Below are 70,896 nucleotides of genomic sequence, written 5' to 3' on the forward strand. Positions count from 1 at the left end.
TTTTAACTTTTAGAAGAAAGTCTGGGCCACCAAACTGGGCTCTCTCTTGCCATGTAGTAAAGTGACAAGATTTACTCTCTTAGCGTGCAGTCTTGGTGGCATCTCTAGTATTTTAATATCTTGCATCTTTATTTTCTTTTCAGTTTCTTTTTGAAATGCAGCGGTCCATTTTTAATCTCTAAGGAACCGGACACTTCCTGCTCACTCCGCCCTTTTCCTGGACTGCTGGACGGCACTTTGCACAAATGTCGTCAGTCCGATCAAAAGCTCGGCAGCAATGCTCAAGCTTTCCGTGCCCCGATTTCTCGTTCATTCTGTCAGGACTGAGGGACATGCTGATGGGCCCTGGGCCACACCACTGCCAACTCCTCTGCATGTTTAATGTCCTCACTTGTATCCCACGTATGTAGAGGCACTGCTAACGGCTACCTGCACACCTATGATTTATGTGGACTTTTGAAATGCCTCTCTTTATCCCTGGTAATTTTCATGTTCTGTCCATTTCTTATACTTCCTGCCTGGCTATTGGTGAATTGGCATTTTAGTAAACCAATATAACCAAAATAAATGGCAAATCTTTACAGTGTGCAAGAGCATTATCCCACAGCACCTCTATCGCTCACCCATTTGATTTTGATGATGTCTTTGTTAGTATTCTGGCATCTCTACTGGCCTGACCATGGGATTCTGCTGTGAGAAGTCCTTGCAGCCAAGAGGCCCACACAGGCTTTTCGTCTGCATTTATAGTACATGAGACCATGCCCAGAGAGAGAGAGAAAAAAGTATAGACAGTTATAAAAAGATAGACAGTCATAGATTAAAGAAGTAAAGATAAGATAAATATTAAAAATAGGGTAAAAAAATGAGCCACATAAAGATGGAAAATACACAGAGAGTCTGGATTATGAATATTATTGTGCTTTCTTAGAATTTTTTGACTACAGAGAGACATTTGATTCTGAGGGCTGCTAAGCTAAACCAACATATATTTATTTTAAAGGTCTATTGGCTTTAAAATTTGAGTCTAAGGATATGTTACTTTGGAAAAGAAGCTATGCTTTTGTTTCCACGGAAGATGAGAACCTGTGGATTCCTTCTAGGCTAATGTGGTTTGATGGAACAAAATCCCCCAAAAGTCTCCATGAACCCTAAAAATACTTCATCCAACAAACAGCAAGAAGCAGTTTGAAGAAAGCTATACCCAAATTCCCAAAATGATTGTTTATAAATGCTTGTTTTCATTTAGAGGGACTTGATTAATGGTCACAGTCAATTTCTAAAATAAATAAATAAATATGGGAGATATGATATAGAGATGAATACATTGGTATGGATTTTGGTCTATTGATACAAATTTAAGGTAGATTTGGTACACTGTGTATATGTATTTCTGCTTTTGTTTAAGGTATTGTGTTTGTGAGGCTCATTTAAAAATGTAATGTATAGCCGGGCGGCGGTGGCGCACGCCTTTAATCCCAGCACTCGGGAGGCAGAGGCAGGCGGATCTCTGTGAGTTCGAGGCCAGCCTGGTCTACAAGAGCTAGTTCCAGGACAGGCTCCAAAACTACAGAGAAACCCTGTCTCGAAAAACCAAAAAAAAAAAAAATGTAATGTATAATTAAGAAATACAGATTGATAGTCATATGTAATAAGCATTGTAGTCGTGTAGTTAAGTTTTCTAGATGTACAGAGATAGATTTCAGATGGATAGGTCTTCTTCAAACCCTTCAAAGACTTACAGAATATGACATTTAAAATGTTTTAAGAACTTAGACTTTTCTTAATAGTCTGCTTCTGGCAGCACCAATTACTTCAGAGAGGTTGATAGGCATTGAAGAAACTTGCTATGGAATTTGCCTTCAATGAGACAAGGCTAGCCATTTGGGTAAGAACTGAACTGTCTGATGGTATGCTGTACAAACTGAACATACAGAACCCACAGAGAAATGACTGCTGAACTTACCTAAAGAAGGTGAGACAGTCCTTCAGGGTTCCTACTTCATGAAAGAATCTGCAAGACATTCTGCAGAAATCAGAAGAAAGTGACTGACAAACTGCCAATATAGGTGAAAAACCTTTCAAATTTCCTACTTCATGGAAAGGTCTGCCAGATCCTATGGTCCTGTAGGCTGAAGATGGATGCCCCAACATTACAGAAGAACTTTGGGAGACTGTCCTAGCAGCAAGATGTTTCTGTCAATTCTAGAGTTTTGGAAATTGCTTACAATGCACTTCCTGTTTACTTAGGTAACATTATATCCCTCTGGAGTCTTTGATGGAGTTGAAGACAGTTTCCCTTAGTTATGGTAAAAGATAAATTAGATATGAAACTTTCCAGATACAAATAGACTAAATATTGTGGGTTTTTTTCTTTCTTTTTTTTTTTTGTTTCTCAAGACAAAGTTTCTCTGTAGCTTTGGAGCCTATCCTGGAACTAGATCTGCCTGCCTCTGCCTCCCAAGTGCTGGGATTAAAGACATGTGCCACCACCGCCTGGCTTTAGACTAAATATTACAAGTGTATTCTTGCTTGATAACTATTTTAATATGTAATTTTACTATGTTTAAGTTAAAACTTTCCTTTTTAATTAGACAGAAAGGGGGAGATGATATGGGATGCCCTTCTGTATATATGTTGTTTTTATTGGTTGATGAATAAAACTGTTTGGGACAATGGCACAGAGTAAAGCCAAGCGAGAAATACAAACAGATATATATATATATATATATATGTATGTATGTATGTGTGTATATATATATATATATATATATATATACACATAGAGAGAGAGAGAGAGTAGGCAGAGTGAAGGAGACGTCACATAACTGCCTAAGGAGGTAGATGCCATGTAGCTGCCCAAGAAGCAAGAGGTAACAAACCACATGTCTCGTGGTAAAATATAAATAACAGAAATGGGTTAATTTAAGATTTAAGAGTTAGTTAATAAGAAATATAAGCTATTGGCCAAACAGTGTTGTAATTAATATAGTTTCTGTGTGATTAATTGGGTCTGGGTGGCCAGAAACAAAGGAGCAATCCCCCTTTATAGGGTTCTGTCAGGATTCATCCTCAGCTGCAGCCACTAAGAGCACCTGCTGTGCACATCCACTGTGTTCCTTTTAAAAGGGCTCTGACCACCTCCCACCTCTCTCTTCTGTCTGTTCCCCCCTCTCTGTCTGTCTGTCTCTCTCTCTCTCCTCTCTCTCCTTCTCTGCCTGTCTGTCTCCCAAACACACACCGCCTCTCTCCTCTTCTGCTGATCCATCCCCAGAGGCCAGTCTCCCCCTTTTCCTCCCCCCTTTTATGTTCCCTTTCCCCTAATAAAAAACCTTCACATGAGCTCTGTCGCATGGCATCTTCCTCTCTCATGTTGCTTTTTAAATTACAACAGCCTTGACATGATTTTCTTCAGGGTTTTTAATGTTTGGGATTCGCTTCATTTCCCGAATCAGCAGGTTTATAGTTTCCAACAGATTCTAAAAACACTTTGCATTCCTTCTTCAAATAGTTCCTTCTGCTCTCTCCTTTCCAAGGTGACAGTTATATGTGCGTTAAACCACTTGGTGTTTCCCTATGGTGGTTGAGAGTGTGTTTGTCTTTGAAGTTCAGCCTTGTTTAATCTCTGTACTCTGTTCAGACAACCTGAATTGTTCTGCCTTCAGACTCTCTGATCTAGTCTTATCTGTGACTCTCACCAACTGTTTTCATTCTAATTGTATTTTTTTTTCCATTTCTAGACACTACCTTACAGCCTGTGTGTGCTCATGTGTAGGCAGGAATGAATGTGAAGATCCACATCGAACGTCTTCCTCAGTTGCTCACTTTATCTTCTGAGACAAAGTCTCATGCTGAATCTGGAGCTGACTGATTTGCCTTGTTGGCTTGGGAGCCTCAAGGATCTTTGTGTTCTCACTTCCCCAGAGCAGGGATTCACAGTTTGTGGACAACCTGTGGGAGCTGTATAGGAGGAATCTACCTCCTGGTGGACACAGGTCTCCTCCCTTGAGCGTTAGTCAATTGGGACAGGTCTGGGAACACCCATGGGAAGGGGGGTTTACCTTAAGGTAGTGTACTTTTCCCCCATAGTGCAGTCCTTACCAGCTGCCATGGTGTTCTGCTGGCTCTGTCCACCCAGGTATAACGATTTCTTCTGTTCCTTTCAGATGCTGGCCAGAGCTCAAGTATGCTTTTAAACTCCCTAATGCTTTGAGTGTCCTTAATCATTTTCTAAAGATCCTGTCCCTGCCATGTCATTGAACTCCATTCCAGCTTCTCTTCTTCATCCTGCTCCTCCCTTCCAGGCAACTGTAAGGCTTAGCTCACCCGCCCTGGGCTTCTCCTTTCAACCTCTAATACACTGTTCTGAGTTCAGTTTGAGTCAGTTCTTTGTCCTCGCGCTTCTGTTTGTGTTCATTCTTAAATTCTTTTATTAATGAAACCGAGACCCCGAAGAAAGGATGCCGACTTCTCCAGTGCCATATGAGGCTCCCCAAGATTCTGGGTAACATTTCTCTACTGCCGTTTAATTCTTAATCGGTGGAGAAAACTAACCTGCTCCTGTCCCCCTAGGCAGCATCTTTTTCTTTCTTTCTGCTTTTAGAAAGACCTCCCTGTTCAGCCTCCTTCAGCTCCTGCAGGATTCTGCCAGTTTGTGACGGCTGCCCTGAGGACCTTTTCTGCTGGTTCTGTCATGTTTGTCATCGCTGGCACTGGGGTCACATTTTCCTTGATCTTTGTACTGGGTTCAGATAGTATGAAAGTTCCATTCTTGCACATTTACATATTTTCCTGGCTCATTTTTAAAATTTTATTTATATTTTATGTATGAGTGGTCTGTATGTACACCTGCATACCAGAAGAGGGCATCAGATCCTATTATAGATGGTGGTGAGCCACCCAAGTGATTTCCGGGAATTGAATTCAGGGCCTCTGGAAGAGCAGCCAGTGCTCTTAACTGCTGAGCCATCTCTCCAGCCCCCTGACTCATTTTCAGTAATTTTCAGATTCATTGGACCTTTCAAATTTTGAAAGGTTCAGAACAGCTTTCTTTCTGGAAGAAGTTTATCTTCACTAGTAAGACATGATACTTTTTTTTTCTTTTAACAGGATCTCTTGTAGCTCGGGCTGGTAACCTCACTCTGCAGCTAAGGTTGACCCTGAACTTCTGATTCTCCTGCCACTCCCTCCTGACTGATGGGCTGCAGGCAGGCACCACCATCCATGCCCCCTGTATGTGGTGCTGGGACTCAACTTCAGGGCTTCATGCCTGCTAGGCAAGTACTCTACCAACTGAGCCACACCCCAGTCACTAGGCATGGCACTTCCGTAGAGTCTACCCATTCCGTATCTAGCAATGTCCCGCCATTCTGGCTTATGGAACACGAAATATAGCCAGTTATGTGACCCCGGGAGATGTCCTGCCTCCTGCTTCCTTGGTGGAGTCTTCTCAAGCTTGGGCAGGTCATTCTTCAGCCAATACTCAAAGACATCTCTTCAGGTTACCAACATTTATCTATACAACTCTCTCCTCTGGTATTTTTGATCATGTTCTGGGTTCTTTGGCTGTCCTAAATTCTGACCTCCATGTCCTTATGTTTGGTGGCCTTCGATCACTGGAACGAAATACCAAAGACTTGTGTTGGCTCACAGTTTCAAGGGTTTCAGTCTCTAGTCACTGATCCTGCTGCTCAGGGCCTATGGCAGCTCTGTACATGACATCAGGAGCACAGCATAGTAGAAGGGGTCTCTTCCCTGCACAGCATCCAGGAAGCAAAGAGAAACAGGAAAGGGCCTGATCCCAGCATCTTCAAGATCACACACCCAGTGACACAACTTCCACCCCCCAGGCACAACCTTCTAAAGGTTCGGCAAGCCCCCAATGCCACCAAATAAAGGTTCATACCCTCGGCCCCCATACCAGCAAAGACCAGGGACCAAGCTCTCAACACATTGGCTTTGGGGGCCATCCCAAAAACTATCATGAATGTGCTTCAACTCGGAAAGCCACAGTCTGTTTCCACTCCCCTCCTGCCCGTGGTGCAGTCTGGAAAGGACTCCCTCACTGAGCGAAGGGAACATCCCTCAGGGACTGCATTATTGTGCCACCTGCTGCCTGAGAGCCAAAGAGTTTTCCAGTCTACGCAGCTGGGGCTGTTTGTTCTTTTTGTTTTCAGTTGTCAATAGCTCGGACACAGTTTCATCGCCAAAGCCGTTAATTTTTCATGAGCAGACTCGGGATTTATTTCCCTTTCCTCCTAAGGAGCTCACACCATCTCTAAACACTAACGAAGGGAGCATTGAGCAAGCAAAGGTCTGTCTAGGCCTTTCTTCCTCCGTGGGCTCCTTGCTGAATGCATCTTCACAGCTGCAGTTTGTAGCCTTTTTGAATAACCTAGGATTTTAACGTTTAATAAGAGCACAAGAAACTACAGCTTTAAAACATTAAGGTATTTCAAAACAATAATCAATACTGACCACAGACCAATGCCTTTGAGAGTCTCTGAAAGCCATCGGTATTCGCTTGCCACCCCGCAGTGTGACCTTGCTGTTTTAGGAAGAACTGGTTGCGGCCCTACCTTTAATGAAGTCGCAGTTTGAGAAAGCTGGGAATGTGGCTCCTTTGGTAGAGCATTGCCTAAGAAGCATAAAGCCCCGGGTTAATCAGCAGTAGTACGTATTGTAATCCAAGCACTCAAGAAGTAGAGACAAGAGGATCAGAAGTTCAAGGCTAGCCTAGTCTACCTTAAGTTCTAGGCCAACTTGGGCTGTCAAGACCCTATCTCAAAAACCAAATGGCAATGCTGGAGATTTGGCCCAGGGGTTAAAGGGCACTGCCGGTTTTGTTGTTGTTGTTTTTCCCCAGAGGACCTGGGCTCGGTTCTAAGCATTTATATGGAGAGCTCACAACCATATATACCTCCAGTCCTAGGAGATCAGATGCCCCTTCTGGCACCAGGCACGTCCATTGTGCACAGACGTATACGCAGACAAAAGATCCATAGACATAAGATAAATAAAAATAAGTTTAAAAGCTGACAACAAAAAGAATTGTGGAAGCCTAGTTTTGTGGTTTAGAAACTTAATGCCAGCACTCAGGAGGCAGAGGTGGCTGGAACTCTCTGAGTCTGAGGCCAGCCCTCCAGAGTGCATTCCAGGCTAATCAGTGCTACATAGTTGGACCTGTTATAAAAAAGAAAAATTTGCAAGATTTTTTAAAATTATGTTTCTCGTGCAAGTTATCAAATTTTGTAAATTTTAAGAAATTATATAAATGTCAAACAAATACATTATCCTGTCACCAAAAGGTAACATTTTCAATCTTGTTTTCTAGTTTTCCATGGAATGCCGGGGCAGTTGGTAGAGAACAGGTAGAGCCTAACCAGGAACAGGATGCTGCCCAGGTGAGCATCCAGCTCTTCATGGGTGGTCCTGGCCGAGAATCTACACTGATCTCCAATTAAGACATTCTTCCCGTAGGAAAGGGGAGGCACAAGAGACCCAAGAGACTTTCTAAAGCCTGGGGAAAATGACCCATTAGGTATTTTACTTGGTGAGTGTGTGTGTGGGAAGCCTAGATGAAACTGTAGCAGCTGGTAGTAGCCCCAAGATTCCAGTCTCACCCTGGATAAAATGAGGCCCAGAATAAGGGAGACTTGCTGAGGAAGACCCAATGTACTGCAGGGGCTCTGTTAGAGCTGGGCTCTTGGTGGTTTGCCGGTGCGCCTCAAAGACGGAAGTAGGGAGAGTCAGATGTCCACACCACTCACAGGGTGCGAGGGGAAGGCAAAACATAGTTAACCGCACTTTCCAGATGGGTACACTGGGGCATACACTGACCCCACCCCCACCCCAAGTGGCACCTTCTGGCCCTGGAGGCACCACCCAATTTGGGTACAGTGATTCGGCACACACCCGGAGTCCGGAGGTCTCAGTGGGTGTCCCATGGAGTGCGCAGAGTCCTCCTCACGACCTCCAGGACCGGTCCCTCAACAAGAGCTGGCTCTCACCTAGTCAGGAGGTTGCCGCCTAGTCGCTATGGCAACCACTGGCCTAACATTCCAGAGGCCGGTGGCAGGCGGCCGGCTAACTCTAACCAATGGTGTCCTCTGTTTCTCTAACGTGAAAAGCTGTTGGCCAATCGTGAGAGCCGTTTCAAAATCAGCAGAGAAGCTACCAGAATTTTAGGGTTTTGGTTGATAATGCCAGGATCCTTGGCAGGGAACTATTAGGGAGTTCGTTTCTGAGGCTGGGGTTTTTGTTGCTGTTTTGGCGACTTCTTGAAATTCTTAGAACCAAAGGCCTAGGAATTTTGCACACTCAGAAAATCCTACCCAAGGCATAAACCTGAATGTTTGTATTCATCCACGCCCTGAGCGCGCGAGAAAAGGTTGATCACAAAACTCCGCAAGGGCAAGCGTGCAGTTTTCCAAGAGCCCCGTACACAGTTTCACCGCAGTCACAGTGCCCCTTCGCGGCCCGCCTTGAACCCACCAGTGGCTCCTTTAAATTTGTGGGATACGCCTTTTATTATAAACTGTCTCCGGCGTTCTCTGCTCACAGCTCCTGCCACCCACGCCTCAAGAAAAAACCTCGCACCAGCCCAGCTGGTCTTTAAGCCTCTCCCATAATACAATATGGTAGCTTCATCCTCTCTTAAGTGCTCCCTCCCTGCTCTACTGGCCCCTCACCTGAGCCCCCTGCCGTCGCCGAGGTAGCCCCAATGTAATTTCCTCGTAAAACCTGCGTGATCGCAACATCTCCCCCAGAGGTTGCTGTTAGGCTCTGAACCGAATGGCGTGTGCAGGAAAACGTGCGCGCTAGAAGCTCCACGCGTAGCTTCATGGTCACAGCTGAACCCCCGGGAAACAGCAGCGGGGGACTAGGATGATTGACAGCCCTCCCGAACAGCTGAGCTGCAGGCGTGCTGGGAGATAGAGGATGCCGCAGCCAACAGGTGGGACGCAGGCGCAGGGAAGAAGGGGTACGCATGGTCCCCGAGACACGTCACGGCTCTGCTGGGTGCCGCTGCTGAGGGCCTCACTACCTGGTAGGAGCAGCACGGGCACCTCCCAGGATTGTGGTTGTTAGCGCAGGTTGCGAGAACGCCAGGCGAGCTGCACAAGCCCAGCCCACCTGTCGGGCAGGTGGAGGTGAGCTGCCATACCCTGGGAACCAAAGCAGCCCCAACTTCTTCCTTTGGCCGCTAGAGGGGACTCCTCCAGGTGAGTGTCAGGTCTGGCCCCTACGCTTCAAGCGAGCTTGGCAGCGCAGCCAATTATCTCAGGATATCCCGCCCATCGCCTCCTGACAGCCACTTGCCTGCGCAGAAGCTCCGCCAGCCTGGGACTGGCAGACAGGGTGACAAATCAAGTCTCGACCTTTGAAAGCAAAACACTGACTGCAGCCCCCTGGCAACTCGGAGCTGGGAAGGGATCCAGGAGGCTGTACCTCGGGGTGGCACGGAGTGTCCCGGTTGCTTCTCCGGAACCTGGGATAGGTGGATCAAGAAGCAACGCCGCGGGTGAGTCCTGTCAAGACTGAGAGAAGGGGGACTTGAATTCAGGCTTGCTGTTTTAGGAAAAGCAACGCATTTTTTTTTTTTTTTTTTTTTTGCTATCTAACCTCTCCCTAGTATAAATACCGTCTCCCCTGCTGTGGCCAGCCTTGTCAGTTTGGGTCCTGTTGCCTCCGATTTTTTTTCTTCCATATTTGCAAGGAGGGTGGTCACGGGTTTGCCTTAATGAAGGTGATTCTGGGCGTTACCAGATGAGGAAGTGGAAGGTATTGCCAGCTCCAGCGTCCTGGAAATAGCCGGCGGAGCCTGCAGATGGCTAGACGGAGCCCGGTGCTTGGTACTGGAACAGAGGTGTGTCTCCGGTGCGCTGGAATGTCCAGTTCAATGGGAAAGGACCCGAGAATGCCACCCTTCGGAGCTCACAAGCCCCGGGAAGGGAAAGCTTGACATGAAACCGATAGTCTCTAGTCAAACTAAATCGTCAGGTGGTGGCAAGACCTACACAACACACACACACACACCCTTGTTTTCGGTTACAGCTGATTTCTAAATCATCTATTTTTCATGGCCGTGAGGCTGGTTTTCTCTCTGGAAAACTTGCTCGGTGGGATTAATGGAGTACTTCGTTTAGATGAGGCCGGGGGACTGGAGTGGAAGCAGGCACTTGGTGAATTCTCTTTCCCTTCTTGGGTCAGTGACCATGCGCTGTGACTGTCAACACCTAGTTGGCTGTGTGCCTCTTGGACATATGTCGGTCCTGGAAAAGTGCGTTGAAACCAACACTAAACTGTCACCAGACCAAAGTGTGAGCCTTAGAAGGGAGTGCAACCTGCAGAGTCCACGGAGGCTTCTGAGTGACTGTGTGCTAGCCCAGGGAGGGCCTCCCTCTGCTCTGTCTTCCTGCTTTTAGAGCCCTGCGGGTTCCCCAGGTAGAGAGGGAAGCTGGAGCTGCTGTTTAAAAGCCAATGAACGAGAGAGAGAGAGAGAGAGAGAGAGAGAGAGAGAGAGAGAGAGAGAGAGAGAGAGAGAGAGAGAGAGAGCGCTGCACTGGACTGGAGAAGGTTAGAAGGCCTGAATTCCTGCTGTCCTTTCTAGCTGTGTGCTTTCTCTGACATCCTGTGGGTGGGGCTGGGTATATCTGTTTGTGGTTACACATTCTGAATAAGGCTTTTTTCTTTCTTTCTTTTTTTGCCACAGTATACCAGGGGCTCTGCATTTAGTCAGGAGTGGGTGTATATGCCAGTCACCTTGCCAGGCTCTGAACTAAGGTCTCCAGAGGAAGCAGGGGGCCCCTTCAGCCCCAGACTGGATGCAGCTCTAGGTCTCTCCCAGGTAGAAGGAACCCTAGCCTACCCTCATTAACGATGCCAAGACAGAGATGCAGACATTTAACACGGCATTGCTTTCGCACACATGCAGTCTAATGGAGAGTAATTATTCCCTCCCAGCCATTGGGCAATCCTATATTCATTGGGTCTCACAGGTAAGAAACGTGGGTCAGCAAGTTACCTGATGAGGGTGTCTTAGGCAGGAACTCTGTCTCAGCGGGAAAACAGCAGCCGTGAGGTAACTTTAGTCCCTTTGACGAGGTGCAGGTCTTCGTGGCTGCCCTGTCCTAAGCCTGCACTTGGCATCTCCTTGGTGCTGGGCATGAGGTTCATCCTGTGACATCAGTGCATGTCATTGACAGTCCTAGGCGTGGAACATGGGACAGAAGGAAGCCGAAACTGGGGGATACACAGTGTTTTGAGGCCTGGACCTTGGCAGAGACTGTTTAGCACATGCTGAGCCCTTAACTCTTTCTTGGGTGCATGCTTGGGTGATGGAGCATGCGTATATATGAATAAGCTACAGGATTAAATTGGAGAATGGGCCTAACATGGCTTAGTGGCGCAAGGCACTTGCTCCTAACCTTGATGAGCTGAGTTCAGTCCCCACGACTAATGTGTAGGATGGAAGAACTGACTCTGCAAAGTTGTCTTGTGACTTCCAGATGTGTGCTATGTCACACATGCGTGTGTGCATGCACATACACACAATAATGTTAGAAAAATCAGAACTAAATAAAGTAATACTAGTGGCGTTTGGCACGTGGCAGCCATCTTCCGTGTTCACCTTCACATGCCGTGTTCCGTCGAGTTCTTACCGCAGCCGGTGGGATGGAAACATGATCCGTGTTTAATGGCTATGGAAACTGACTCAAAAGCTGAGTGACAGGGTAGAGGTACACAAGGGAGCACATGGCAGATCAAGAGCAATTCAGAATGTCTGAAGGGGCCAGAGAGATGGCTCAGCAGCTGAAGGCGCTTGTCCAGCAAGCCTGACAGCCTGAGTTTGATCCTTGGAACCCATTGTGGGAGGACAGCACCAACTCCCACAACCTCCATCGGCACATGATAGCGCTCGTACTAACACATCACGACGATAATAAATTAAATGGTTATAGCATAAAATATGATAAACGGATTATACAATGGAATCATATGGTTTTTGTTGGTACTTCGAGTGGGGTTATTTCGCTTTGTATGTTCGATTTTTTTTCTAAGCATAAGAAGATCTTACAGAACCTTTTGCTGTGGTGGTTGGGTTTTTGACCATGAGCTGCTGGCACGAGTTTTCTCTTCGGTAGGAGAACTTTGAGAAACACTGAAAATACCAGTTCAATTAACAGGGTGATTGTCATCCCTGCTCCTACTTGAAGCCACATGACAATCCACACTTCACAGATAAGACGCTGAGCCACCCAGAGACAAACTGACATGGGCATCTGGTCCCACATCCCAGAAGAGTGCCCTCCTATGCCAGGATTTTCTTCACATTCTTTCCTTCCTAAATTGAAAACCCCATGATTTGGTGGTTGGGTTGGGTTGGGTTGGGTTTTTAGTGTTGTTACTGCTGGATTGGTTTACTCTAAGACAAGATCTCATTATATTGCCCAGGCTATCCTGTGGTCCTGCCTAGCCTCGGCCTACCCTGAGTGCTGGGATTGCTAGCATGTGCCTCCACACCTGATGATGGTTCCTATTGGATGCTCACGGGATCTATCTGTTGATTTTGGAGACCTGGAGAAGTGGATGTGGTCAGTCTTTTGTCTCGTCCTCAAGCTTATAAAGGAAAGGAAGGTATAAATTAGGATTGATAGGAAGAAGGAAGGCAAGGAGGAAAGGAAATGGGATGTCTGGGGGCCAGGAATGAAGCTTTTAAAGGACAGTCTCTTTTTTCGGGGGTCAGAAGCCCGACAATCAGGCCTTCGTGGCCCCCTTTTGCTTGGCCAGACATGCTTTGCATGAAGCGCTTTCTCAAACAATGAGGCTGGGTGCCATGTCTCCTGTACATGAGTTTTTCATGTCCTTCTCCACCGTACAGAGCTTGGCCAGAGTCAGAAGACACCTTCGCCCTTCTGCTTGGGGGAGACCATGAGCTGCCTCAGGAGAGCCTGAAGGGAAGGCTGTAAGTCAACCCAGAGCGCTCAGAGAAGAACGCATTTTGCTGAGGAAGAGACCTAGGAGGCTGCCGGAAGGAGGGGAACACCAGGAGAGATGGTTCCCAGTTTGCACCCTGCCTAGCGGAAGCCCCAGCTCCCAGCCGGGCCAGGTGGGATGTGCCACTAGACAGCCATGGATGGGGCCCACAGCGCAGGCCTGCAGCTGCAGCCATTCCCGACCACCAGCAGTTCCGTGAGCCTGAGCAGCAGCGAGGGCTCCTTCTCCTACAAGGCAAGCACTGTCCTTTGGGAATGTTGTGGGTTTCTAAATGGCCTCACAGGTGTCCCCTGTGTCTGTATGCTGATGACTAGCTGAGACAGGCAGGTGCGCCACAGTAGAGCGCAGCATGGAATCCAAATGTAAGAAATGCTCACTCAAACACATAAAAATAGGGCTAGGGAGATGGCTTAGGCAGGAGGGTGCTCTACCAGACGAGGGTGGGGGCTGGAGTTTGGATCCTCAGCACCCATGTAAATGCCAGGCAATTTTGGCATGCTGTCTATAATCCCAGCCCACAGGAGGCAGAGACAGGGGAGGCCCTGGAGCAAGCTGTCTAGCTAGACTGGCCAGGTCAGCCAGCTCTGAGTTCAAGCCAAAAAACCTGGCTTCAATAAATAAGGTGGAGAACAAATCATGAGAACTCTGGAGGTTGACCTCTGACCTCCACATAGCCCTGCACCTGCACACACATGCAAATATACCACACACACTGAAATCGCATTGATAAATACAAATGTTGAGAAAAATACATTAAATGAGGAGTTAAAACTGGATACACTTCCAGTTAGGAGATTTGAGGTTTGTTTATTAATATCTACTTTATTTTATATGTATGTGTGTGTGTCTGTGCACCTTGCCCAAGGGGGTCAGAAACGGTGTTTCCTCTGGATCTGGGGTTACAGATGGGTGTGAGTCAGCATGTGGGAGCTGGGAACCAAACCCAGGTCCTCTCTGAGAGTAGTGCATACTCTTAACTGCTGAGCCATCTCTCCAGTTCAGAAGATTTGGGTTCTAGTTGAGAGTCTCTGTGTTCACATCTCAGTCTGCTTTGTCTTTTTCTAGTGTTTTTTAAGATCTGGAGCCACACTGTTCAGAAGGTTTAGGATCCCGTTTCAGTTCCCCCTCCTGGTGGAATACTTCCCCACAGCACTGACGGTGGGATACTTCCCACAGCACTGACAGTGGAATATGTCCCCCACCACAGGCTTCCAGGATGACTGCCCAGTCGCCTGTTGAGCTGCTCTGTGGGAATCCGCATGAGAGCTTCCCTGTGGCGGGCACTCAGGTTGTTTAGACTATGGGATGATGTGACTCATCATCATGACTGAGGGCCATCCCCGGTGCTCATCTCGGATGATTTCCTTGGGTGTGTTTTAGACTGTTTCCTATGAATAGGTAAAGGTTTTCATGTCAAACTTTGGTGCCCCTAACGAAGCATATAGAGACTGGAATCGGTTTTTGTTTGTTTGTTTTTTGTTTTCCTCTGAATCAGTTGGTTTCTTAGTTTTATTTCCTTTCACTGGGATAGAAGCAACTTCAGGGAGAAGCTCATAATTCTGGGTCATAGCCTGTCATAGCAGTGAAGTCACAGTGGCTGGAGCTTGAGGGAGTTGGTCACATAACATCCATAATCTGGCTCAGAAAGCAAAGAATGCACACATGCATGCTAGTGCTCAGATCCCTTTCTCCCTTTCCTCCAGGGAATGGTGCCGCCCACAGTGGGCAGTTCTTCCCACATCAGTTAACCTGAGACAGCCCGCACAGACATACCCACAGGCCAACCAGATCCAGGCAATCCTTCATTGAGACTTCCTGCCCAGGTGACTCTCAGTTGTGTTGAGTTGACAATTAAAAGACCCAGGGGCTGGAGAGATGGCTCAGTGGTTAAGAGCACTGGCTGCTCTTGCAGAGGACTCAGGTTTAGTCCCTTGTACCCACATGGCAGATCCAGGGGATCCCACTCCTCTTCTGACCTTCCTCGGGCCCTGCATACGTGTGATACATATACATACACTCAGGTGCACACACGTGTGCTTAAAATTAAATAAGTTGTCTCACAGTCGAGACTGATAACACCCTGGGCTGAAGGAGACTTCGAGATCACCATCGTTCTGATTTTATGGATTGGGGAACTGGAGGCAAATGGTGGGAAGGGACATACTTGAGATCATGTAGCACATTCATAGGGAAAGCTCCGGCTTATTTTTAGCTCTGAGTGATGATAGGAATCTCGACAAGTCACGAGCCTTGAGCTTTCGTTCTGCCCCAGTGCTGTGCTGCGTTCTTCAAATGTATTTTCCCCTTACAGTCTTCTCATCGACACTGAAAGTACATACACTCTTCCTCACCTTAAAGTGACAGTAACATCTGCCTCCTGGCTGTTAGGAGGAGCAAATGAATCCGGCCACATGAAGCTTGGAACAGTGACCCACATACTATGGGCAGCTTTCAGCGGGTGGCTGCTAGCAGCATTTTCATCTTCACTTTGGGGACAAGGAAACTGAAGCGTGAGGTTTTATGGTAGCATGCTCTTAACCACCTTACTGGCATCATGGCTCCTCCGCCAGGGCCCTCTCTGCTTCAGCAGACTCCTGAGTGTCCCTGTCACCCTGTAGGCCAGGGCAGGTGCTGGGGAGAGAGACACAAGAGGAGAATGAAAGGGCTGTTTTCATCTTAATTCCATCCGATCAGGGAGGCTGGATACATGCATATGGAGTTCTGAGAGTCTGCCTGAAATTAGGCTCGCTGTAGAGAGAGCAAGAGCCCGGCCCTGACGTTCCTCGCCGGTTCCATCCCACCTAGGTAGCTCCCATGCAGAGTTGGGTCTATTTCAAAGTCAAGGTGGCATGATTTTCCTGCCCTCTGATCTTTCCATGAAAGCCTGCCGTTTCTGCCTGTCTCGTGGCCGCCGCCGTGTTCTTGGAGGAGGGGTGAGTGACAGGCAGAACAGCAGCGGTGAGGATGGGGGATCCAGCTCAGCTTCATCCTCACGTGGAGGGGTGGAGTCCGTGATGGTTCCCCAGCCCTGGCTGACTACCAGCCATACTTGGTGAGCTCGGGCTCAGCCTTGAGCACATCTCTTTGTCTGCACCCTCTCCCCCTTGTTCTCCCTTTGCAAATCCCGGTCCAGCAAACCTGGGGCAGGATAGGTCTCCACAACGACCTGCCATTAGGGAAAAAAAATGTGGTGGTGTGCATAGTGGCGCACACCTTTAATCCCAGGACTTGGGAGGCAGAGGCAGGTGGATTTCTGTGAGTTCCAGACCAGCCTGGGCTACATAGTGAGACTCTGTCCCTGCCCCCCCCCCAAGAAGGAAAGAGGGAGGGGGAAGGAAGAACTAGAGCAGAGAGGTGGCAGTATAGAGTGCTGAGACCTTGGACTTTGTACTCAGACAGGCTGACGTCAAGTCCTGGCTTTGATATGTCTTGAGTTAAAGCCTAGGGAAGTCATAGACCTGCAGGTGAGGCTAGAATTTTGCCCTATAGGGTAATTAGGAGGATGGCTGGAATGCCCAGAATGAGGAACCCCAAGTCACATGAGTCATCCATTTCTGCTTGGGAAACTCTACCAATCCACCCAATTCCTTTATCACGTGTTCCGACACTTCCCAGTGGGAAATATGGGTCCTTTGTCCATAGTTAATTAACAGATATTGCCGTAAGCATCCGTATGTGTTGAGCATTAACTGTAGCAGGAACTGTACTGATCCTCCCAAGTTGGTTATAACTTCATCTTACATGTAGGGAAACTGGAACAGAGAAGCTCATTAACTTGCCCGAGACCACACAGTCTATGTAAAAGCTGGAATTTGAATCATCTACTCATGGCCAAGGTCCATGGTCCTGGCCACCATTTTATGCTGTTTATAGAGTGCCAGGCAGTCAGCTAGACTCCCTCTGTTCCTACCACTGGTGACAAGTGTCGGGATGGCTAGCGCAAGGCAGGTAATGCCTCACCTGCTAACGACAGCGTCAGGGAGGTGGCCTGAAGCCAAGCTGCAGGTGTGGCAGACCTGGTTCGCTGGAGTGCATTCTTTGGAAGGCCAGCCACCCAAAGCCAGTCAAGAGGCAACTTACCTGTTTACAGCCCCAAGCCCAAAGCATTGTGGGAGATCAGCTTACGCTCCAAGAGATGGCTGTGATGCTGGCAGTGTTTAAATGGAGGCTGATGGTAGCAGACCTGAAAAGGACCTAGACACTGGCGTGTGAGCTGACTCACATGGATACTGAGATCCACATAGAGGGATTGCTTCTTGCCTGCAGCGGCCTTCCTGGAAGCATTTTATTTCCTTTCAGAGTCATAGGGGATTTAAAAAAAATCAATTTTGGATTAGAAAACATCAGCTTTGGGATCCTGCATCTGTGGGAGAGCCGGTCCTGCCCCTCAACAACCCACAGCCCTGTGGTGCAGGGGGAGGTGTGAAGTGGGCACAGGAGATCCCAGCACTCGGGAGGCAGAGGCAGGCGGATCTCTGTGAGTTTGAGTCCAGCCTGGTCTACAGAGCAAGTTCCACGACAGTGAAGGATACACAGAGAAACTCTGTCTCAAGAAAACAAAACAATAACAATAACAACAACAAAAACAACAACCAAGCAAACAAACTAAAAAAAATGATAGTAAAAGTGAGCCATGGGAGCCAGGCTCGTTGGCACACTTAGGAGTGCAGGCCGTGCAGTAGGACCAGAAAGTCAAGGGCATCCTTAGGTATATAATGAGTCAAGGCCAGCCTAGGCTACAGGAAATGTTGTCTTTAACAAAACTATAGCAGTCGCTAGAATCATTTCAGCATTTACTGCACCGTGTGCTGCTTCAGCTCTATATTATGGCCCAGAGACTTGAGGTCATTCCCCACAGAGGCAGGACCCCACTCAGGTCTGCTGTCCTGAATCCCTAGAGGAGCAGAGAGAGGCGCCTCTGGCCTCTCCCCTGTCTCCTTGATGCTGAGGTTACAGGGAGCTTGCAGCCATGGCAGGAAGTAGTCTGAAGTGTCACTGCCTCTGTCCAATGGTCCCTTTCCAAGGTTCACTGTGAATAGATGACTGGGACCCCTAGCTTTTGCCTCATGAACGGGCGCCCTTTCATTCAACAGGTGTCTCCATTTAGGTAATGTATGATTATCCTAAACATAAGGATTGCTACTTCTCATCCCAAAATTATAGGGGGGTGGCAAAGAGTCCTGGCTTGAGCTGGGCCCTGCTGGCCATGCATGGGCATGATCTGCTCCGCTGGCCTGGTCTCGTGCCTCCTCCGGTGATGTCTGTGAGAAGCAGTGCCTGACAGCATTTGTCCTGCCACCTGCTCATCCTGCCACCTCCACTTTCTGCAGGAAAGCTGGAGCCGGGTGAGGACTGGGGGAGGCGGGGCCTCCAACTACTCACCCCTCCCCTCCGAGGTGATAGGTTCTCAGAACACACAGATAGCCTTAGCCTGCACCAGGCAGTGTGGACCACACGCCCCTCAGCTGGGACCTGCTTGTTCCCGTTTGTACCTTAAGGGCCATGTCTGTGTTCCTAGTCCCTAAGAGTCGGTGTTGGTCATATACTTGTGCCTCTCACTGTGAATAATCCCCCCAGGGACCAAGGATAACTCTTCAGCAACTGAGGGAGCTGCTGGGGGTCCAGTGAGGAAGCCATTGGCCAAGCCTCCAGAGCTAGAGTCCCATCTTCAAGCTCTGAGGTTAGAGGAGGAAATTCAGGCAGGATCCTTCTTGACTATGAATGCCTCGTGCCAAACCCTGAGGGCAGCTGGTGAATGTGTGTTCAAACTGTGTAACCCCTGGGCGGTGGCAGCTGTCCATGACTTTAAATGTTCATAAAACTCAACTACGCACCACTTCACAAGGGTTCGGGGGCATAATTAGCTCTGATGAGGCCCTTGGAGACACTCAGATGGGAGGGCATGAGCGATGTCTGTTTGTTACTCACTGTGACGGTCTGTAACCGGCTATTAAGCGTTAAGATTAATGTGCCGCACAAATGGCTTTGCTGAGCAAACTCAGCTGCCTGCGTCAGCACCAAGTGGAGTACTTAGTGCCCCACCCCCACCCCCAGTTCCTTCTCACCTCTGAATAAACTCAGAGAACACCCTGGAGACCGTGTGGGGCCAGCATTCTTATCAGGAGTCCAGAAGTCACACTTCTGATCCTAGGCCTTCCTGTCTGTGCCCTGGTCGGGTTGTGGTACCTACCTCTCCAAGGTTTACTTTATGCGTCCGTGAGCTTCCAGCTCTGCTTGCTGAGAAGAGATTAAAGTGGAACATTACCTCTTAGGGCTCTTTGGGGCACTTGCTGTTTGGTTTGTTTTAGTTTGGGATTTTGTTTTTGATTTTATTTATTTTGGGGTATATGTGCATGTGTGTGTGTATCTGTCTGTCTGTCTGTCGGTCTGAGTGTATATATGTGCTCCACATGTCTTCAGGAGTCCTCAGAGATCAGAAGAGATGTCGGGAATCCCTGGAAATAGCTACAAGTTTGTGAGCTACTATGTGAGTGCTGGGAATTAAACCCAGGTCCCCTGCAAGAGCACTAAGAGCTCGGAACCACTGAGCTCTCTCTCTCCAGCCCCGTGGGGTTTTGGTGTTTTTTTTTTTTTTTTTTTTTTTTTTTTTTGGTATTTTTCGAGACAGGGTTTCTCTGTGGCTTTGGAGCCTGTCCTGGAACTAGCTCTGTAAACCAGGCTGGTCTCGAACTCACACTGATCCACCTGCCTCTGCCTCCCGAGTGCTGGGATTAAAAGCGTGCGCGCCACCACCGCCCGGCTCCGTGGGTTTTGATTTTTACTTATTTGTTTATTTTTGGGGCAACGTCTTGCTATGTAGCCCAGTCTGATCTTGTACTCACTATGTAACCAAGGATGGCCCACTTCCCCAGTGCCGAGATCATAGGTGTGTCCACCACCATGGGCTGTTTTCACTTTAATTCCATCTGATCAGGGAGCCTGGATACACATGTATGGGAGTCTTGAAAGTCTACCTGGAATTGGGCTCGCTGTAGAGAGAGCAAGGGTCCTGATGTTCCTCGATGATTCCACCCCATCTCAGTAGCTCCCAGGTAGAGTTGGGTCTATTTCAAAGCCAGTTCTCTTAGGCTTGTATGTATCCCAAAGGGAAAATATAGAGATGGCCTCCCCCGTCACGTGTGAGCCTTGTGTGAATGCCAGCCTTGACGGGGCCTCCCTGTCACGTGTGAGCCTTGTGTGAATGCCAGCCTTGACGGGGCCTCCCCATCACGTGTGAGCCTTGTGTGAATGCCAGCCTTGACGGGGCCTCCCCGTCACGTGTGAGCCTTGTGTGAATGCCAGCCTTGACCATGAAACCCTTCACTGTGAGATGCCCTGGTACTTAGATTAGTTTGTCTTTGTGGGTTTCCTAGTTTTCACTTCCCCATTCCTTCTCATCAGCTCTCCCTGATGCGGTGTTAGCTTGTCTGGGTGGCAGGACGCTTTCCCCTTGTTTAGCTCTTCTGTCCTCTCGTCAGCCTTGTTCTTTTCATCATTGTGCTATCAAAGGACAGCATAGTCTCTCTGTGAAAGTCATAGTGGCTCAGTTACAAGTTGAACCATATGAAACCACTGTTTTCTCTGTCAAAAATAGTCAGATAAGGGGACGGCAGAGATGGCCCAGCAGTTAAGAACATGCGCTATTCTTGCAGAGGATGTGGGTTCGGATCCCAGCACCCACATGACAACTTACAACTGTGTCTAACTCTAGTTCTGGGGGAACTGATGACCACCCCCCTTCCCAGCCTGTGCAGACACTAGGCATGCAGGAAATGCACATACATGCATTCAGGCAAAACATTCAAGTACATAAACATGAGCAAACATTTAAAATGGTCATCTGGGGCAGGAGCTACAGCTTAGGTGATAGGGTACCTGCTGACCTTTTAAAAATGATGAGCACAGTATGCCTGACACAGAGCTATGTTCACAGTATGCTGTGTAGATCAGTGCTGTGCCAGGAGTTGGGGGGAATTGGGGTGGCAGTGGGGTGAGGGTGGGGTGGGGGTGGGAGGCTTCAGACCCCCTGGATCTAGAGCTACAGGCAATTGTGAGCTGCCTCACTTCGATGCTGGAAAGGGAACTCTGAGAACAATATACACTCTTTAAACCTGGAACCGTCTCTCCAGCCTCAAGGTTTTATGGTTTCTGAGATAATATCTCAAGGATGGCCTTGAACTCTCCTGTCTCCACTACAGTCTTGCTGGGATGACAGGTGTGGCCACCACACCCTGCTCTTACTGTCATTTTTGTCACCTGTGCTTCCTAATTATTCTATCCTAAATGTATGTCGAGTAATTCTTTTATTTAAAAAAAAAAAAAGTATCATGCCCAGGAGCCTGATTCTCATCACTAGGGTGATTATAAATGAGGTTTGCACTGATTAATAACTGAAAAGTCCACACTGAAGCTGGCTACTTGAAAGGTTCTTGCTAAGCTCTAAGACTTCCCTGGCAAGATGGTGGTGGTAGAAGCCCCAGCCTGTGTTTCTTTTCCTCCACACTGGGTTCTACACGTTACCTTTCTGTTTAAGATGGTGGCGGGTCAGTGCCTCTCAGAGGCTAGTAGGGCAAGTTTAGGCCCGTTCAGGTCACTGAGAGGAGGAGGACAACCAAGTATAGTGTTTTCTGGACGTTTTCAGCTCAGGACAGTGCCCTGTGGATCTCTAAAGAGCTGGGTGACTGACACCTGGGTGGTCTGGAGGGAGGGGAGTGTGGGCCTTGTTCCGGTTTTGTTTGGAGGCAGACGGCTGAATATCACATATGCCCTGGTACCTATTGACCTAAGTGCCACTCCCTTCTGTTCTGTGACCCTTCAGGAAAACTTGATTGGCGCTCTCTTGGCAATTTTTGGGCACCTCGTGGTCAGCATCGCCCTTAACCTGCAGGTGAGTCTCAGGTGCCAGCGCTGTCCCGGGCAGAGGAGCAGTGGGGGTGAGCCAGGTCTGCTGTCTGCTCTCTGGGGGGACCCCGTCTGCTGCCTGAATGTCTCGACAGTCTTTGTCCTCCTTCCTCTCCCATGGGTCACATCCTCCAGTTTTCTTCATGTGTGTGCGTGTGTGGCGTATGTGCTTGTGCTCATGTGTTTGCAGGTGGGCACGCCTGCTTATGGAAGCCAGAGAGCCATGGTGAGTGCCCTCCTCGATTGCTCTCCACCCTCTTTATTTGTTAAGATTTCTTTCACTTCGAATTATGTGTCAGCAGGGGATGTGTACACACGAGTGTGGGCGCTTACGGAGTCCAGAGGCATCAGATTCCCCTGGAGCTGGAGTTATGGGTGGTACCCGAAGTGGGTCCTCTGGCAGAGCAACACTGCCCCTAACCACGGACTGGGCTCTCCATCCCCACCATATTTCTTTTGAGTCAAGCTTTTTCACTGAACCTGGAGCTCAGTGATAGCAAGACCAGCTGGCCAGCAAACTACTTCCTGTTCCTTTCTCCCCAGTGCTGGGATTACAGACAGTCACTGCCATACCTGGTTTTTCACGCGGATGGTGAGGATCCAAACTCACGCTTGTACAGCAGACGTCTCTCTGATAGTGCTGTCTCCCCAGCCAAGCCCCGGCCTTCTCTCTAGCAGTGACATCTTAGCCACAGGCCCAGGTCTTGTCTCACGCTGCCCTATGCCTCCAGCTGCTGGGACCATCATGGGCCATCACCCTCAGCTGTGATTCCAGTACTGTCAGTGCCTAGAGTGTCAGGCACAGGGATGGCAGCAGTTACCATAGAAACTCCACAGCGCCTGGCCTGGTGGTGGCCACAGCTGTGCTGTGCAGCAGCCGACATCTGGGGGAGCTTCCCCTGGGGTCCCAGGGCTCTGGTTCCAGGAAACAAGAATATTCCCATGCCGGGTGGCCACTACAGGAGTCAGTGGGTAAATGTCCTCCGTTAGATTTCTCAGAGGTTCTTCAAGGCCCGCCCTGAGCCCCAGGCACAGTACACATGCCTGTTACCCCTGCACTCAAGAGGTGGGGGGCAGAAAGATTTTGATTTCTTTTCTTTTTTTCTATTTATTTATTTATTTATTTATTTGCATGTGAGTATTTGACTGTCTGTTTGACTGTATGTCTGTGTGCCATGTGTGTGTCTGGTGTCTGTGGATGTCAGATTAGATCCCCTGAAACTGGAGTTATGCACGGTTGTGAGCCACATGAGGGGCACTGAAAACTAAACCCGGGTTCTCTGGAAGAGCATATGTGCTCTTAACCCCTGAGCCATCTCTCCAGCCCTGAAGATTGAAATTTCAAGACCAGCTTGGGTGACATGAGACAGTGTCTCAAGAGGAAGAGAGGGGCTGGAGCGATAGCTTAATGGGTGAAGTCCTTGTCCTGCAGGTTCCTAGAACCTGTGTCAAAAACAGCCAGTTGTTGCGGTGTGCGTGTATAAATCAGTGCCAAGGTGGTAGTAGGTGAGACTGGGGCTCACTGGCAAGCCAGCCTAGTCTACGTGTCAAGCTTGGGTCAATGAGTCACTCTGTCTCAAAAACCATGGCGAAAGACTGTTTCCTCTGGCCTACACGCACACATACACACACACACAAACACACACACACACACACACGTGCGCGCACACATGCACACACATGAGTGCATATCCACATACATGTAAACATGCACTCCCTACATGCACGTGCGTGCATATCTACATACATGTGAATATGTACACATAATCACAAAAAAAATGTCCATTTCCAGGTCCCACCCACATCACCCCCCAAACCTGACTCAGGCCTCCATGTGTGGTTTTAAAAGTGGAGTGTCAGCTGGGATTCCTTCATTAGAGTCTTTCATGTGCTCTAAACACTTGGTTAAATATCTGGTCAAATCGCATTTCTTCTTTGACTTCTAGAAATACTGCCACATCCGCCTGGCAGGCTCCAAGGACCCCCGGGCCTACTTTAAGACCAAGACATGGTGGCTTGGACTGCTCTTGCTGCTGCTGGGAGAACTGGGCGTGTTCGCCTCCTACGCCTTCGCCCCTCTCTCGCTCATCGTGCCCCTCAGTGCCGTCTCCGTGATAGGTAAGCCCCAGCCTTCTCTCCACCCAGGACCCATGGTCTGTGTGACCCGAGCGCCATCAGGAGGCTCGGAGCACTCCTATTAAACACACACACACACACACACACACACACACACACACACACAATTGGGGCCAGGCGTGTTGGTGCACACCTTTAATCCCAGAATTTGGGGGGCAGAGGCAGGCTGGTCTGCATAGTGAGTTCTTGGACAGCCAGGGCTATGTAAGGAGACCCTGCCTCAAAAAAAACAAAAACAAAAAACAAAAAATAAACCCCCACTACTCTTGGCAGCTGGAGACGTGGCTCAGTAGTTAAGAGCGTTGACTGTTCCTGCAGAAGAAGTGCTCAGGTTCGATTCCCAGCATCCACATGGGACTGCAACTCCAGTCTCAGGAGATCCAATGCCCTCTCCTGTCCTCTTCAGACACAACATATGTGTGAAACACTGATTTATGTGCTGGGGAAACACCCATACACACACACAAAAATAAATATTAAAAACAAAAACAAGAACACTCTTGTGGCTTCATTCTGAGAGGGAGTGAAGCAAGAGACACGGAAAGGCTTTGGGGGCAGGAAACGGAAGAGGGGATGTGATGGGATTGTATTTTAATTTAAAATATATGTAAAAAAAATAAATACTGTTAAAAAAAAAAAAGAGGCACCTTTGCTTTGGTAAGAACATCTACCATCTATGTCACCCACAGGCCCAGCTCTGAGCACTCTGTGGGGGGAGACTGTAGCACCCATTTTACAGATAGAGGAAGTGAGGTGCATGACACCAGTGGCAGGCAGGGGTGCGAGCCAGGGTCTCCGCCTCCAGACCGTGTTTAAGATTCAGAACATTTTCTTTAGAATGGCTTTGATGGCCACTGCAGAAGAAGTTCAGCCTTCATCCAAGTGTCTTCACACTGGCAAGGCCTACGACTTTCATCTCTTCACCGTCTTGCACCTCTGAGAAACGCTGTTGGTGCTCAGGTCTTTCCCTGTCATCCCGGCCAATCGCATGCCATCATTACCTTTCCCACGTGTCATTTTCCCGTGATTTCCATATCAGAGCACCTGAACCGGCCAAAGATGAAAGAACTTTAATGCCCCAAGGTGACAGATAAAATCCAATTCTAAGAGAGACAGCCCAGGAGCTGAAACAATGGGCTCATCTTGAATGTCCCCTTCCATTTTTTTTTTTTTTTTTTTTTTTGGTTTTTCGAGACAGGGTTTCTCTGCAGCTTTTTTAGAGCCTGTCCTGGAACTAGCTCTTGTAGACCAGGCTGGCCTCGAACTCACAGAGATCCGCCTGCCTCTGCCTCCCGAGTGCTGGGATTAAAGGCGTGCGCCACCACCGCCCGGCTGTCCCCTTCCATTTTGCTAGCTCCACTCTGTGTGGCTCTCCCCTGCTCTCAGGAAAACAGCAAATCTTGGCACCTTACCTCTGCTTGAATTCTAAGGTCCTCTTCCCCGCAGGGAGGGCCTGTGTGTGACACGTGTGATAACTGCCCCTCCTGGGCTCAGGAAAGACGTCGTTAATCAATCATGATTGCCTAGGTTGGACCTCAGAATTCTCTGCTCTGCAGGCAGCCACTATCAATTATAAGAAACTAACAAAATGGAAAACTTGATTGGATCTCCGCATTGCTGCTAGAAGAACCCCCTTGGTGAAGCAGAGGGCTGGTCACCTGACTGCAGAAGATGTGCTGAGGTTTTCCACCCAGTATCTTCTCTATTAAATGTTGGAGAGAAACCCAGGCCCTCGTGCATGCTGGGCAAGTGCTTGCCGCTTAGCTACTAGGTCGGACCAGTATTTTTTTCTTTTCCCAGTGTTTTCTTCTAAGATGGTTTGAATGTCTCTGGTTAAGGCAAGTTTTTTAGCCATCTCTGTCTTCCCTGTTGTCTTCTGGATTGCCTCCTGCATTCAGGCCACTGCCAAGCCCCCATCGATGGTTAAATTTATATCTTTTTCTCTGTTTGTCCACTGCTGGGGTCTCTAATGACCTCTTGGAACCTTCATTCACAGTGAAGAAAAAATGACTGAGAGACCAACACTGTAGATATTAGTCTTTGATTTTGAGTAAGTAAACCAGCTTCAAACGTAGAGGCTGAGACCTGGGGGTACAGAATGATGGCCTGGTTGGGATCAGGCCCTGGTTTTGACACCCAGTGCAATAATAAATAAATAAGTAGGGTGAACTATGACAAGATTTGGGGGTCAGGCTGAAGAGATGGCTTAGAGGTTAAGAGCACTGGCTGCTCTTCCAGAGGTCCTGAGTTCAATTCCCAGCACCCACATGGTGTCTCACAACCATCTGTAATGAGATCTGGTGCCCTCTTCTGGTGTGCAGACATACATGCAAGCAGGACACTGTATACGTAACAAATAAATCATGAACATAAGATTTGGGAGTCAGCCGCTGGAGGTTAAGAAGCTCTTAGAACCTCCGAGGTCACCCTATGAGATCTCTGCTTAACATACTAACAGCTCATCCCATGTCTATTAAGACATTTTCTATTGCTGTTCCAAGTACCTCAATAACAAGAATCGTTTTATTATGAGCATTTTTATTATGAGCACTTACTGTATGCGGAATAATTTGCATATACAGTCTTATTTAATTGCCCTACAACTCAAAGAAGTACTAGTTTTCAGTGGGGTTTGTGGACCGATTCTGGGGTGGAGAGGCGAGGAGAGGAGATGGAGATAGGAATGATGGTGGAGATGCAAGAGAAGGGCCCCCCACTCAGAGTGGAGCTGTACGGTGTCAGTGTACCTGCTCTGCCGTGGCGAAATCCAAGCCACCTGTGGCCGCCCAAATAGATGACAGCAACAGCCAGACCCAGTACACCGTCTCCCAGAGTAGAAGACTGTCACTCAGGGAGTGACCTACCCGGGGCCACACAGCCAGCTGAAGCAGAGCTGGGCTAGTAATGGAGTCATTCATGGTGGCTGCCAGCCTTGTCCAATAGGTCGGCCCCAGGAATTTAAGTAAAGCTGTGACCCTGCAATAGTCAGGGAGGTGCCATGGGGGAGGTAGGGTGCAGGAGGAGAAAAGCTCTGGCCCGCACCGTCCTGAGTTCAAATCCTGCCTTTTCCTATCGGCGTCACCTCTTTTAACCTCAGGATCCCCATTTATCAAATAAGACTTAACTGTAGCACCCACCCCCTAATGTTGAGCGTCCAGAAGTCACCCATGTAAGTTGCTTCGTGCACAGTGGACTCTCGGGCTTATGAGAAATCCCACAGAAGGCTCTGGGAGGTCCCCTCTCCCAGATGAAGTGACTGAGGCTGAAACAGACCAAACCCTAAAGATCTCTGGGGGACATGTGCACATGAGCCACCCAGAGGGCATCAGTGGGGGGGGGCACCCCTCCACCTGGCAGCAACCTTATTCCTCTTCTCTCTCCTTGGCTTTTTTTTTTTTCAGCGAGTGCCATCATTGGAATCATATTCATCAAAGAAAAATGGAAACCTAAGGACTTCGTGAGTAAGTTTCTGATGGAGCCAGCCCTTCCCCATGAACCCATATTTTTATTAATCTACATTCTACCACTTGGTTCTTACCTCTGGCCCTTTCTATGTGTCCGACTCATTTGCCTCTCCATGGTGTCTTTCGCACCTAGATTTCTTCTCCTCTTCCTCTCTCTTCCGGGAAATCCCCCCTATCCCTCCCGCCTAACTATTGGCCATTTAACTCTTTATTAAACCAATCGAAGGCTCCTAAGGCAAAGTCACATCTTTACACTGTATTCAAAATGTTTAAACACATATTCCACAGTGAGTTTCAGTTCCTCTTCAGCCTGCCCATAAAGGGATTCTAGGCTTGGGACTTCCCTGTAAAGTGCACATTAGAACCTTAGAACCACAGTGCAGGGGCTGGGGGTGTGGTTCATTGGGAAGCCCACCCAGTGAACAAGGTTCTGGGTTCTACTCCTGGTACTGAAAAACCAAAAAGCAAAACATAGCCCACTCCCAGAATGACTACAATACATTAAGTGTTAGCAAGGATACAAGCAGCCCTTCCACACTACTGATGGGAGTGTAAATTGTTACAGGCATTTTTGGAGAGCCATGTCATGGTAACCATCAAACCAAACATCACCTACCCAGTGGCCCAGGGTTCCACTGCATACTTTATACCCAATAGAGATTCACACAGACAGGAGTGTCCACAGCAACACACTCTGCAACCCCAGGCAGCAAACACATGTGCCCAGCAGCAGACAATGGATACTTGGGTCGCTGTCACACAGGTCACTGCTCGACTGTAAGAATGAATGAACCCAGTTGGTACAGACAGACCTCACGAACACCATGCTGAGTGACCAAAGGAACTACACAAGTCCATGTCTATAAGAACCAAAGCAGTCGGTGCCCTCAATGGTGCTCAAAGTCAGTACAAATCAAATAAAAAAATTGTAAAGTTTTGTGGAACATTAATCAAATCAAGTAAGTAAACAATAAATTAAACCACACACACACACACCCACACACACACATTAAGGGGACCTGGAGAGATGGCTCAGTGGTTAAGAGCACTTGGTGGTCTTGCAGAGGACATGGGTTCAATTCCCAAGCCGCACATGGTGACTCACAACTGTCTGTAACTCCAGCTCCAGGAGCTCTGATGCCTTCTAACCCCCCCCCACACACACACACAAAAGCACCAGATACTCATTAGTGCACATACATGCAGGCAAATCACTCATACACATAAAAATATACAAGTAAATCTTACGAGAAGAAATTAAGGAAGGTTGCTCTTTTGAAGTAAAGAACAACCAAAAATACAAGTAGTGCCAGATGCCTGTCACAGGCTATCTGAGTTATGGTTTCTGTTGCTATGGTGAAATTCTACAACTGAAAGCAAGTTGGGGAGCAAAGGGTTTGTCTTATGCTTCCACACCCACAGTCTTTAATCGAAGGCAATCAGGACAGAAATTCAGGCAGGGCACGAACCTAGAGGCAGGAGCTGATGCAGAGACCATGGAGGAGTGTTGCTTACTCCCCACGGCTTGCTCAGCCTGCTTTCTTATAGAACCCAGGACCACTACCAGCCAAGGCTGGCCCCTCCAACGATGAACTGGACCCTCCCCCATCAGTCACTAATTAAGAAAACACCCTACAGGTTTTCCTGCAGCCTGATCTTATGGAGGCATTTTCTCAATTGAGGTTCCCTCATTTTCAGATGGCTCTGGCTTGTGTCGGGTTGAGATAAAACTAGCCAGGACAAAGGCAAAGGCTGCCCTGACTTGCCAAGGACCCCCTATGCACCTGACTCATGCCCTGAGCCTCTGACCATCTTCCCTTTTTCCCCACAGGGCGCTATGTCTTGTCCTTTGTTGGCTGTGGTTTGGCAATCGTGGGCACCTACCTGCTAGTGACATTTGCACCCAATAGTCACGAGAAAATGACAGGCGAGAACATTGCCAGGCACCTGGTGAGCTGGCCTTTTCTCCTGTACATGGTAAGTGAAGGTCCCATCCTTCTGCTTTAACAGACTGAAAGAGGGGTCACGTCCCAGGCGCCGGACCCCAAAGCCAGCAGTTGGGATCACTGAGGCACAGTCGAACATGCCGGATACACATGGCTTGCTGGGGCCATGTCTGTCCTGGGCACCATCCAAATCCATCTGTGGTCACCGCCGTTCTTGGGTCTTCAGAGGGCTGTGAAGGCGTACGCACAGTCTGTGTCTATGAAGGACAGGTGGAACAAATTCTGGGTAGTTGTCACTGGGAGATAAAATTATGATGTAGATTTTAGTTCCACTTCATCTCTCTGTGTCCAAATTTATTTATTTATTTATTTATTTGTTTGTTTGTTTGTTTATTCATTTATTTATTGTGTATACAACAATCCTTCCATGTATGCTTGCATGCCAGAAGAGGGCAAGAGGGCACCAGATCTCATTATAGATGGCTGTGAGCCACCATGTGGTTGCCGGGAATTGAACTCAGGACCTCTAGAAGAGCAGCCAGTGCTCTGAACCTCTGAGCCATCTCTCCAGCCCCCTCTGTGTCCAAAATTTTAACATCATGTATCTAATTTTATATTTATTTTTTGTGGCACTAGAGATGAAACCTAGGGCTTCACATATGCTAGGAAAGTTTCCTCACTGAACTACACACCTGGCTCTCTTTTTTACTTCTTAAATTTTGAACCAGGAGCTCACTAACTTGCCCAGGCTACCCTTGAACTCTCTGTGTAGCCCAGGCTGGCCTTAGGGTCTTGATCCTCCTGCTTCATCTTTCCATGTAGCTGAAATGACAGGCCCGTGCCAGTGGGTCTAGCTTTTAAAGATTTTATGACAATGTTGTGAGCATGGGAGACTGTCCCATTACTCATCTGTCACGTGGTGGCATGGTGGGGAGGCGATGTCCCCGCATTGCCCATCAATTCCCTTCAATGCCTGAGGCAGATGGAAGAGCTGGCCATGAGGTCATGAGAGCAGGAGAGCTGTCCCTCCCCCTCATCAGCTGTAGCACTTGGGAGAGTGGCCCCATGTTACACCCGGGCGACACAGTAAAGCTGGCCTTGAGGGTATGTGTGGGACATCCAACCCTGAGCGTAGGAAAAAACCAACTCCACACCTTGCTTACCGCTGCAAGGGGGGCACCTAACTAGGGCAGTGCTGGAGAGCTCACCCTGGGGGTGAGGACAAGGGAGAGCTGACTAACCCTGCAACCACCCAGGCCCAGAACCAGGGTTATGTGTTGATCCACCCCAGCATCCACGGCATCTGTGATCTGCTGGAGCATGGTGTGTGGTGTGGGGGAAAGGGGGGTAGCAGGGGGTGATCCTGCAGACCAGGACTGCAGGATCTCCACAACACAGGGCAACAACAGGATGTCCTGGAGGAGTCCCAGTGTGGTCCCAGCGTCAATAGCGTAGCAGAGACCAGGGCCTCGATCCAGACCAATGATTCTTTGTGATGAACACCCGTATGTAAAAATCCCGTATGTAGAAATATGTGACTCACTGTGTCATGCTGCAGCTTCAATGGCAAAATGTTCCCCTTGTTCTTTTTTTTTTCTCTTAAATTTTAATTTTTTGGGGGGGAATGGGTGGGTTTGGGAGGCATATAGTGAAAGACACAAAGAATAAATAAAAAGTAAGTTGAAAAAAGTTTTTATAATAAAAGAGGGAGTTAAAAATATAGATAAATGCCAGGTCAAGCAGTAGTGGCTCATGCCTTTAATCCCAGCACTTGGGAGGCAGAGACAGGCAGATCTCTGTGAGTTCAAGACCATCCTGGTCTACAGAGCAAGTACCAGGACAGCCAGGACTGTTATACTGTTAACCTGTCTTGAAAAATCAAAAAAATAAAAAATAAATATATATAATATAATATAAATATATAATAATATGTTTATATGTGTAATATAAATGTTATAATTTAATAATTATATATAATATATATGGCTCAGTTGGCAGAGTTCTTCCCTACCATACACGAAGCCTTGGGCTTTATCCCCAGCACCACATAGACTGGGTGTGGTGGCACATACCTGTAATTCCAGCACTTGGGAGATGGCAGTAGGAGGAGGATCAGGAGTTCAAAGCCCTCCTCTGCTGCATCACCAATTTAAGGCCAGCTTGGACTTGGAGACCCTGTCTCAAAAAAAAAAAAAATAGTTAATTAAAATTAAACAGCTTTTTTTTAAAGTTCAGAATTAAACAATTTAAGAATGCTGTTTTTCCCTGTATCACACAGCTGATGGGAAGCCAGGGAACAGAGCCCCCAGGGAACAGAGCCCAGTGCCCCCCCCCCACCCGTCAGTGCTAGCTCCCCTTCAGATACACAAACACACTAAATGGAGAACAGCCCTGGTGCTCACACAGCGTGTGTGTGCTGTGCGGCAAGTCTCATTCCTTTCTCTGCGAAATAGCAAAAGTGACTAGATAGGCTTGTCAGGGAGCAGCATGAGGCTGCAAAGCAGTCGCCCAGAGTATGGAAGATGCTCTTTGAAGGGCTGGGTGGGTTCACCAGGCCCGACAGTGTGGCAGTGCCACCCGCTGAAGGGATTAAATCAAACTCAAAGAATACGTCTCTAGGGGGTTTCCTACATGCTGGGCATTGTAGGTATGGAAGGTCAACTGAGCTTGGCTCGCAACTCCTGGTCTTTCCCGAGACACCCACACATGGCACGGCCATCTTAGGGTTTAACACCAACCAGGTGCTGGCCTCACCTTCACTGGTGAGTCACAGAGTCAGGCAATAGCTGAAAACTGGGGTGCCCTCCCCACAGCCTCAGGAGTGTTACTGAGTCAGTCTGCATATATGTGATGGGGTACCCACCAGTAACCTCGTGGAGGGTGCATGATTTCTTCCTAAAACACAGGACTCGCTTCCAGACTGGCAACAAGTAGGTAAGACACTCACCAGATGGAACGCGGGTCACAGCGGACGTGGAAGAGCGTGAGTTAATGGCCTCCAATTACAAGGACATCTTGAAGTCTCACTTTAAAATGTCTGTTGATGTTCCCGCATTAGTTTTGGGAAGGAACAGATTTTAGTATGGGTTTGGGGCTGGCAAGGGAAGCTGAGCCATTGTCACAGTTTTCCTAGCAACGGACTGGCTTCATTTTACGGGACATACCGTCACTCACTGAGGCCTTTAAGGAGTAGAAAGGACTGGTGGCTGATGGTGGCCAAGAAACAGTCTTACAATGCAACCTTAGAATTAGCTACTAGGGAGTTTCTGTTGCTGAAGTTGCTTTTCCATGCAGGACTCTAGGCCTCCAGCCCCAGACAGTGTGGTCTATTGGGAAAGGATATGGATCCTTAGGTTGCCCAGGTTCAAATCCTGCCTCTGCCATCAGCTACAAGGGTTGTAATGGTCCCCACTTCACAATACGGTGTTGGTGTAAGGAGCTGAACGCGACGGCCATGCTGGGAGTGGCGTCTGGCCTGTGGGCAGCGTTCAGCCAGCATAGTGCTGACTGTTGCCCTGTGAGTGGTGGCATCCCTACTTTGCTGCAGGGGCATCAGGAATTTGGAGATGTTTAGACTTGCCTAGGGTCACGCAAGCAATTTAGAGACAGACACAACTACAGCCTATGACTCCCAAACTCCACTCAGCTTCCTCTTTTATATTTCGAGACATAGTCTCACCACATAGCCCAGGTTAACCGATAACTCAAAATCCTCCCACCTCTGCCTCCCAAGTGCCAGGATTTCAGACCTGGGCCACCACACTCAGCAGCAGCTGCCTTCCTCTTTCTCTGGAAGTTGCGCCCAGCTGAGGCCTAGTGACACAGAGCATGCTCCTGTTATTTGACCAAATGGTTCCCCAAGTATATGTGTCTCACTTGGGAGTAGCATTTGCTTTTTTTGTTGTTGTCTTTTTCCTTTGGGTTGGGTTTTTTTTTAATCATTTATTTATTATTTATTATGTATACAATATTCTGTCTGTGTGTATGTCTGAATACCAGTAGGGGGCACCAGATCTCACTACAGATGGTTGTGAGCCACCATGCGGTTGCTGGGAATTGAATTCAGGACCTTTGGAAGAGCAGGCAATGCTCTTAACCTCTGAGCCATCTCTCCAGCCCCTGTTTTTTTTTTTTTTTCTGAACTGAATATTGAACCCCGGGCCTGGATGTCCCTGGAAAGTGCTCTGACATCTGCACCAGCTGCTTTTCACTTTTCATATTTTGAGATAGGACCTAAGTTCCCAGGCCGGCCTTGAACTCACTGTGCAGCCTGAGCCGGCCCTGTACTCTCAGCTCCTCCTACGGCCGCTGGGCCCAACAGTTGCCTTCCTTTTTCTCTGATCCACTACACATAGGCTGGGGCTCAGTCAGGACAGGGACACACACTGAATTCCTGACTACTTGCCTGGTGACCACTGATGTCCTCCGCAGCTGGTGGCAATCGTCCTGTTCTGCCTGCTGTTGTACTTCTACAAGGAGAAGAATGCCAACAGCATCATTGTGATTCTCCTCCTGGTGGCCTTGCTTGGTAAGCAGTTTCTGGGTGATGGGGCTTTGTCACCCCCGGTAACCCTGCTCAAGGCTCTGCATACAGAAGCTACCTGAGGCCAGTTCAAGGCGGTCATGCTAGAGGTGGCCACAGGGAGCAGGGCCCGGCTGACCTAGGTGGCTTCTAACATTTCTCACACTCTGGCTCAAGTCTCAAGTTTTCCAAGTGCCCAGACTAAAGGCCCAGTGGAGATTCAGAGAGGACCGTCTTCAACAAGAGGAAAGTGAGCAAACACATGGACCACAGCCACCTGAGTGTGGGCAGTGACTCGTCAGGAGAAGGAATGGAAGGAGGGTAAGCTAGGTGAAGTCAGAGGTCACCTCAGAGCTGTCCAGCAGTATCCTCAAAGGGCTGTATGGACAGAGGGCAGGTATGGAGCCAGAATAGACAGGTTTTCCTTCCTTTCAAGGGATAGGTGCTGAGGCCAGAGATGGCCTTCAGGCTGAGGCAAAGATGCTGCTTGTCACTCAGTGTCCATCAGAGCAGGAGAAAGGGCTGGCTGTCTGGTGTCTCCTCTACACAATACTCCAAAATGGACAAGGAAAATACCCCAGTGTTGGAAGGAAGGTTAACTGATATGGGCAGATGTACCCACATGTTATTCCCCCCATCCCACCTTGGTGACGAGCCCCCCAAACCATGCAGATGTCTGTCACTAAACACAAGCTGGCATTATTCTGATCTACTTTTAAAAACAGCTTTATTGAGATAGAATTCATATGCCACGCGGTTCTTCTGCTCAAGGGAAGCCTTGAGTGGGGTTTCCTATAGTCAGAGACTCACACAACCACAATATAATTGCAGAACACCCCCAAAATAAACCCTGTACTCAGTACTTGTGACTCCCATTCCTTTTCTCCCCAGCCCCAAGCAACCACTTAACCTCCCTTTTGTGTATAAATGCATCTCTGTGAACATCTTATGTAACTGGAATTATATCCTAACGTGGCTCTTCATTTGTTTGTATTGAGACTGGGTCCCCGGTAGCACAGGCTGACCTTGAGATCCCTGTGTTGCCACCTTGAACATCTCATTCTCCTGCTGGCACCTCCTGAGTGCTGGGATTGCATCCCGCCCTGTTTAGGCGGTGCTGGGGACGGAGCCCAGGGCTTTGCGTGTACTAGACAAACCCTCTCTCGACTAAGCAACATCTTCAGCTTAGGAAAAAAAAATCTTCTTTTTTAGACAGCTAGCCTTGAGCTCTTGATCCTCCTGCCTCAGCCTCCTGAGTGCTAGGATTACAGGTGCCCTATGAGGCCTTTCTGTAACTGGCTCGTTTGAACATAACGTTCTTAGGGTGTACCCAAGTTGCAGCATAAGCAGTCTCCTGTCCCTTTGTGACGTTGTTTGTGGTGGTTAATACCTAAGTCATCAACATCCCGTCGTTCATGGCCCATCTGCTGTTTGGTAGCGTGGACAGTATGGTGACACAAGCCTGACTTCAGTGGCTTCCCATGCCTGCAGACCAGTGCGGTGGCTGAGGGGCCCAGAAGGCACCATGGGCTGGATTGCTGGCAGGAGAACGCTACTGAGACAGTTGACAGAGGGGAAGTAATGCAGTTCAGTTGGGACTGTGGCTTCCTTTGTCCCGTACCCCGGTCGCTTTTTCTACCTCCAATTTGGCAAATACACGTGACTGGGCATTATGAAGCTCCGATTCCTGAGTTCTTTCCTCACCTATTATTCTGGGATTACCATGAAGTCGGTGCTCAGGAGGAAGTTTGCGTCTGTTCAGAGAGCCATTTCCCGCCCACTGTCATGTCGTCTGGGGCAGAGATCTGAACTTGCTGCCGATTAGGATACAGTGACGTGATATTTGGAAAGAGCTGTGGACACTTCACATCCCTCCATTTGATTTGTCAGCCCAGCTAAGGGAGTCCTGGGCAAAGTAGACCTAGCCAATGGTGTCTTCTTGCCACAGGAGCTCCGTGAACCTCCCACCTCTGTCCCCAAGTCCTTTCAGGACCTTGCTTGCTCTCCGCAGGTTCCATGACGGTGGTGACGGTCAAGGCTGTGTCGGGGATGCTGGTGCTGTCCATCCAAGGCAACTTGCAGCTGGACTACCCGATCTTCTACGTGATGTTCGTGTGCATGGTGGCCACTGCCGTCTATCAGGCCACGTGCGTTGCATTTCCTCCACTCTGGGGCCTGGTTCCGTTTGGTTCTGAAGTTGTAGGGCAGCCAGAGCATACAGGGAGCCAGTTTAGCATCAGGGTGGAGATAAACTCATGGAGCAGAGAGTGGAATCCAAACACACACACACACACATGCACACACACACACGCATCCCTGCCTGTCCCAAGTGCTCAAAGTTTAAGAAGCAGCCTGTCATCTGCCCTATGAGAACTTGAGAAGAAGCCTTGCTTGTCTCCTTGGAGAAACAGAGTTGTCATTTCCTGTCCTCAAGAACTCGACCCCAGGTCCTCACAGAGAAAAGAGTGCACGCTCGTTTCTACCTCTGAGTATGGGTGACGTGAAGCTTTGCGATCCTGAGAGCAGGCTTCAGTCCTGCCCCCTCTGAGTCCTAGAGCCCTTCCCGCCAGAGGACTAGAAGGGAGTGGCACCCCGTGAATATTATAGGTGACAACCCGAGTCAGTCAGTCAGAAGGATTCAAAATGGCGGGTGAGGCTGAGCCAGCCTGAAGGTCAGGTTCCTAGGTCTAGCCTGTGCTCACAGCACCCTGGGGGGGCGGGGCTGGAGATGGTATTGTGTTGGGAGGCAGAGGGAGATTAAAGCTAGGATGTGACAGATTGAGGGCTGAACTTAAGCATCAGGTTCCCAGTCTGAGCCTCTCTGCATCTGCTCCTCCAAGTCCCACAAGGCTGCTCTGGGGTTCAGCTTCACCCTCTGCAGCTGAGACCCACGGGTCCCCCGCTTGGCGTCCACACACACCAAGAGTTTTGTCACTGCTACCATTTGTCACTGTCAGGACTTTTAGCCCCTCAACACTATTATAGCCCTCCCAAGGGGAACCTTTGCCAAGTACACAGGTTCAGTGCTGAGAGAACAGGGTCACACAGGCAACCAGGGACTCCTGCCACCTCTTAGTGAAAGTATGGTCCTCCAGTCAGGACAGTCCCCCAACACACAGAGCCATAGTCCCCCTCATAGCTCCCAGGGATACAGCCTGTGCACAGACAGTTAGCTTAGCGGCTAGTGTTCCTACGGGCAGCTGTGCAGTGCTGACTGGGATGTCAACAGGGAATCGGACAGAGGCTCAGTCCCCACATGAAGGTGGTGTCTGCCACAGACAAATTAGGAGCTGACTTTCCCTTTCTTTCTCCCGTTCATTGCAGTAACCACTAACATGTTTCTAGTATTTTAAAAAAAAATCACGACATTGGGCTGGCTGTGACAAGTCCCGTGAGACCGTCCTGGGATGTGTGTGGACCCAGGAGAAGCTCTGTTCAGTGAGGTGGGGAACAGGGGTGAGGGAAAGGGTGTGACCATGGCCAGAGTCACACAGTCAGAGGCATGCCGCAGAAGGGCTTCAGTCTGTGGGCCAAGCTCAGACCTCAAGTCTTGAGATACCCAGCACCCTATAACAGAGAGAGTCCGTTCTTGTAGAGCTAGAAACCCTCCCCATGCCTTGCCTTGTACCCCAAGTTCCACTCTTACCTCCTTAGCCCACTGACCCAAGTCCCTGTGTGTTGCAGGTTTCTGAGTCAAGCCTCTCAGATCTATGACTCCTCCTTGATCGCCAGCGTTGGCTACATCCTGTCCACCACGGCAGCCATCACAGCCGGTGAGAGTTGCCCTTGATTGGGTTTCTGTGTCCTGCCTAAGCAGAGGGACAATGTCCCTGGGTGGGGGTGGGGCCTACCTCTCAGCTGATTCTGCTTTCTGGATCTGCCTGTGTTTTTTGTGGAGGGCACTAGATTTGGAGATGAAGGCTTGTATTCCGACAGACATTATGCCGACCATGTGGCTCAGGGAATAACCACCTACCTTCCAAGCCTTGGTTTTACACGTCTAATAACACTTCCTCTCTAGAACTGCAATATGTATGATCCACACATCCCCCGTTCCTCCTGCTGTGGTTCCTGAGCAGGGCTTCTTCAACAGTTTAGGTCGTCAGGGCTAGGATGTCGTTCTATTGGTAGAGTGCTGACCTAGTGTGAACAGAACCCTGGTTCTATCCTTCATGCTGCATTAACCAGGTCTGGCTATGCACACCTTACCTTACCTTACCTCACACCTTACCTCACCCAGCACTTGGGAGGTAGAAGAAGGAGAATGAGAAGTTCAATGTCTTCCTTGACTACCTAAGGAGCTTGAGGCCAGCCTGGGCTACATGAGAGTCTGTCAAAAAAAAAAAAGGTGGGGGCAGGAGGAGATGAAGGAACAAACAAACCAGGGTATGGTGGCTAGAGCCTGTAATTCTAGAACTTGGAAAGCTGAGGCAGGAAATTATCAATTATCAATTATTGTGACCTGTGACTAATGATAGGGATGAGATTAGAGGAAGTGTGTACGGAACTTTACTATTTGGAGCAGTTTAATATTATCTCAAAAGTTTGTTTGTTTGAAGATGGAGGTATAAAGAGCCTCCTAAGACAGTCACCTCCAAAGGAGTTAGTTCTAGTGTTTTTGGTCACTTTGGTACCCTGCAAGGAAAGAGCAAATAGCCAGAGGCTACCCAGGGTGAGCACAGGGCAGGTCTGGAAATGATCGAGATCTCTTCTCTTCCTTGCTGCCCGCAGGTGCAATCTTCTACCTGGACTTCCTCGGGGAGGAAGCGCTGCACATCTGCATGTTTGCCCTGGGGTGAGTCCCACTCTGTCTAGCCAGGACTTGCCCCTGACCCATTGCTTCAGCCATGGTCCCAGAGTTGAGAGAGTTGCTAGCCGGAGGGTGCTGGCTCCAAAAGTGAGCAGCTGGCTCCCCCAAAGGCCTGCAGCTTTCTCTCCTCTTGTCATTTCTGATAAATGTAACTCGTGGGATGAGAAGCAGATAGTAGAGACTCTGGGTTAGGTGGGGCATGAAGAGAAGAGGCACCGAGGTCGTTCCGGGAAGCTGGCCAGGGGCTTATTTGGTACAGTTCCTGCCTAGCGTGCTTAAAACCCTAGGTTCCATCCCCAGCAATGAATGAAACCAGGCAGTGTGGCACTCACTTCTAATTCCAGCGCTCAGAAGATGGAGGCTGGAGGATCAGTTCAGGGTTACCCACAGCTGCTTTGAATCATCTAGAGCAGTAGTTCTCAACCTGTTGGTCACAACCCCTATGGGGGTTGAATGACCCTTTTACAGGGGTCACGTATCAGATCTCCAGCATACCATATAGTTACATTATGAGTCATAACACTAGCAGCATTACAGTATGAAGTAGCAATGAAAATAACTTTATGGTTGGAGGTCCCCACAAAGGTTGAGAACCCCTGCTCTAGGGGGATAGAAGTCTTTCGATCTTGACCTGGGAGGTGAACATACACACACGTGAATAGAGACTGTCCATCTTTCTTCTTGCGATCTCTGCATCACTGCCTGTAAACCGCACCTTGATTTTGAGGATCTGCTTCTTTCCATGCACTGAGAGAAAAGAAAAACCGAGTGGGATGGTGCACACCCTTAGTCCCAGCTCTGGGGTGGCGGGTGGAGCAGAAACAGGTAAATCCGTGAGTTCAGGTCACCCTGATCTACATAGCAAGTTCCAGCCCAGCCAGAGCAATGTACTCTGTGTGTGTGTGCGTGCGCGCGCGCGCGCGCATGCATACACATTGCATGAGAGAGAGAGAGAGAGAGAGAGAGAGAGAGAGAGAGAGAGAGAGAGAGAGAGAGAGAGGAGACACAGGGACTTTCTAGTATATTCATTGTCATTTTGCTAGACTTTTATACCAACTGTATTCAAATCATCAAGAAATTTTTTAGAGCTGGGTGGTAGTGACGCACGCCTTTAATCCCAGCACCCCAACCCTAGGGAGACAGGCAAGTTTGAGGCCAACCTCATCTACAAGTAAGTTCCAGGATAGCCAAGGCTGCCTTGAAAAACCAAAAAATAAAATAAAATAAAAGCAAATTTTTTAGTTTAAAAAAATACAGCTTTTTAAAGGGCATGCTTTTGAGAACACTGACTGTGGATGAGCCACACGCTACAGATTTCCCCAGAAGACTCGAGACAACTCTGAATCCTGTAGCACAAATAATAAAATCCCAGAGACAGATATTGGGGCTAAACCGAAAACCAGAAAAGCAAAATAGCTAAGCCACTAGAGAAGGTTTACCCCTACCAAGGCTGGGCGACCGCAGACTAAGCAGACTAAGCCTCTGTGTCCTCCCATTTTATATTCCCTCTGGTGCTGGGATTCAAGGTATGAAGCACCACGGCCTGGATTTGTTTCTGCATTGATCTTGTGTAGCCCAGGGTGGCCTTGAACTCACAGAGATCCCTCTGCCTCTGTCTCCCAAATCCTGGGAATAAATGTGTGTGCCACCACTGCCTGATCTCTATCTAGTGGCTTAGCTTTGCCCTTCTGATCTTTAGGCAAACTTTATTTATCAAAGCAGAAATAAAATATCACTATAGAATCCAGTTTGTGGAGACTCTGGTTGTGTGGCCCCTGTCCCCTGTCCGGCCCCCAGGCTGTTAATATGCACAGTGTCTCTTGCTGGTTGCAGGCTCTAAGGTCTCCACTCTCTTTAGCTGGCCCTTAGCCACTTGCCTTCGAGTCCCCTCCTAGTGGTTGCTCCTGGTCTCATTTCTCCTCTTCCTCTCTGGTCTTCAGATGCCTCATCGCCTTCCTGGGTGTGTTCTTAATCACGCGAAACAGGAAGAAGGCCATTCCATTCGAGCCCTATATTTCCATGGACGCCATGCCAGGTAACGAGGCCCCTCCCCTTCCTCTTCCCCCCACCCCGTGCCCTGCTGGCTGCTCTTGTAGGGTGATGTAGACTGACTGCTACTTGGTGTAGGAAGCGCAGTGCAGGACAGGTGTGCTGTGGTGTGAGTTCTAGCCCTGTTTTTTGTTGGTTTGTATCGCTTTCAATCTCTTCTTTCAAATGAGGAGCTGATGGCTGAGGCGCCTCAGTTGGCCTTGAGAACCCCTTGCCAGTTTCCAGGTCCGTCACAGGGTCTTAGAAAGAAAACCCCAACTTAACATCAAGTGTCGCTCCAATCAGCACCAGGCCCTGAGCCTGCACAGAGAGAGAGAGAGAGAGAGAGAGAGAGAGAGAGAGAGAGAGAGAGAGAGAGAGAGAGAGGTCAGCAACAAAGAAAATTAACATGAACAAATCCAACACTATAACCTCAATCCTGCCCCATGGTACTTTCCAGGGAACTGAGGGCTCACACTGGGAACCGAAGCTCAAATGGTGTTTAGCCGTGGCTAGAACCACTTAGCAATCGGCCACACACAAGGTGTTAGGGAGGTATGAGGGGACTGTAGTGAGCTAGGAAAACTGAGTGGGACAGATAAGACTGGATTAGCCTGGGTTAAGTTAGCTGATATAAATTCTTTAGGCTACTAATGACCACTAACATGACCACTCAGAAAGTCATCTTTATTTTAAATATATAAGATGGGACTTCCTCTGCTGCCATTACTGGGTATCCCCTGACAAGACAGCAGTGCCCGTGGGTCCATAAAGGGCACAGAGCTAAACCACTCCGGAGACGGTTTCAGGGAACAGCATCTGCTTTAGTGTGTGTGTAGACTGCTATGATTGCTTAGCACATAACCGCGGACCGGACAGTGAGCACCCACACCACCAGGGTCTCTATACAGGAAAAAGCTCATTAAAGAAGTTGTTCAGACTCATCTCCCGGCCAGCTACTGGCTACTCACGCTACTTCAGAATTCAGTCTTTTGACTTTAGGAGCATGGTGTGCCATGCTTCTTACATAGAGGTGCAATATGACAGGTAGGCTGGGCACCAGGCCATGCCTGCATTTTCTTCTACTTTTTCACAACATAATCAACTCATCCTCCAGTCACGGAATCTATAAACAAAGTATGAACACATATGTCAGCCACATAAAATAGTCCCTCATCCAGAGCAGTTCTTAAACACTCGTAACGGTATGCACCTATAATCCCAGCATTTGGGAGGCCGAGGCAGGAGGATCATGAGTTCAAGACCAACCTGGGCTACTTAGCAGCATGACTCAGCTTTTAGGTTTTGATGCCTTGACCCAAGTGTGTTCTCAGGACTGATTGATGTGCTCCCGGGTCGAGTGGCCCCAGTTGCATCCGCTTACTGGTTTGTTTGTTTGTTTGTTTGTTTTATCTTGCTCTGCTAAGCTGCCATCTGCCCTGCTTGCTGTGGCCAGCCTACCTGAGTAGGAATAGAGAACCCCATGTCAGCCTTTTCATTTGGCCTGACTCAGCCACGTGTGGATAAACGCAGAGTGGCTGAGTGGGGCCCTGAGGTTTCTCCTGGCAGTTCAGGGCTCGGGCTATCAGTGCGTGGACTGTGTTAACGTCGAACCTGGCTGCTCAGATGCCTCTTCTGCTTACTTCCTTGTCTCTCGGCTGTGTTCCGGATAGATGAGGGCGCTGGATAGCTGAATCCCAGATAGGTGAGGTGTCAACTCTGTGTGCGAGTATGTGTATGTTCCCGTGTGTCTGTGCGTTTATAAACTGTGTGTCTGTCCATACACATGTTCCTGTGTGCATACGTACACTTCTCTGATGGGAAGTGGGGGGGGTAACACCGGCTGATCCTAGAAACCAGGATTCTATGACCAGTTTGTGGGTGTGGCTCTTGTACCTCATGACCTCAGTAGGAAATGAGGCACTGAAGATCGAAGACCCTGTCCTATCGCAGTTGAGACAATCCTACTGGACACATAGAGTTCACATGGCTCGATTCAGATTCAAACTCTGCCACCTTCCCCCCATAAGACGTGTCGAGGCCTCTCATCCTCACTCATAAACGGGGACCCCTTATCTCTGGGTTTTGGGGTGCATGTGTCAAGGCTGTGGGCACAGTGCCTGGGATGTAGTAGATGCCTGACTAACTTTGCCTTTGCTTCCATTTTTCTTTAAAAACTTTGAAGTTTTGGGGTTGGGTAGATGGCTCAGTGCATAAATGCTTGCTCTGCAAGTGTGCGGCCCCATGGATAGATCCCCAGTACCCACATGCGTAAAAGCCTGGCCCAGCAGCGTGCATCTAGAGTCCTAGTGCTGGCAGGGGCAGTATAACTAATCAGTGTGCTCAAGGGTCAGTGATAGACCGTGGCTCAAGACAATCTAAAGCAGAGAGTAATCAAGGAATATACTCAGCATCAACCTCCAGCCTCCACATGCACGGACAGGCACACACAGGATTTCAGCATATGACTCGCGTGGTCATCAACAGAGCCATTTCTCCACTTACTTTCTCTGGCCATGGGATCTGGCCTTTGACTGTCTGGTTTGATGTTTTTAGATTCCAGGACTTCAGGATACATCACAGTTGGAGAGGCTTTCTTAGGTGGATAAAGAGAACAGAAGCCCTGGCTGTCAGGATCAAGGCAGCCTCCACGGGCTCTGTGGTCCTTGGCCCACTAGAAACCTCTCCTCAGAGCCTCAGCAGTCGAGCCATGCTCGTCTGGATGGGTGTCTACATGGACAGAAACACTGTTACCATGTCTGAACATAGACCAAGTATGGCCACTGTCCAAACCACAAAAAGCAGAAGTGCTGTTTCTAGTCTGGCTTGCGTGCTAGTTAATGCTGATTTATACCACAGCCTGAGCCTTGTCCAGTCTTCTAAAAGAGAATCAATCAAGTCTCCAAGGACAGAAGTATCCATTTCCTAACAGTGTCAAATCCTGAGCCTTCCTCAGGCTCCCCAACCCAAACCTAAGACCCCTAGTAGGTACCCCTACCACTCCATGTTCTACGATGCAAACCTATACCCATCACACTCTTGTGGACTGGTGGCATAGGCCTGGAGGCACTGACAAAATGCAAAGCTATGCAGTGCTCAGTAAACTAACTCTCCCCTGAGTACTAGACACCTTCACCTGCCCTGCTACTCCCAGAGCCCCAAACCATAAACTTTTATTTAAACGTTGGCTGTGGACTCTATATGACAGAGGATTACTTTGAACTTCTGAACCTCCTGCTTCTGCCTTCTGAATGCTAGGATTACAGGTATGTGCCATCATGCCTGATTTTATGTGGTGCCTGGGATCCAAACCAAAGCTTTGTGTGTGCTGGGCAAGCAGGCATGCCCTCTGCTGATGGAGCCGCAGTCCCAGCACAGACCAGACTCTTAAACTGGTCATCTGCATCACGTGGAGGCTAGAGGTCTTCTCCAGCTGATGTTAAAGCTTCAGGCCCCCAGGCTGGGTTCCATCTGTTCTTTGGCTGGATGACCTTGAGCATGCTGCTCTGCCTCCTGGAACCTGTTTTATCCAGGATGTGAGGGTACTAGTTTCTCTCTGTCCTAAGGTTATTTAGGGATTACATTCAGTCTGTAGGGCGACCCCATACCACTCCGGTTAAGAGCATAGGCTTTTGAGTTTAAACAACCTTATGTTAAACCCTGCCACTGCCTTGCGGCAGCTGTGGCTCTCAGGTAAGTTGCTTGCAGCTCTCTGTTCCTTCTCCATGGCCTTACGGATCAGATGAGACAAAATTGGGTGAACGTTTGAAACAGCATATGTTACCTTCTAAATGCCAGCACACCTCAGCCACAGGCATTACTGTTGATGTTGGTCTCCAGCCGTGTAGTGTTAGCCCAGTGCAGAGGGTGTACCAGGCAGTGAGAGACCAGCTGTTCCCATCCTTTCACAAGAGACACTTGGCATTTAGTTAGGGAATGAGATGGCTCCCACGTGATCTCCTGGAGGGATTGTAGGTAAAGGTCACAGGAATTGAAGATTAAGTTCTTTAAGCCAGGCATTGGAGGTGCATGCCTCTAACCCGAGCATCTGGGAGGCAGAGGCAGTTAATTCAAGGCCAGCGTGATATGCTTAGAAAGTTCCAGGTCAGCCAGGGTTATAAAGAAAAACCCTGTCTCTCAAAACAGTAATAACACAACAACAACAACACTGGGTCTTTGTTTCCCATAAATGTAATGGAAATCATACTTCGCCCTACCTAGAGATATGGAATATAAGGTCAAAGGTCAAACACTCCCTCCAGTCATCACAATACTACTCTCGTTGCTGGGTCTCCAGGGTGTGAAAGTCGCCCTATTTCCTCAATGCTAAATAAGCTTCCTGGATCCCTGAGTTGATTCAACAGCAAAGTGGCATCTACCACATCCGGGGCACGGTGTCCTGTCCTGTCCACCTGCCACTCAGGACGCCAACACCTTCCTTCCTTCCTGCTGTGTAAACAGGAGCGTTCCTCTTAACTCTAAAACGTCTGGGGAATCAGGACTGCACTTGATCTGCTCCTGAGCTCTGGGGTGGGGGGGAGGGGTCTGTGAGGGGAGCGCGGAAAGTTCAGCCTCCCTTCCCGCGTGATGACTGGGGCCGTGGATGTCATTACAGGTATGCCGGACATGCATGCAAAAGGAACGACGGTCCAGCCTGACCTCAAAGCTTCTTTCTCCTACGGGGCCTTGGAAAACAATGACAACATTTCTGAGATCTACACCCCGGCCACACTGCCCGTCATGCAGGAGGAGCATAGCTCCAAAAGCACCCCTGGGGTTCCCTACCGTGTCCTGGAGCACACCAACAAGGAGTGATCTGCCTCCCTTGGGGGCATAACTGCCCACAGCCCTGCCCCCCCATGGTTCCGCCCTTTTGTCCAACCTGCCTTTCAAGTATCCTGGTTTTAAACCAAGAACTCTCTGAGATGATCTTGGGAGGCCCTTGTCTCTGGCAAGGAAGCCATTCAATGTCCTTGGCCTTGGAAGACATTTCAAGTAGTCGGGGAGCACGCCAGGTGGGCTGTATGGCAGGCTAGCCCAGTTGGGGGGTTGAGTGAGCTTAGGTAATGATTGCAGCCTAGCACACATTTCCCTAGAGCGAAGGCAAGACAGAGTCAGCCCCCTCTTTACACACCCAGCGAAAGGCTGGAGACCTCCACAGTCGGTCTTCCTTTACCCAACACGCATGCTGCAGTTCTACCTGGCGCACTCATGAGTCTGTGACTATATTGGTGTCCCTTTTGCTGAGCCCAGCAAGGCCAGCCCTGAGTGGAACAAGCCGTCGTCTGCACCTTGGTGGTGTGCATGGGCCTTCTTTCTGCGAAGACCTGCTGGTGAGTTCCTGCTGGGCCTGCTCTGAAAACCGGCTTGGTTCAAGTCCTGTGGAAATTATTTCATTGTTTCCTCCCTCCAAAGAAGTCGAGCGAACAGAGGGTGAGGGGGACAGGAGTAAGGCAAGGGTGGGGGGCTTTCAACCCTCTCTGTTTCAAACTAGTGAGAGAGGTTCCTGGTGACTTTTCTGACCCGGTGACTTTCCTGCCAGCTTCCCAGGATGTGCCGAGGCCCGAGTAGGACAGACTACTCTCTTTCTAGCACACCTGGCTCCTGGAGCCCTCACACAGATCCACCCTCATCTCCTCCCCTTCCTTTCCTTTTAGACCGCTAACTAGCTAAGCTTCACCTCCTGTTTCCCATCATTGGAGCACCTGGGACTCCGGCCCTGAGCTGGGTCCAGGCTGAGCAGGCGTTTCACACACGCAGGTCTGCAGCTTTCTTCTTGTCTATTTCATGGTTAGATCCCCACCTCCACCCCCATTCCCGGACAAGTGTGCATATTTGAGAGTGGCAGGCAGAGGCTTGCAGGCTTTTAAGGGCATCAGAATCCCATAGGGGTTTGTTTAAAATGCCGGTTTCTCACTCCAGCTCTAGTGACCCGACTCAGGGGACCTGGAGTGGGACCCAAGAGTCTGCATTATTAGTGGGCATCACAGGAGACCTTGAATCGCAGAACCCAGAAAGCATACTCCCTCAGAAGCCTCCTCATGGGCCACTAAATCCAGAGGGTGTCTACACAGCCCTGCCAGAAGGTTCACACCTCCAGTTTTCTTACCCTCTCTGGGTTCTGCAGGCAAGCTGGTTGGCCCCAGAGGACCTAGGGCAGTCTCTACCCAGTAAACCCCGCTCTAAGGTGACAGTGTTAATAGGTCAGTGTTGATAAGCCATCCTCGCCACAGCTCTTCACGCCCAAACAGTCAGAACGCTGCCGTCTGGCATGGAGTCCATAACCACGTCTGTATTTCCCCTTGACCACGTCTGTATTGTGGCTTCCGTGCCTGAGGTAGAGACGGCAGCAGAGCAGAGGCTCTGCGGCTCAGCCACACTGGAGGGCTTTTTACCAGTGTTTAGCTCACAGAACTACACGCACGGAGCTCTGCCCTCCAGGGCAGGCTGTGCCACAGAGAAGGATAGAGTCACAGACACCTTCGTGAGGCTGGTCCCAAAACTCAAAGGGTGTTAAGAAGTGGAGGTGATTTTCATGCAAGTGTAGCTAAAACTAGAGAGCTCTCAAGGGAAGGGAAATTCAGAGATTGGAGCCAGGGTTGTCAAAGAGCCTCAAAAGACAAGCAATGAGGCCCGGCGTGGTGCTGCACACCTTTAATCCCAGCACTCGGGAGGCAGAGGCAGGCAGATCTCTAAGCTTGAGGCCAGCCTGGTCTACAGTTCCAGGACAGCCAGGGCTACACCGAGAAACCATGTCTCAAGAAACCATGTCAAGAAAGAAGACGAGCAATGGAGGTCATGGATGGTTTCACACTTGTGGTCCCGGCACTTGGGAGGCTTTTTCTTTCCTCCAGGAGGATTTGCCACACATTCTAAGCTAACCTGGGTTAGCCTGTGAGACCCTGTCTCAAAACAAGATGAGCGGTGAAGGCAGACTCCTAGCGAGGCTTGACTAGCTGTCAGAGGCATGTGTTCTAGAGAGTGCAGGAGCCACAGAAGATTCGTGAGGAAGAGGGTAGCAGGGCCAGCACCTACTGGAAAGGAAACCCTGTTCTGGGCTGGGATTGAGAGGGAAGCAGGGGCAGAAGATGGAGTAGTAAGTCACCCTTGGGGGTCAGGCCCCAGGTACCTAAGAACAGAGTTAAAATCAGATCTTGTTTCTGTTCTGATAGTGCCTGTTCTGGGGTGCGAAGGGGTGGGAGGTCTGAAGCTGACAAGGATCAGGAAGCAGGCGAGCAGGGAGGTGAGCATGGCAAACCCAGGTGGCACCCATCATTTGGGCATGGCATGTGTGCCCAGCCTCCCCCTGCCCCTTCCTTCCCTCTTCTGTGAGCTGTTTAGCCCTGGCCAACCTGAGATACAGGTACACTAGAACCGCAGGCAAATGTAGAAGAGGTAGGCAGCGCCACCCAGGAACTGCTTCCCGGTCCTCGGTAGCTCGATGGCTTCTAGGCTGGGGACAGTGGCCATCATCTTACAAGTTGAACCTTGAGAGCTGAGCAGAAAGGCCTTTGAGCTCCTGAGTGGAGATGGGGCAGGGCCGTGGGAGACCTGTTTCCAGAGTTCCCACCCTGCCCTTGAAGCCTTGCTTTGCCCCTAGGTGTCATCAGATAGTCAGCTGACTACAGGGCTGCCTACTTCCTACCCACAGCCCTGACTGGTTTCACTCCTGGCTCTAACAGCACCTACCCACTCCCATTCTTTCCTACCCTCACCCTGAAGATAGGCATTCAATATGTAGCCCAGGCTGGTCTTGAACTCTCAATCCTCCCGCTTCAGCCTCAGGAGTGCTGGGATTATGGCTGTGTACTACCTTGTCCAGCTCCCATCTGAACTCTGCTGGCAACATTAAATGTCACACTGCTGCCTCTCTCCCAACCCCGAGGCACCTCCAACAGGTCACCAACTGTGGGCTCAACTTGGTTTGTTCTCTTGTCTTCCTCTCTCATCCCCACTCTGGCTCTCTGTTCTTCAGGCTGGGGTTCTGGGTCCCTGAATAGACATTAGAATAAATGTTCGTGTGGACTGCTGCTTGAGAAGAGGGGAGCCCTGGCCCCACACTGCCGCCTGATGACACCCTCACTTTCAGCACCAGGGCTTGGGGCATCAGTGTGCAACTGAGTGCTGGGTGGGAAGAGAGCCTTTCTGGTGGACCCAGCCAACTTGAGGGTACTGTTCTAATGGCCATCAGAGAAGGACTGGGCCCTGCCCACCCCTGCAGTCTTGCAAATTTCAAATGTGACCCAGCCCTAACTGACACTGAAGGCACCATATAAATGAAGTCACTCTAGAATATAGTCTATAGATGCTTATATTTTGTTAACATCAAAACTAATACAGCATGTGTTAGTTCACAAAGAATGTGTGTTCTGTGTGCAGATAACATTATAAAGCGGTATTTAATTAAATTTCCAAGGAGTACCTTGGAGCTTGAGTCTTGTGTTCAGCTAATACTTCAGCAGCCGCCTAGTAGAATGTTCCATGTCAGTTCTGCCTAGTCATCCACACGTGATTACCAAGCACTCTAAACATGGCTAGTGTGACTGAGGAACTAAGGTTTTATATTGTGTGAGTGTGTGTGTGTGTGTGTGTGTGTGTGTGCCCCACATGTGGAATCCAGAGGACTTTTGGGGGCCAGTTCTCTCCTTCCACCATGTATGTGGGTGCCTGGCATTAAGCTTGGGTTGACAGACTTAGCAGCAGGTGCCCCTTACCCGCCATCTCACAAGCCCCGAATGTTCTACCACTGAGCCGCACCCCTTTCCGTTACTGTGCTAAAACACTGTGGCCAAAAGCAACGTATGGCTCCAGAGGGGTAAGAGTCCATCGTGGCGGGGAGGCATGGCAGCAGGAACAGGAAGCTGAGTCTTCCATCAGGAAGCAGAAAGAGCAAACCGGAAGTGGGCAAAAGGATAAAGTCCTTCCTCCAGGAAGCCTCCACCTCCTGAAGGTTCCAGAACCTCTCCAACAGCACCCAGCTGGGGACCAGGTGTTCAAATATCTGGGCCTCTGGGGACATTTCTGTCAGATCACCACAATTCCCAAGTCCCATTTTTCATCATCATCATCATCACCACCACCACCATCATCATTCGTTTTGCTATAGAATACAATTCAGCTTTATTTAAACAAAGATTATGTCTGGCACATCAGCCCAAGTTCTGCTGTTGGTTTTTTGTGGGTTTTTTTTTTTTTTTGGTTGGTTGGTTTGATTTGTTTTTTTTCTGGCTTTTGGTTTGTGTTTTGGTTTTGTTTTTAGTTTTTTGAGACAGGCTTTCTCTGTGTAGCCTTGACTGTCCTAGAATTCTCTCTGTAGAGCAGGCTGGCCTCAAACTCAAGAGATCGCTTACCCTGCCTCCTGAGTGCTGGGATTAAAGGTATGCACCACCACCACCCCCCGGCTCTACTGTGGATTTATAAAATCTCAAACACACCAAGCAGAAGGTCAGCTGATTAAATATACAGAAAGAACAGGACAAGAAACAGAATCTTTTTCTCATTGTGATCTCAGGATGTGTTCGTTCCTAGAACAGGCTGTTCAGTGGTGTGGATGACGGGAGGCCGATTGGTGGTGGTTGCATTCAATACAGTGACTGCACCTTAAGCAACTGCTGTCCCAACCGGCAATTGCTAATCCACGGCTACCAGAAGCAGTTGGGCCTCACATGCTGCAGCCAGGCAGGAATTCAGTTCCCTCAGGCACCAGCTCTCTCACAGCCACCAAAGGAAACTTTGTTTAAATCTCAATCCTTCTGTAGAACTCAGGATTCAAAGGCTGAGGTGAAATCCTGCTAGTTCAGAGAGGCTGAAGAACAAAACAGCTAACCTTCCCTCCTTGCTCCTGTCTCCTGAAAAGGGGGCCGCCTTCTGCTCAGCCCCCACTTAAGAACCCTTGGTACCCTTAATTCCTCCCTACCACTTCCTGTCAGCTAGTTGCTGACTCAGTCTCCTGACCCCAGGTTAATTTTATTTAAGCAAACAAATGTAACACATCTTTGCATCATTAACAGAAGCAGCAGAAATAAATGTAACACGCTAAATGTTCTACAACAAAGTGGCCCTGAGAACAGTGCTCTGCCTTCTCCAGGAAGCCCAAGAAAGAAGTCTCAGCATTGCTTTCTAGAAATGCCCTCCATTCTCAGGTTACTCTCTTGTAAGAAACAAAACCACAGAGTCCTTGTTTAGCTCCCCTAAGCTTGTTTGATCATAATACAAAGGCACAAGAAATATGGCTGGGCTGTTATGCCCTGTGCTAACCTTCTAACCTCCCAGTACCAGCTCTGCCTGTTGCCCAGGATACTCAGGAAGCTGGGAAGCCTTGTCTTATTACACTGCCCAAAAGTTACTAAACATATTCTATCAAAATGTTCCCATTGTGGTGTGGTGGCTGGAGAGAAGTCTGAGTGGTTAAGAACACTTAACTGCTCTTGCAGAGGACCTGGGTTGGGTGCCCAGCACCCACACAGCACTTCACAATCATATGTAACTCTTCTGGACCGTGAGGGCATTGCACACATGTGAGTTCAAGGCCAGCCTGCTGTATAGAGCTAGGTTCTGGACAGCCAAGACTGCTCAAAGAAACCCTGTCTTGAAAAACAAAACAAAACAAACAAACAAACCCTTAAAGGTCTGTAGGGCTGGGGTGCAGCTCAGTGACTGAACATGCACAATGCCCTGGATTCCATCCCCTGCACCAAAAACAAATAACAAGATAAATAGGTAAATAAATAAATATCCCTGCTGTTGCCATTACCTATTGACTTAATCTGAGCAAATCTCATATTTTTCATTTATTTATTTTATGCATATGTATGTGGTCTTCTTCACCCACGTTTGGGACCCAGACAACCTGCAAGAGATAGTTCTCTCCTTCCACCATACGGGCTCCAGAGCTCAAACTCAGATTATCAGGCTCAGCAGCAGGCACTTTTATCTGATGTGCAGTCTCACTGGCCCTAAATCTCATATTTTAAATTCTAGTTTCTCCTCATTTTAACAGAGATAATAATGGTACCTTCTGCATCAGATGGTTTTGAGACGCTATTAACTGTTTCTGGATGTTTCTAGAAAAAAATAACCTCTTAATTAAAAGGTGGGTGGTCAGTAACTATTAAATTTTTATCTTTAAAAAAGAGTCCTGGGCCAGGCAGTGGTGGCGCAAGCTTTTAATCCCAGCATTCGGGAGGCAGAGGCAGGCAGATCTCTGTGAGTTCGAAATCAGCCTAGTCTGCAGAGCTAGTTCTAGGACAGCTAGGGCTGTTACACAGAGAAACCCTGTCTCAGGAAAAAAAAAAAGAATCCTGGATAATTTTGAGGCTTGGGTAGAAATATATCTTTTTCAGGTGTTTGGGATCACAGAGAGCAGGTAAAATTCCATCCTGTCATGTGGAGCTAAATGACACAGGATCGGGTCCACCTGTATGAGCCTCAGAGACAGCACAATCTATTACAACAGTCCACTTGTCTTCTGTTTACTTGCTTTTGGCCAGTGTCCCATGTATCTGAGGCTGGCTGTGAACACAGTATGGAGCCAAGGATGACCTTGAACTTCTGATCCTCCGGCCTCCACCTCCTAAGCACTGAGATGCCGGGAGTGCACTCTCATGACTTGCTCTAAAAACCTTCCTGAAAGTGTCTGGAAATATGAATACCCTGACATTCCCTTCTAGAGAATAAAACTAGACGTATCTAGACAGTTTCTATTAACAGATAACTAAATATAAGCTTCAACCTGACTAGGTATGGTGGGAAAGGTAGGTGGACCTCTGTAAGTTCAAGGCCAGCCAGAACTATATAGCAAGACCTTGTTTGAAAAAAAAAGAAAGAGAATAAACAACCTGGAAATATATGTATACATACACACTCATATATAGTTGTATTTATATGAAGTACCAGGAAAAATAGGTTCTTTCCTAAGTTGTGTGTGCATGCACAGACATGTGCCTGCCACAGCACACAGTGCATCTGTAGAGGTCAGAAGTCAGCTCTTGACTGCCATCTTGCTGTGGCTGGGTCACCCTTGCTCCAAGTGGGTTCTCCTGTCTCTGCTGCCCATCTCACTGAGGGAGTTCTGAGCAACAGATGGGCACCACAGCATCCAGATTTTTACATGGATTCTGGGGATCCAACTCACTCAGACATGTGTAGCAAGGACCTTAACCTGCTCAGCCATCTTTCCAGCACGATTCTTTAAAGTCACTAGAAAAAATAATTTAAAGAGTGAGTTGTGATAATTCACACTTGTAATTCCAGCACTCTGGAGCCAGAGGCAGGAGGATTGCCTTGAGTTTGAGGCCAGTCTAAATGACACAGTGAGTTCCAACGAAACATAAAACAAAAATTTGGGTGTTACATGCCAGTGGGTTGCCTCAGTGGGTAAGGGTGCTTGCCACTAAGCCCGGTGACCTGAGTTCAATTCCTGGTACTCACATGACAGAAGGAAAAAAACTGACTCCTTCATGTTGTCCTTTGTCCTACACAGATAGAGAGGATGCAAATGCTCACAGAAACAAATAAGTGCAATAAAAATTCAAAGTCAAATGGAAAGACACAAGAGCAGTAGCATAAAAATTGCAAATCATCAAAAAAGAAAATAAAGCTGGACATAATGATGCAGATTCGTAATCTTGGCGGGAGGACTACAAGTTCAAGGCCCGCCTGGGCTATATAGTGAGGCTGTAAAAAAAAAGAAAAAGAAAAAGATAGGGGAGGTTTTTTTTTTTTAAATGGAGATTGCTGGACCTGGAGTGATGGCTCAGCAGTTAAGAGCACTTGTTGCTCTTGCAGAGGACCAAAGAGGGGTTCCTAGCACCCACATGACAGCTCATAACTGTCTGTAACTCCAGCTCTAGGGTATTTGATGTCCTCTTCTGTCCTCCACAGGCACCTGCACGCATGTGTTACACATCTATACTCAGATAGGCACACATACTTTGTTGTGGGATGTTTTGATCAAGCTCTGACACTCCCGAGACTCCCCAATAAAGTTACACCAACTCGAATTGGCCATAGAGAAGCCAGCAATCTGGATAGAGAAGATGCAGGAAGGAAGGGGTGGGGACTAGAGTCTGAGCTTCCTCTTGGTTCTGGGACAAGGGAAGAGTCATGTCCTTTGCAGTAGTACATCCAGCCAAAAAGCAAGGTCAGCTAGTTGCTAGTTAGCCTCTCTGAGCTAGCATGTTTTCACCCCAGCTTTTGGGTCTTATTGAGTCTTCTGAGTCTTTCTGGTCAACAGAACAATAGAGACTTAATTTAAACCTACATATCATGATTGCAGCAGAGCTGCGACCGTGGAACAGGAAGTCCCACCAGGCTGAGGTCTGAGTGGCTGGCAGGGCACTGACTGAGGGGCTCTGGGGTGGCAGATGATAAATATCAGTAGATTCATGTGCAGCCAGCAAGCTGACAGAAAAACGTAACATACTGTGGTGGTTTGAATAAAAATGCCTCCCAAAGGCTCATAGATTTGAATGCTTGGTCACCAGGGAGTCACACTATTGGGAGCTATGGCCTTGTTGGAGTAGGTGTGGCCTTGTTGGAGGAAGTGTGTCACTGGGGGTGGGCTTTGAGGTTTCAGAAGTTCAAGCCAGTCCCAATGTCTCTCTCTCCCTGTTGCCTGCTGAACTCTCAGCTACCTCTTGAGCACTATGTCTGCCCTCAGGCTGTCATGCTTCCTGCCATGAAGATAATGAACTAAACCTCTGAATCTGTAAACCAGCCCAATTAAACGTTTTAATTTACCAGAGTTGCCGTGATCATGATGTCTCTTGCCAGCAATAGAACATTGACTAAGATGCATACACATACAATACAATAAATCTTTTTAAAATATGAGCATCACGGTCAGGCAGTGGTGGCACATACCTTTAATCCCAGCACTCGGGAGGCAGAGGCAGGCAGATCTCTGAGTTCGAGGTCAGCCTGATCTACACATAGTGAGTTCCAGGACAGCCAGGGCTACACAGAGAAACCCTGTCTCAGAAAGAAAGAAAAGAAAGGAAGGAAGGGAAGGAGGGAGGAATATGGGAAGGAGGGAGGGAGGGAGGAAGGGAGGAAGAAGAAGAGAAGGGAAGGGAAGAAAAAGAAAGAAAGAAAGAAAGAAAGAAAGAAAGAAAGAAAGAAAGAAGAGAGAGGGAAGGAGAAAGAGAAGAGGAGAGGAGAGAGGGGAGGGAAAGGGAAAAGAGAAGAGAAAAAATGATTCCAGTAAATGCAGTGTGCCATTATAGTCAATTGAGCCATGCTAATAGCTCAGTAAGAGAATACAAAGAACTCGGGCAATTTCCCCTGAGGAGCAGATAGAGTCGGGGTCACCCAACCCTGTGATGCAGACACCATGTTGCTGCTGTTGTTTGCTTTCTGCCTGTAGAACACGAACAGGAAAGCCTCTTCTATACCTCCGCCGGTGCTATGAGGGATGTGGTGAGGCACACATGGCGGGTGTGGGAGGGGTGGGCCCTGCAAGCCTCCCACAGTGCAGCTGTCATTTCCTAAGCCTGTGCATGTTCATGCTCTCTGGCCCACTACCCTCTTCTGGAACTTGAAACCAACATGGATGTAATAATGTGCAAAGCATTCACTGAATGGCTAATTGTACAAGAGAAAGTTTGCAAGAAGTCTTGATTCACCAGCTAGCTAAGTAATTGCACGGGGTAAAGTTTTACATCATTATTTTAAACCATTTTAAAATCATTTTCGAAGCTCAAGGAAATACTTACTGGCATTAAGCAAGTAGATGGGAGGTCCAAACTGAATGATCCCAACAGCAAATCTAATTATAAAACGGAAATATACCAAAATATCGAAGAATGGCTGACTCTGGGTTGTAGCTGATTCTAGTTATCTTAGTATCATTTGCTTTCAAATTATCTCTAAAGGCCAAGTTCAATTTTTGTTTGTTTGTTTTTTCAAGACAGGGTTTCTCTCTGTTGCTTGGGCTGTCCCGGAACTCACTCTGTAGACCAGGCTGACCTCAAACTCAGAGATCTGCCTGCCTCTGCCTCCCCAGTGCTGGGATTAAAGGCGTGCGCCACCACGCCCATCTGAAAAATCCAATTTTTATAGTGAGAACATTTAAAATAATCCCAAGTCTACAGGACTCATCTCCCCACCAACATTGAACGTGATGCCTTTAAGAAACTACTGGATAACAGGGCAGGTGATGTAAATTCAAGGTGTTGCCAACAAGCCTGACAGCCTGAGTTCGAGTCCCAGGTCCCACAGTATGGAATCAACTTGTTAAAGTTAACCTCTGCTCTTCACACAGCTGCACATAAGGGATGTGCACACACAGATACACCAAAATAAATGTTAAATCTCTGGTTCACTTTGTAGCGGCTCCTGCTGGGGAAATGGTTGATTCAACCAAAAGTAGATACAAAATATGTCACCAGGGAAACGGGTTCATTTCAGGAGCTTCATCTAGAGTGGATGGTAGATCCTGGATTGAATAAGCAGCACAGGTAGGTAGTTGGGGGTGAGGGGTTGGGGTTGGGAGGGTGGTGTTGACCCATGGAGTTCTCTCAGCTTCCTGCCTCAGTGTGACTTCTTGGGACCCCATCTCTCAGCTTTCCTGCCTCAGTGTGACCTCTTGGGAGCCCATCTCTCTCACCAACATCAGTGGATGGTTCCTGCCTCCCCTTCTCTTCCATAGCCCGGGACCCCTTATTCTCCACCAGCACCAGATACCATGATAGGAGCTGGGGCCACATCATTGCATAAACTAGTCCTGTACCTGTAAAACTCGTGTTAGACCTCTAATCTTCTGGAGCCAACATGCCACTCGCAGCTGCCACCTTCAGAGTTACCTCCTCGTCCATAAGGGCTGCCGCAACTCCAGCCATTGTGTTTGCATTGCAGGCTAGAGAAAAAAAAAAGGAGAATAACAAAAGGCAAAGAGTATACCTTGTAATAAAGACAGGTGCTTTTTGTTCATTCCTTACTGGATTAAAAAAAACTAACCTGGGGGCTGGACATGTAGCTCCCTTGGTAGTGTTTGCTTAGCATGTACAAAGAAAGCCCTGAGTTCCATCCCCAGAACATCATAAGTCAGCTGTGGTAGTACACACATGTAATCCCAGTAGTGGAGAGGTGGAAGCAGGAGGATCAAAAGTTCAAGGCCATCATTGCCTGCATGGAGGGTTCAAAGCCAGCCTGGGCTAGAGACTCTGTCTTAACAAAAAAGAGAAAGTGTGGGGGGTGGGGGCACAGAAAATAAGAGAAGAAAAGAAAGAAAAGCCTTGGTTCTGTTAGTCGGTTCAAAGAATGTTTAAAATACTCTTATTAGCCACTCAGCTGATGGGCATGTGAGACACTTCCAACTCGGAGATAATATGAATGAGCAAACATGTCCAGAGAACTCTTGGACAAGTCCCTTTTAAATAAATAAATAAATAAATAAAGTGTGGCCAGGTGGCACTCAGGGAGACAGAGAGATAGGCCTGGTCTACAGAGTGAGTACCAGGACAGCCAGGGCTGTTACACAGAGAAACCCTGTCTCAAAAAAACCCAAAAAATAAAATTAAGTAAAATTTTTTAGAAAGTGTGTGTGTGAAAATGAAAAAAAGAAAGTGTGTGTGTGTGCTTGTATGTTATCTATGGGTGTACCTGCACATTTGTGCACTTGTCTGGAACGGCCCAGGGACGTCAAAGTCTTCCTCAATTGCTTTCCACTGTATTCATTGAGGCAGGGACTCCCATTTGAACCCAAAGCTTGCCTAATCCAGTTTACCTAATCCAGCCTGCCAGCTTGCTCCAGAAATCATCTGTCTCAGTCACCTGCTGGAGTTACAGCAAATGCCACACCCCCTCGAGTGCTGAGGATCTGAACAGCAACCCTCATACCTACCTGGGCAATAGACATTTTATTCACAGAACCATTTCCCTACCCTCTTTTTTTTTTTTTTTTTTTTTTTTTGAGGGAGTGAGGTGGAGTTGGGCATTCCTCTTCAGTATATGCCCAGGAGTGGAATCTCTGGATCACAGATTAGGTGTTCATCTAGTTGATAGAGTGGCAGACCATCTCTGGGAACAGCCACAAGCCTTTTCATTCCCCCAGCAGACCCATCAAGGATGCTTTCAGTGTATCGACTGCTTGCACATCGGATGTGAAAATCGGAAATGAGATCGTGTGTCTGGAAACTTTGCTGCGGGAGCCGAGCCACTTAGGACCCGAGGCATCAGCTAACAGGCTCTCCTGAGTTTTGTGGGACAGAAAACGCTTATCAACATTAGCCCCGTTTCAAAGGATGGAGCGATCGTTTTCTCTCTGCCTGTAACTCAAACCACGGAGATGAGGCAAGCAAGGTAGGGTGCCTCGGAAATGAGAGTCTGTGCCAAGCTCATTCATAGCAAACATTCCTTACACACAGTGCCTGTCGCCTTGCCACACACAAAGGGGAGGAGGGAGGACGTGGAAGATTCTGTTCCTAGTCTCTCAGTCTCCTGCTCTTGGCCTTGTTCACAATACAGCAGCAACTTCTCCTTTGCCGTGAAGGCAGGCACATTCTGGCTTTTGACCTTTGTGTTTTGTTCTGCCTGCTCTCTCTGGGTTATCTCAGTTGAGCCCATGGATTCAGCTGACACACCACCCGCCAACTCACCTGCGGAGGTCCAAGAAGTGTGTTCCCCACCCACTCCACCCTCCGTTCCCCTCTACTCTAAGTTCCCATGACTCTCATGAGTGACTATTGCTGGCTTTGCCTTTGGAGCACATCCATAATCCTGCCATTTCTCCCCATTGCTACCTGCACGGCTCCTGTCTAAGCCAGATCCTCTGATTTGAATCCCTGCCCCACTGTTAGGAAGCAGTGGTCCACACTGCTAGGTCTGTTCACCCCCTTTCCTTTCAGTAATAGAAACAAGTCCTCCGAACCTCCAGGGTTCCGGCAGATGGGAGCATTAGGAGTTCATACACGTGTGTCAGGGTGGGCTCTTAGTGAGTTCCTTGAGCTGTCCCTTCCAGGCTCAACCCCCAGCACAGGGTCTTAATACCCAAGGAAAACAGGCTTTTAGAAGGGCACAGCTCTTCCTATATCCCTCCTAGTTCTCGTGCATTGCTAAGCAGGAGTAGAGAAGGCAGCAGTCCTAGACACATTGACCAAAAACTCCACTGTGTATATGTGTGATATGTACACGTCTCTGTGTTTGCACACACATGCACATGTATGTGGAAGGCAGAAATTGATGTTGGGTGTCTTCCTCAACTGTTCCCCATTTGCTTGTTTATTGTTTAAGACTGAACCCCAGTGCTTTACCGACTGAGCCATCTCAGAAACTGCTGTGTTAAGAGAACTTCAGAAGAAAAATGACTGCAGTTCCTAGTGTGACCCTGACAATGGAAGTCGCTCTCCGTGAGCATTCTTTAGTGAAAAAGTGAAGAATTTAACCTGTCAAGTCAAGATTGCTCAGCAGCCACAGGGTGGGAAGCTGCAGAAACTAGGCAAGAGGGATACAACCGTGTGACCCCCACAGCAGACACTGTAGGAGCTACAGGGCCTCCTTAGATCTAACTCTGATGAGGATGCTATGAATTTTATTGCACTTTATGCCCATGACCCTTGCCGAGTGACAACTGTGTCCTTGACTTTGACCCCTTTACTCCACTTGTCCTCCGAAGGGTCTTGAGTGATAAACGCTAACTTTCTTTTAATTTTTTGGTCCAGTCCGCCACCACCACCACACCCCTACCCCAGACAGGGTTTCTCTGTGTCATAATCCTGGCTGTCCTGGGACCCTTTTACTTATTTTTTTATTTGGAAGGGCAGCCGTGTGGAGATCAAGGAATAATTGTGGGAGTTGGTTCTCTCCTTCCACCATGCTGGTCCCGGGGGAGCAAGCACCTTCAGCCGCTGACCCATACTGCGGGCAAGCAGAGCGGATTCCTTCTAGCTGGAGCTGAGACAAGATCTCCAGCTCTGTACCCGTCATCCAGCCTGTGAGCTGAAGGAAAGCACAGCTCGCTGCCAGGCTGGCCTCGGTCAAATTAAACTAACACACTGATGCCAGCCAGCCTCGGTGCTACCACTGGCGGAGACCTCGACCTAGACATAATTAATGCCCCATTGTCTCCAAGGGAGACAAGCAAGACTGGGCACGGAAAGGCAAACGCAAATATCATTAATACTGTACATCTGTGCGGCGTGCAATGGAGGGAGGGGTGGAGCGGGTGCAGTCACACACCTGGTGACACCCACAGCTCGGCGACGTCGCCGTCACCTCTGCTGGGCGGGGGGGGGCTGCAGGGTGCGGTCTGGCACATCCGGCTGGCGGGTTCCCGGGAGGTTCCCCGGCTGGAGCTCACAGGAACCCGCCCTGAGAAGGTTTCTAGTATCCTTGCTAGCCGTTCTTGTCACTGTCCTGTGGTGTCAGCAAGGAGAGAGGAGAGGTTTCTGGGTCGCGGCGAACACGTAGGGGTTGTCAAAGGTCCTTTTTTGGAGGTCACATAAAACCTTAGCCCAGGGTTCCCGCCCAAAGCCCTTACAGGCTGTGCCAGAAAGCCAGGAAGAGCGGGGGAGTGCGCGCGCGCAGAACATGCCACGCCCCATACAGCCCCGCCCACCGCGCCGGACTCCCGCCTACCCAGCTGTTGGCCCTGCCCACTTGTCCGTGCGCCTGCGCCTCGCGCCCGCTAGGTGCCAGGCCCCAAGGGAGGGCACGAGGCGCGCGGGTCCGGGAGCGCGCGCGACGCCAGCGACCTCGCTCGGGCCCAAGTCACCGCCCGCGTCCCCGGCTGAGGCGGCCGGCGTCGAGGGCGTGGCGGCTCCTCGCGGCCCCGGGCGGAAGGGTTCTGTACGCCCCAGGCCGCGCTCGTCGCCCCCGGGCCTCTCCCCTCGAGCGCACAGGTGAGTCTCCCCTTCGCAGGGCGGGGCCGGCGCGCGGCCGCTCGGGGCAGGTTTGCAGCGGCGCTGGGGATCCCCGGGACCTCGAAAGTTACAGCAGCCTCAGCCGTAGCAGCAGCCACCCAGAGCTGCCCGGAGCCCCCTAGACGCTGCGAAGGGCCAGCCGCCTGGTCCCCAGGGTCTTCCCAGGACGCTTCGGGGTAACATCCTACCAAACACCCCTCGCCCCCAAGTCCTTCCTCCTCCACCACCAATTTTTCCATCAACTGTACGACTTTTTGGAAGATGACAGGCCCAGCCTGCCCTCGAGGGCAGGGAAGGTGTGGCCAGGAAAACAAGCTGGCAGCAGGTGGAAGCCCCAGTCTCCTCCCCCTTTTCCCTCCCCAAGGATGCAGGAATATTATCAGCGCATCTCTGCCTCCCTGGCTTCTGGAAACTTGTGTCAGCCTTCTGGACCGACGCGCCTTCAATAGCGGTCTGTTTCCAGGTTGCCCGGTTCCCGCTTCCGTGCGGAATCTCATCATCTCTTGAGGAGATTAAGATTCTAGCTACTCACGCCCGTGTTTCAGATCAAACTAGGATTATTTAGAGTGATGTAGTGTAGGATTTAAAACCAAAAAATACTTGCGTCCCCTTGTTGAAAGCTGTCTAGTACAATAGATTTTCTTGAACTTTTCGTAGAAGTCTTTCATCTACTGTTGCCTAGAGAATTAATTTCATCAGTAGCTGTAATTGCTGATTACTTAAAAATCTTATTCTAAGGACTGGGTGCGGCGCACGTTTTTGTTTTTGTTTTTGTTTTTTTTCTTTCTCAGTACTTGGGAACCTAGCCCGGACTACATAACAAGGCCCTGTCCAAAAGCAAAAAACAAAACAAAAACCTCTTATTTTATCACTATGCTATTGCCTCTGATCCAGTCAAACTGTAAAACAATGTTTGGTCCTGTGTGATGGCTCAGCACTCTTGGCAGCTGGAGTTCACGGATCCAGAGAGCCCACGGGGTAGAAGGAGAGAACCACCTCCTCCAAGTTGTCCTCTGACCTCCATGTGAGTGCGGCTGCGACCACAGGCAAGCACAATACATACATTAAATAAATATAGTCTAACAAAATATTGGTGCTGGAGGGCTGGCTCGGCTATTCGGAGCACTTGCTGCTCTTGCAGAGGACTGGGCGTAGATTCCCAGTATCCATATGATAGTTCACAAGTCCAGTTCCATGTGATCCCACGCCTTTTCTTACCTCTGAGGGCTCATACATGTACCTGATGCACAAACATACACCCACAGGCACACACATACATAGAAATATATCATACAAATAAATAAGTAAAAAGCCAGAATTAAAAAATACAGTATGTCTCAGAGTCTAGATTTTTTTTTTCCTGGCATGCAGAGTTGTTCTTTTTGATTGGGATTTTATGTAGTGTTCTGATAAACTTTGGATGTAGGACGATCATAACATAATTAAAATTAGCGTCCTGTTAGTCTTTGCTACAGCTTTACATCTTACCTCATCGGCAACCAGTCTCCAAAAGAGGAGGTTTTAGTGCTCGGGGGATTTTCTTCTTTACCATTCAATCGTGATATATTTTACAGTTTTAGAACCCCGTGTAGTCTTAGGCAAGCAAATGAGAAGCAACGCTGCATGAGGGTACAGGAAATGTGGGTCCCAAAGGGGGGAAAGGTATGAAAAGTAGTGTGACTTAGAATTCCGTTCCTCTGACCTGTGACCCTGTGCAGTGGCTTGCAGGTGTTAATGCTCAGAAGCAGCCTTTGACTTTAGCTCCAGAACCCTACAGAAAGCTCCACTTTGCCTGGAGCGATGGCGCTCAAGGGCCTGGCCAGTGTGCTTGAGGTGCTAGGTTCAACACCCAGTGTAAGAACAGGGAAAAACTCTTCAGCTGTTGCGTGGGGGGTGCCTCACCCTGGAGTGAAGTGATCATGTTCAGGGAAAACGAGTTACACGCAACAACAAATAGCATCAGTCACTCTCCGAAGTCGCACTGTGCATTGCTCTCCTTTTGTCTTTCTCATACTGATGGATGGAGCAAGAACATCAGTCGTGATGATAGGAACATTGTAGATTATCAATAAAATGGCCTGACTTTAGGTCCTGAAAATGCAGAAATGTAATTTTTAAGTTTTTAGAGGTTTATTTTATGTGGATGAATTTTGTCTGCTTGTATGTATATGTACCACACATGCCTGGCGCCCCCAGAAGAAGGCATCAGATATCCTGGAATTATTGATAGTCGTGAGCTCCCGTGCGGGTGCTGAGAACTGAACCCAGGTCTTCTGCAAGAGCAAGAGCCATCTCTCTAGCTCCAGAAATATAACTTTTAAAAAGATTTTTTAAAAGATTGTGTCCGTGTGTGAGTATATGCCCATGAGCACAGGTATCTGTGGAGGCCAGAAGAGGACACTGGATCCCTGGAGCTGGATTTGTGGGTAGTTAAGAGCCACCTGAGGTGGGGGCTAGGAACCAAACTCTGGTCCTCTGCAAAAGCAGTGCATGCTCTTAGCTGCTAAACCATCTCTCCAGCCCCCCAAATCTAGTCTTTATAACCTATTTACACTAATGTTCCACCAACTTTATTATGCTGATTTTTGTTTGCCGTTACTACTTTAAAAAAAAAAGTAAACTTCTGTCAGTGATCGATAAGAAGGACTGGGAGATAGAGGAATCACAGTAGACTTCAGAACCCCGATGTTAGCAGTCCTGAATAGTCTTTTGGAAGATTTAGTCTAAATTAGAAATTCAAATAAAGTACACATTTGCTTCTGGTATTTTTGTAGTCATTTTGCTCATTTCAAACGAATCTGGCTAAGGTATTAAAATCTTCCTCAAGTTTGGAAACATAGTTTTGTGTTTTGTTTATAATTCTGGAGCAGAAAGAATTCACCTTTTCCTTATTGACTGAAATTGCTTGGCATGCAGCCTTGGTGGATTAGTCTTGTCCCTAGGCTGGCGCAGCAGAGCAGATGGCCATGCTCCTTGGAGGTTTCCCACTCATTTCATGTTTCTATGAAGAAGCTGTCTGCCAGAAGCCTGCCAGGACTAAGGCAGCACTGGAGGTGATGCGAAGTTCCAGTCAGCACAGGCAGAGGTTGCAAGGGTTCCAGTAGTCAGGAATGGAACGTAGAGCCTCCTGATGCCAGGCCAGGGCTATAGCGCTGAGCCATAGCCCCACCCCCGATTGTTGTTCGTTGCCTTAATGAAGCCAACCTTAGCTTTAAGTAGCTGCTAGGTTAATGTGTGTGATGTCCATGTATATTTCTCTTTTCATTTTCTTTTTGTTTTTTTCTTCCAAACAAGGTTTCTCTATGTAGCTCTAGAGCCTGTCCTTGCACTCTCTCTGTAGACCAGGCTGGCCTCAAACTCACAGAGATCCTCCTGCCTCTGCCTCCCGAGTGCTGGGATTAAAGGCGTGTGCCCCTGCCACCCAGCTTCTCTTTTCAGTTTTAACCACATTTAGAATGTCAGGAAATTCTGAAGTGGTTGACAGTGTTGACTGTCAAAACAAACACACCACACACACACACACACACACACACACACACACACACACAAATATCATTGTGTGTTTTTAGCAAGATAGCCACTATCTGTCAAGTAATGACTGGTACCATAAACATTCTGTTGTGACATAAATTTCTGTAAGGCTCATGCAAAGGCCTAGTGGCATTTTTGTTTTAAGGCTGTTCCACACTGGAAGCAGATAGCTAGCTAGCTCAGTGGCTGTTCAGGAGCTCAGTTTACTGACAAACCCTCCCTGCTTTTCTTGAGGTCATACAAACTGCAAGGGGTTTCTCTCTTTGTGATCATTTAGAGGGTTATCGTATTGTTTTTTCTCCTCTGTATTATGATTTGAATGCCAGCCCTGCTGATGCTATTTCGGCCCTTTCAGCCAACAAGGAAACTCATACCATGCTTGTTTTTAAAAGAATTACTGAGTACTGGCCATGTGCAAAACGTTATTCTGAATATGAGCATTTACTTCTCCCAACATCTTTATTGAGTGGAGATTATTATTATCTACATTTTCTTCTTGAGGATTAGGAACAGACAGGCAGGTTTAATGAGATGGCTCACGGGGTAGAAGCTCTTGCTGCCAAGCCTAACATGGCCTGATTTCCACATGATAGGAGGAGAGAACAGACTCCCGAAAATTGCCCTCTGTCTCCCATGTGCACATAATGGCACATACCAGCACACACATATGTGTAAAAACACATATATAAAGAGGCACTAGAAATTTACAAAACCAAAGCCACCAGAAACAGGTAAGATAGGTAGAGTCATGGCCAGAGTTCCCGTGTTGGAGGTCTGAAGGTGGCCTCTGACCCCTCCTGGAGACCGGGAATTGCTCAGACACGTTCACAGTTAGGTGCATTTCCAGTCTGTCCTTTTTAAGAATATAAATGTGTAAGTCTTATAAAATTACTTAATGATACTCTAAAACCTTTGATCTGGGCTTGGTGGCATAGGCCTGTAATTCCAGCTAACGGAGAAGCTGGGGCAAGAGGGTCAAAAGGTCAAGGACTACCTAGGCTAAAGCGAGTATTCGGAGCCAGGCTGGACACTTTAAGGAGACCATGTCTCTCTGTCTCAAAATGCAGATAAAAAGAGGACTGGGAAACAGCTCAGTGGTAGATCACTGCGGTATGTAAGAGGCCCTAGATCCAACCCTAAGTGCCACAATAAGTAATTTTGAAGGAAAAAGTATTATTGTGGCCATTGTTAGGATAATTAATAAAATTTGAATAGAGACTAAAATAGATAATGCTATTATATCATTGTTAAATAGATGGGTTTTGCTACTGTGTAAGAAATGGATTTTGTTCCCATACTGATTTAATAGGATATGAACTATCCTTTACTTTTTAATAGTTTGGAGAGAGAATGATAAAGTTAAAAGATAGTCTGCTACCTATATGTAAAGATGTGTTAGTTTTTGTTGTTGCTTTGTTTTGTTTGGATTTTTTTATGTACATTGGTGTTTTTGCTATGGGTGTTGGGTCCCCTAAAACTGGAGTTACAGACAGCTTTGCCATGTGGGTGCTGGGAATTGAACCCAGGTCCTCTGGAAGTGCAGTCAGTGCTCTTAACCCCTGAGCGATATCTTTTGCATTTTTGAGACAGGGTTTCTCTGTAGCCCTGGTTGTCCTATAACTTGCTCTGTAAACCAGACTAGTCTTGAACTCACAGAGATCTGCCTGCCTCTGCCTCCTAAGTACCGCAATTAATGCTTTGCATCACCACCCAGCTAAAATGTGTTGTTACCCTGTAACCCAGGCAAGCCTGGAACTTACTATATAGTCCAAACTGACTTCAAACTCATGACTTTCTTCCTGTTTCAGGCTCTCGAGTGCTGAGATTATAGACATGAGCTACCATGCATGCCTAAGCCTATTTTTATCATTTCTTTATGAAGTTATATCAAAAGAAAGCTACCGTAAGATGAAGGTGGAAAAACAGGAAACGATTATATAAAATTCTAAGTCAAACCAAGGATTGCTTTCTATGCTCTATTTTTATTTTATTCTTTGTCATATTGGAAGAAGAACCTTGAAACAAAGTACTAATTATCAAAAGTAGACTGTAGATTAGGGCTGTAGTTCAATAGTAGAGTATGGGCTTAGAATTATCAAAGCCAGTGCTACACATATGTAGGCAGAAAATAGCCTGACTTTCTTTCCCTTCCTCTACTCTCCCCTCCCCCTCCCCAAAGGCGCTCTGCCTGCCTGGAACTGGTCTGGAACTCACTCCCTATGTAACCAGGCTGGCCTGGAACCCATGGAGATCCACTTGCCTCTGTCTGCCAAGTGCTGGGATTAAAAACATGAGCTACCATGACCATCTTTTGTGCATATTGCTTGTGGGGGGATCTTTGGGGGTTCCTTTTTTTCTTCAAGACAGGGTTTCTCTGTGTAACAGCTCTGACTGTCCTGGAACTTACTCTGTAGATCAGGCTGGCCTCAAACTCACAGAGATCTGCCTGTCTCTGCCTCCCAAGTGCTGGGATTAAAGGTGTGTGCCACCACCTCCCAGAATCTTTTAAGTGGGGGAATAAATAAAAAATAAATGAGGGTTTACAAAAAAAAAAAAAAAAAAACCCAAACACTTAATACCATAGACAGGCTACAAAGAAAGCCCACTTTTATACCCAAGGTTAAACTAGACTGGTATTAAATACCTTTACCAGCTTTCAGACTTTTCTTGTCCTGACTGCAACACCTGCTTGGTGCCTCACTGCACCTATTCTTTACCTGCTGTTGTCCTCCTCAGCCGTTTTTGGGAGCCCATCTCTGTTGACAGAGGTTTCTGTCCCACTTGGTCCCACAGCTATTCAGTCCCAAAGAAGCACACAGAGGCCTACATTAATTATAAACTGGTTGGCCTGTTAGCTCAGGCTTCTTATTAACTGACTCTTAAATCTTAAATTAACCCATAATTCTTGTCTGTGTTAGCCACATGGCTTGGTACCTTTTATCAGTGAGGCATTCTCACCTTGTGTCCTCTGAATCTGGGTGATAACTGCAGGCTGAGTCTTTCCCCTTCCCAGAATTCTCCTATTATTGCCCCACCTATACTTCCTGCCTGGCTACTGGCCATTTTATTAAACCATACAAGTGACAAATCTTTACAGGGTACAAGACCATTGTCCCACAGTACATCTCTAATTCCTTACAGAACTGAATTTTTTTCTGTCATTGATGACATGCCAGTGACATGGTGACATGACATGGAGCTCGGTGCTGTCTGCTTCTGTTCAGCAGTCCTTGCTGAGCAGCTGTGAGTCAGAAATTGGCAGGAATTTGAAGGCACAGACAGAACATGGGCAGGCGGGTGATTTGTCAGCAGTTGAATAACCTTAGAGCAGAAAAGGGAGCGGAGTGTGAGAGCCCAGCCTCCCCCCATGAAAGCTGTAGTGAGACACTCTCCTGGGGGCTCCCCTCAGACCAGAAAGACTTCACACAGCAATTAAAAGAATCAGCTAAAATTTATTGTTAGACCTGTGGGCCAAGGGGCAGCTTAGAATCTCCAGGGATGTGGTATATCTTTCAAACCCCCAGCTCTATGTGGTGCAGATTCAGCCTTCCTTTCCCCGCAGCTTTGATGCCATACTTCATGGCTTAGGAGCAATTGTGTGAAATGCAAGATGGTACTGGCACATGGAAGGCCCAGAGAAGCAGGAAACCCAGTTGAGAACTAAGACGCTAAAGGCTCCAGAGGGGCAGCGCTGGAACCTCAGAGAGACCCAAGTGTAAAGAGTGACTGAGAAAAATGAGCCTGTGGGGAGAGACTGGGAGTGAAGGAAGGGGGGCCTCGAGGGCACACTGCAGAAAGTGGGTTCTGGTGCTCAGGAAGCCTTGGTTGTCAGTAGTAGGGGAGTTGAAGCCGAGAGAGAATGGCAGCTGCTTGGGAGACTAAACCCTGGAGGGAGTGGATGGGAGGAAATAATGTAAGTGAACCCATCTACAGGGAGTGGGTAGGAAGAGGAGCAGGCAGATGACAGCAAGGTAGAACCGATGGTGGGGATCCAACATGAACAGGCTTCTGTGCCGAGGAAGAGGAGCAGGTGGAGAAGTGGATGGTATAGCAGACAGCAGGATGAGGCCCCGTTAGGGAGTGTGACTGGCTGGCCCTACAGGAGAACTTCTCAGTGTCCCCCAGTGCCTGGCAGTAGGTGTCCAGAATGTGGACAGAACAAGGATAGATGCTATTTTTTTCAAGGTTGTCTTGAGTGGTATAGAATAATGGGAAACTCTGCTTTTTTGTTTTTGTTTTTGTTTTTTTGAGACAGGTTTCTCTGTGTAGCATTGGCTGTCCTGGAACGCACTCTGTAGACCAGGCTGGCCTCAAACTCAGAGATCCGCTTGCCTCTGCCTCTCGAGTGCTGGAATTAAAGGCGTGCGCCACCACTGCCCCGCTGGAAACTCCACTATTTTACCTCATAGTTAATAACTAGTATGAAATGTATCCTATGTAAGCAATGCATCCAGAGCCTGTGTCCTTCAAAATGGAAGGGAACTCAGAAGTGCAGTCGTAATAATCATGATCACTCGGTGTCTCTGTCAGTTCCATGTCACGTGTCCAAAGGTACACTGTGATGAGTACGGTGTGGTTTCCCGAGGAGCCAGGCACAGGCAGATTCTGCCCCAGTATTTCACAGAAGGACAGTGCCAGCTCTAGGCCCCTGACTCGAAGTGCACGATGTCTAAAAGTTTGGGAGTGTGTCTTGTGGGTTGTCTTCCAGCTTTAGCTGTATGCTGTACACTCTTGTGTGTGTGTTCATGAACTCGGGGACCTAAGCAACTTAATTACTTGAGAGTCTGCTCAGGAAGAAAAGCGCACTGGGTAAGAAAGGCAGAGCCTCACAGACAGCATTTCAGGGTGCAGATGGTGAGCAGACCGTGTGGGTGTGATTCTGCTGGGCCACTTCCAGTGTTTGCCACCTAAAACCCAAAACAAATATGTGAGGGCCGCTCCGGCTCCCACTTCCCCTCTCTTGTGTGTGTAAACCAAAGTACATGTTGATGCGATCCTGTCACCTCGTCCTTTTCAACCCGTTTTCACCAGGAAGCGTTTGCTTTTTCGCTTCTTCATATTCCATTGCCCCATAAAATCTGCTAAGCAAATCAGGTTTGTAGATAGAGATTCATTTGCGAGAGCTGGAGCTGACTTAAATGCTGATTGATCTTTCCTGGATAAAGTCATTTTGCTTGATGAATTGCTGTCTTGAGGCTAGATTGACTGCAACATGATAAGGCCTTCAGTGTTTTTTCTGCATTGTTTTTTTAAGCAGTGTCTGGCAGATATCCTAGAACTTTACCTACAGAGAAGATGCTTCGAGACACCATGAAATCTTGGAATGATAGCCAGTCCGATCTCTGTAGCAGCGATCAGGAAGAGGAAGAGGAGATGGTCTTCGGTGAAAATGAAGATGACTTGGAAGAGATGATGGATCTAAGCGACCTGCCCACCTCACTTTTTGCTTGCAGTGTCCATGAAGCGGTGTTTGAGGTCCAAGAGCAGAAGGTAGGCATGGCCCGGTCCCTTCACTTACACCATGGGAAGCATAGATAGCTTTGGGTAGACAAGTCTGAGAGCCCGTGACATGAAATAACAGAACGTGTGTGCTACACTGGGTCCCTCGCTGTATCTTGGGAGAGTCTCAGTCTGCCACTCACAGGTGTGCTGCAGAGCCAGTCCCGCTCCACCTGAGAAGCCTTGGCTCTTAGTGAACTCAAGGCTCATTAAATGTGCTTTTCATTCATTCTCTTATTTATTGAGTTTTGGAGACTGTAATTGAGGAAAAACTTTTTTAATGTTTTACTCGAAGATATTAAATATACATAATGTGAATCATTAGTAATTTTATTTCTGTAATAATGTGATTCTGCCATATACATTCTGTCATCCTCTCTTGTGCCTTTCCCACCTCCACCACTAATTCCTCCTTTACTCAACAGGCTGCTGTAGTTGTTTGAGACAAGGTCTTACTCTGGCCCAGGCCCACCTGGGATTGGCTGTGTGGCTCAGGCTGTCCTGGGATTGGCTGTGTGGCCCAGACTGCCGTGGAAATAGATGTGTAGTTCAGGCTAGCCTAGAATTTCAGGTGATCCTCCCAACTCTAGCTCCTGAATGCTGAGATATGTCACAGGGATATGTCACCACACCCAGCCTCCAAGCACGTGATTTTTTTCCTGGCTTCCTCCTTCTTGTGCATTCACTGAAGAAAGGATTCTGCTTTTTCCTGGGGCTTATTGCATGTAGGCTATTAGGATTAATTATCATTGTTAACATTTCTGGTAGTACTTTGTATGGTTTGGAAGGAAAAATAAGATTATCTTTTTAAAGTTATTTATTTACTTAGAAACTCTGTGTGTGTGTGTGTGTGTGTGTGTGTGTGTGTGTGTGTGTGTGTGTGTGTGATCGTGATCTCATAAAAGCCTGCACACCTTTTTTTCTTTCTCTGAGCCATAGCCTCACTGTGTGGTCTAGGCTGACATCTGGGCAATCCTCCTCAGCCTCCTGTCCTAGGCACTGGGTACACAGTAGAAACCACCACTCCTGATTTGACCCTTAAATGTTAACTATGTACACAAAGAATTTTCCTTTCAGTGAGACCCATTCTCACTCTGTAGCCCAGGCTGGACTTCCTTCAGTGTCTTTCAAGGCAGAGCTGGATACATGCTCAAGCGCCCGCAGCATAGGTTGAGGGACAGTGCGAATTAAGCAGCGTCTGAGT

At 48.3% G+C, this 70,896-nt stretch overlaps 2 protein-coding genes across 5 annotated transcripts in view; both read left to right on the forward strand.

Moving 5' to 3' along the window:
* Positions 1-9,366: 9,366 nt before the first annotated feature.
* Nipal3 (NIPA like domain containing 3) lies at positions 9,367-49,224 on the forward strand. Of its 3 annotated transcripts, none has more exons than XM_038335176.1 (13): positions 9,383-9,520; positions 12,454-12,636; positions 12,881-13,230; positions 21,815-21,883; positions 23,844-24,015; positions 27,435-27,494; positions 29,329-29,474; positions 33,875-33,971; positions 35,977-36,112; positions 37,650-37,738; positions 38,697-38,760; positions 40,716-40,810; positions 45,419-49,224. In XM_038335176.1, the coding sequence occupies exons 3-13, from the start codon at positions 13,132-13,134 to the stop codon at positions 45,616-45,618; spliced, it is 1,227 nt and encodes a 408-aa protein (XP_038191104.1). In that variant the 5' UTR covers positions 9,383-9,520; positions 12,454-12,636; positions 12,881-13,131; the 3' UTR covers positions 45,619-49,224. The 3 variants fall into 3 exon arrangements, with proteins under 3 accessions (XP_038191102.1, XP_038191104.1, XP_038191103.1); XM_038335175.1 differs by having other exon boundaries at positions 12,454-12,593; XM_038335174.1 differs by lacking the exon at positions 12,454-12,636 and having other exon boundaries at positions 9,367-9,520.
* Positions 49,225-60,450: 11,226 nt separating this feature from the next.
* Positions 60,451-70,896, forward strand: part of Rcan3 (RCAN family member 3) — a 20,238-nt gene continuing 9,792 nt past the window's right edge. The window contains exons 1-2 of one of the 2 annotated variants that reach the window (XM_038333827.1): positions 60,451-60,641; positions 69,448-69,683. In XM_038333827.1, coding sequence (XP_038189755.1) covers positions 69,489-69,683 — 195 coding nt within the window. In that variant the 5' untranslated portion in view covers positions 60,451-60,641; positions 69,448-69,488. The remainder of the gene's footprint in view (positions 60,642-69,447; positions 69,684-70,896) is intronic. The other variant, XM_038333826.1, reaches the window with a different exon arrangement.

The sequence above is a fragment of the Arvicola amphibius genome, chromosome 6 (genome assembly GCF_903992535.2).
Source record: "Arvicola amphibius chromosome 6, mArvAmp1.2, whole genome shotgun sequence".
NCBI classification, from domain to species: Eukaryota; Metazoa; Chordata; class Mammalia; order Rodentia; family Cricetidae; genus Arvicola; species Arvicola amphibius.

Bases quoted from the DNA above. Each gene is read 5' to 3' on its own strand.
- Nipal3 (XM_038335174.1), top strand. From the start codon at position 13,132: ATGGATGGGGCCCACAGCGCAGGCCTGCAGCTGCAGCCATTCCCGACC. The intron at 29,475-33,874 runs GTAAGTGAAGGT...TGTCCTCCGCAG, and splicing joins GGCCTTTTCTCCTGTACATG to CTGGTGGCAATCGTCCTGTT. The intron at 36,113-37,649 runs GTGCGTTGCATT...TGTGTGTTGCAG, and splicing joins ACTGCCGTCTATCAGGCCAC to GTTTCTGAGTCAAGCCTCTC.